The sequence below is a fragment of the Furipterus horrens genome, unplaced genomic scaffold (assembly GCF_987537825.1).
Source record: "Furipterus horrens unplaced genomic scaffold, mFurHor1.1.pri manual_scaffold_3, whole genome shotgun sequence".
NCBI classification, from domain to species: Eukaryota; Metazoa; Chordata; class Mammalia; order Chiroptera; family Furipteridae; genus Furipterus; species Furipterus horrens.
This window is the reverse complement of record NW_028327173.1, coordinates 163,580,126-163,641,073: the sequence shown is the minus strand read 5'-3', so window position 1 is coordinate 163,641,073 and position 60,948 is coordinate 163,580,126. Positions and strand designations below refer to the sequence as shown.

The window sequence follows — 60,948 nt, the reverse complement described above, 5'->3', positions numbered from 1 at the left end:
AAAAATCAGAATATATATTGAGTGATAAACTTGTGCTTTCTATCATAGTTTACAAACACACACTCCCAGATAGCAGTTACTTACCTTGATCCACAATACCCACAATTTCTGCTCTCCAAAGTCAAACATTTTCAACACTTATAGCTAATTCTGATGGTGATTCACCAATATATTTTAAATAGCATGCTGGTATTTTCTAATTTTTCAGTTTTTATATAGTATCTGTTGTCTACTATGAAAAATAAGTCTTTTCTCTTTGCATACACATACACATTGTTTTCAGAATTATGATTATAGAAACATAACCTGAGCATTTTAATGTACTATGTTTTTAGTTCCCTCTCATGATAACTGTTTCACTTATAAATATATTGCTGAATAACTAACCACCTCAAAATTTAGTTTATTATAACAACAGTAAGTTTTGTTTTGTTCACTGGTGTGTAGTTGGGACAGAACTCAGTGGGGAAGTCTTTGCTCTATGCAGCTTCAGCTGGGGTGGCTCAACAGGAGGTTGGATGGTCCACTTTAAAGATGGCTCATGTACTTGGCAAATTGTACTGGCTGTCAACTGAGGACCTTCGTTCCTCTCCACAGGCTGCTTGGGCTTCCTCATGGCATGATGGCCGGATTCCCAGGCATGTATCCCAAGTAAACAAGATAGAAATGCATTCATGATCTAGCTCCAGAAGTCACAGCATCACTTCTGCTGTACTCTGTTGGTCAAATAATTGAGAATGAGTAATGAAGTTCAGGGGGAATGAGCATATACTCCTTTTAAGTGACAAAATTCTAGAAGAGCATATGGGGTTGGAAATATTATTGTGGTCATCTTTGGAGACTACAATATTACATTGTGTCCTAGTCGGTTCGGGGCGTTATAACAAACGACCATAGATTGTGTAGCTTATCAATAATAGAAATTTATTTCTCACAGTTCTGGAGAATGGAAAGTCCAAGATCAAGAGCTGGTGAGAACCCACTTCCTGATTCATAGATGGCTGTTTTCTCCCTATAACTTCACATGTGGGGGCGGGAGCGAGGGAATGTCCTGGGGCCCCTTTTCTAAGGCTACTAATCCCATAGGGGAACTCTGCTCTCATGGCCTAATCACTTCCCAAAGGCTGCACCTCCAGATACCCTCACATGGAGGATTAGGTTTCAGTGTGTGAATTTTGGAAGGTCACACACATGTTCAATTTATTGCGTGCTGCAATAATTTTTTGTTTTCCTTGAGCTTTTCATTTTATAATTTTCTTGTCACTCTTACTAAGTCACTCCCAAATCATCCAATAAAGCTGTTAATTTCTTCTCAGTATCTTCACACACATTGGGTAGTCGCTTCCTCCCACTCTTTTTTAGGCATCCTTGTTAGAGCCATAGTCGTCTTCTCCAATCTAAACAGGTTACTCTGTGTACATCCCAAACAGCTGTGGTTTCACATTTTCTCTCCATCATTCTGGGAATTCTATTCACTATTTATGCATTCGGTCCCATTTTCTGGATCCAACGCTTGCTATTTTTGCTTCATTCCCTTGTTTTGGTGAAGCACATAATTCAGGAAGCTCTTGAGGAAGGCTATGTACTGGAATGAACAGTGGCCCCCAAACACATGTCCACATCCTAAGCCTCAGAATATGTGGCTATTTCCTTATTTGGGAAAAGGGTCTTTGCAGATATAATTAAGTTATAGATCTCAAGATGAGATCATCTTCGATTATCCAGTTTGGTCCTAAATCTGCTGACCACTGTTCTTATAAGAGACAGAAGTGGAGAAGACACAGAAACTGAGAAGGCTATGTGAAGATGGGGGCAGAGACTGGAGTGATGTGGCCATGAGGAATGTTGACAGCCATGAGAAGCTGGAATGGACCAGGAATGATCCTTCCATAGAGCTTCTGAAGGGCATGTGGCCTTGTTGATGCCTTGATTTCAAATTTCTTGCCCCCAGAGCTGTGAGAGAAGAAATTTCTGTTGTTTTTCAGCCACCAGGTGTTTGATAACTTGTTATGGTAGCCCCAGGAAGTAAATTCAGGGTACACCAGCATAGACAGCATGTTTGAAACATGTTAAGTATGCACCCTTGATTTATAGTTTTTCTGGGTATGGAATCTAGTTGCAAAGTATTGATTCTTTATATCTATTTTTTGGATGCTTATAGAAGTTGGCATTCTTCTATAAATAAGAGCTTTCCCTACCCCATCTTTTGTGTATTTTTTACTATCAGTTTAGACTGGCCAGTGTAATATGATGCTCAAATTATTCCAAATTTTTGCCAGTGAGAGCCTCTTCAAATTGGACTTTGTATGTTTTTGACATTTCCATCAGTTGTGGAGCACAAAGCTCACTATGTAAGGTTGGTGCAAAAGTAATGTCTGACTTTTTTAAAAGATAGTTTTAGATAGTATTTATTAAACTTGTGCCTCTTGTAATTTTTTGATGTCACAGTGACTAATTTATACCTTATTTTTTCAGATTATCAAAGTATTGTTCATAATCATCCACAATATTTGCACCCATGTTCATCCCATCTAAAGACCACATTAGAAATGTTTTACTCTATGAGTTTTGTAAAGGTGCCAATGCAAGTATAGCAGCAAAGTCTATTCAGAGCGCTTATGGGGATGATGCAGTGACTGAAAAAAGTTGCAGGAGGTGGTTTTCCCATTTCCAAAGTGGGGATTTCAGTTTGAAAAATGAGCCAAAAGAGGGTCGTCCAAAAAAACTTGATTCCGAAGTGCTGGGAGCTGTTGTCATAGAAAACCCCACCATTACCTCTAGGGAACTTGCAGAACAATTTAACGTAACCCATACAACCATGCTACGCCAGCTGAAAAGGATCGGAAAGGTTTCAGTAGTTGGAAAATGGGTCCCACATGAACTGACTCCAGAGAATCTGCAACAGCGTGCTGCTTGTTGTGAATCATTGCTTTCATGACACCTTCAGGCACCAATTTTAGGTAGGCTTGTTACAGGTGCTGAAAAGTGGATCCTTTACCATAACGTTAAATGCCACCAATTGTGGATCAGTCAAGGAGGAAGAATTCAACAACCAAGAGGAGGACTTCATCCAAAGTTCATGTTGAGTGTATGGTGGGATATGGAAGGAATTGTCCATTACGAACTGTTAGACAACAATCCAACAATTACTGCTAATCTTTACTGTGAACAACTTCGTCATTTGAAAGCAGCTTTGAACCAAAAGTGACCCTCCTTGGTCAACAGAAAGGGTGTCATCTTCCATCATGATAATGCTTGTCCTTACACAGCTCGACTCACCAAAAATTTCTTGAAAGAGCTTGGTGGGGAGATATTGCTTCATCCTCCATATTCTCCTGACCTTGATCCTTCTGATTATTATTTGTTTTGGGGACTACAGAACCATTTTGATGGTCTTAGGTTGACATCAAGAGAAGAGGTTGAAATGAGTTGGATTCATATTTTGCTTCAAAACCTAAAGAATTTCACAAGTGTGGCATTTATAAGCTAGTTGACAGATGTAATGAGGTTCTAGAAAGCAAAGGACGTTATGTTAACAAATAAATATTTTCATAATCATGGACTTTTTCATTTTTAAAATAAACCTCGAAATTGGACATTATTTTTGCACCAACTTTATAATTTCTCTACACAATCTCTGGATTCCGCTGTTTCTCTAAAGAGAACTGATTGATTTACTGGGCATAGTATTTAGAGGGTAGGATCTGAATCTTAAGGATAATGGCATTCCTATTTCTTATCCTTCATACATGACCTTTTCTTCAGCTCTCTGGAATCTTTTAGGAATTTCTCCCTGTCCCCATCCAGTGGTCTCAAATTCCATGATAATGTGCCTTGAGTTTGTTTGTTTTCTATTTATTGTGGCTTTTTCAACCTAAAAATTCATGGCCTTTAGTTCTAGAAAGTTGTCTTTGGTTATTTCTTGATGATTTTCTCCCTTCCATTTTGCCTATTTTTTCTTTCTAGAACTCCTATTATTTGGATGTTGGATTTTCCAAATATATTTTTTTGTTCCTCTTCTGGCCACATCTTCAAATGTAAGATGTCATGGTATACTGATTGCACATAACGAGGCTCAAGGAAGTAACAGCTTGATGGTTAGTGAGAGTCTGAAGCATATAAGATAGAATATACGGGTACAGCCACATTGAAGCAATGGTGATATGGGAGACCTATGGTGTAGTGGGAAAAACAGTGCATTAAAAGGCCGATGAAGATATTCTAGCCTCAGCCCTACTATTTACAAGCTTAAGGATTCTGGTAGATTGTCTGCAAAGGTGGTTGCCAACAATTCCTTCCACCTAGGCAAACATGTCACTCCCTTTATGAAGAGGTGGAATCTATTTCCTCTTCCCGTGAATCTGCGTTATATTGTAACAGAACCCAGCACCCACAGGCTGCCCCGACTGAAACAGAACCCATGGGCTGTTCAGTTATTAGGGGCCCGATTGCCCGCTGCCAGGCATAACTCTCAATACCAGAGTTTGGTGAAAAGAAAAAGAATTGTTTATTTAATGGTTATATAGATTTAGATTATTTGCAGTTTTTTGCTGTTGTCTTATTTTCTTTAAAACACCCACAAACACATAGTTCTGCCTCCCCCTGCCAAACCAGGCTAGTTTTTAGAAAAGTCAGAGATACAGTCTTCCTACTTACCAGACACAGTTCAGTTTTACCAGCAGCTCCCAATCATTCGATCCTGATTGGGGAGGTTTTACATATGTTGCAGTGCTCTCCAGCTCTTAATGCAGAACCACGTGGAGTTCACAGCCTCCTTGTAAACCGCATGGAGTTCTCCCTTTCCTTTCAAAGCCGCATGGTGTCCTCTCCTGCCCTCCTTGCAAACTGCGTGGATCTCCTCTCCTCCTTCAAAACCGCATGGAAATCTCTCCTCCTCTCCCTTTCCAAAATTGTTGCCACCTATTTTTAAATCCTTGACTGCATCCTGTGACACAACAGGTGTGGTACCCAGTTCTGACCATTCACAGAACCTTGCGCAGGCTCTGTATGCTCTTTCTGCACCATTCCATGGTCAAAACCCCTCCCATCTTCTTGTGGCCTTGGAAGAACCAAAGTCATTTGCATATCTGAGAAACTAAGCTACTAGCCATAGTCATGTAAAGGCATCTTAAAAGCTGTTCCCTTTTCCCTATCCCCCAACCCGCAGGCTCTGGGGAATTTTGGAGACCCCCACTCTGTAACAATATGACTTTGTTTGACCAGTAAAATGCATTGGAAGTGACACTGTTGCAGTTCTCTGTCTGGCAGCTTCCACTTTCACTGTTGAAAACCAGCAACTACCCTGCTGGAGAAGGACCCTTTTGGGTCTTCCAGCCTTCTTTGGGTCTTCCTAGCCAATACTAAATAGACCAGAAAAGAGCTGACCCAGCAAACTCTGCCCTTTGTAGAATCATGAACAATTGATAGATATGTTAAGCCTCTAAGATTTGGAGCTGGTTTATTATGTGGAGCGTTTTCATAACAAAAACCTGAAGTATGTGACATTGACTTTACTGCCAGGCAGTCATAACCAAGACAAGACTGTTGGTGGAGGTTGGAAGAGAGATGAGGAAATTGCTATGGGAGGTTGGAGAAAAGGCAAACTAGGTTATGCATTAGCAGAATATTTAACCATACTGTTGCCTGTAGTAATGTGACTGATAGAAAATATGCCCAATGATCTCTTAGTCAAGGGGATTTTCAGGCAGAATGTTGAAAATGCTAGTGGTCTTCTATAGCTGCTTATGATAAAGTACAAGAAAAAAATGCTTGGTTTTCAAGAAGAATTCTAGCCAGTGGACGGTTTACGAAGTGGCAGATTTATGAAGTAAGTTATAGCCTCGGGGTAAAGATCAAATAATGCATGGCTACAAAATCTTTCTTTTATTTTTAAGATTCCAGAAATATTTAATGTGTTACTTTGAAGATGATCTCAGAGCTATTAGATATCTTACATGCATTGTTTAATTGCATCCTGATATGTACAAAGTACAGAGAGAGGTCTGTTTTCAGGAAGAATAATGAGTGTGAATTTTAGAACATGGAGTAAACTTCAATAAGATTTACAGAAAATCCATACTTTTGGAGAAAATTGTATTGGGTATGAATTTTGGAGAATGGAGTGAACCTTAATAAGATTTATAGAAAATCCACATCATTTTAAAGAGAATTGTATTAATGAAGGGACTGCCATCTTAGACACAGAAACAGTTTAAAATTAAACAGGGTTTCTGGATCTTGGAGTTTCTGCTGGCATGAAGCAGCAAGCTACTCAGCTACAAAAATAGGCCAGTTGTAAGGAAAAGGAAAAACTGTCTCAGAGAATGGAGCAGAGAGTTGAGAGGGGGAAGCCAAAAACTGATCAGACAATGAATTAAAGCACGGCTCAGCAGACTATCACCTAGAAAGCCAATCCAGCCTCTTGACTGTTTTTGTACAGTTTACAAGCTAAAAGCACTGGCCATTTTTGCTTCTGGAAACACAGCTGCCATTACTACCCTGGTGTAGAGAGATGAAGACCTGCAGGATGAGAGGTCAAGAAAGAGAAAGATGCAGCCAGCTCTCAGCTATGCTGACAACTCCAGCTAAGGCTCCAGACAAACGCGTGAAGCTACTTGTCGATCCCCCAAATCAGCTTGAGCTGCCCCACCCAGCATCATGTGGAACACAGCCAAGCTACCCCCACTGAGTCCTGTTCAAAATGTAAAATCGAGAGCAAATAAATGGTTATGTTTAATCACTAAGTTTTGGTGGTAATCTGTTGCATGCCACAAGTAACTTGGGTATAATATTTAATCTCTGGACTGGTCAAAAGACTTTATTTGTGCTACAGTTTCTTCCTTCGTTTACAAAAATCTAGAATTGAGCAAATTCATCTCGTAAGTCCTCTTTCTGCTCTGATGTTCTATCACTGGGTGAATAAGTCTTTCGTTCTATAACTTTTAGTGAGTGCCTGTTATTTCTAGCTGGGCACTATTAGGTGTGGAGGTACTATAAAGCATGAACAAAACAAATATGAGAATTTAGAGGATGGTGTGTAGGCATAACAGCAGACATAATCTGGGACTATTGTAGTAAACATTCTCCCCACCCCTTGGGAGAAAAGAAAGAAAAAAGAGGATATTTGCATTAAGAGATTTGTAAGTTCTTTTATACCAGCAGAACTGGCTCCACATTTCTCAGATATTTCTAAACCATGACTTCTAATTACTTCATTTTTATAATAACATCAGTGTAAGTTCTGTAGCATAAAGCCAAGACTGGCAATTGCATAGATCTGTTTATTTGGCTCTGCTGATTGCCAAAGATAAGCAAAAACATTTTGTTTTGTTTTGTATATTTGGTGGCTTTTATGTATTCCACATGATTTGATTTTAGAGGGCCTATCACAGCACAATTAGGAATAAGAGGCTGTAGGCTCTGCCTGGAGGAGTTGAGAAAGATGGCAGAATCCTGTCGATCCGTTACTGTCTGCCCCAAACTGTTCAGGGGAGTAGCAGATAAACACAGTTTCTGCCTATAAGGCTTTTGGCCTAAATTGAAGAACTGTAAATGTAAATCAGAAATTGTATCAAAAGAGTTGCTTTATTTTCTATTTCCTTCTTCTAGGTCTGATCACGTTATCATTCCAAGTGAAAGAACAGGGTAACAATGAGCTCTGCGTTGAGCACCTGGACTTTGCAGCTAACTGGCATGGCAGCAGACGTGTTTTGGCCTTGCTATTATTTTTTGATTCCCAGGAGTGAAATGATGCTCAACTGCAAAGTAAAAATGAACGTTAAAATAGATGGGAGATTTAAACACAGAAGCCTAAGCCTAGGAGAGAGAGCTGCATGAAGTGAGCGTGAAAGGAGGGAATTCAAAGGCGCATTGAGAGGCCTTTGGGATTCTTAGCAAAACATTCCCGATTGAGGTTTGAGAACAATATTTGCGCTGTCACACACACACACAAACATGTTTGCTTACATGTTGCCCATGTTGGCACTGTGGAAGCAAAACGGGGAAGAGAAGTGAAAGAAACTGAGCAGAACCAAGAGAGGGATCTGGCTTAAGTGCTGCGAAAAAACGAGTTTGTGAAAGAAGAAAAGGAGGAAACTTCTTTGTTGGAACTGGAGGTTCAAAGCCACCGGCCCCACCCAGCTCGGGAAGGCTTGCCACGAGGACGCACAGAGCTGCGCGGCGCGGGTGCTGAGTTCGGGCCCAGAGGCGAGTCCTCCCAGGAAAAGGGCGCCTCCCGGTGCGGGATGGGGCTGGGATCTGGCTTCTCGCTTCAGCTACCCTTCCCCGGCCCCGGCCCCCTGCGCGCTCGAAGTCTTGGCGGGGCGAGAGCCGAAGGATCGCCCTCTCCGTGCTCCTCCCGGGAACTGCCGGCCAGAGGTTAAGCTAACATGTTTGCAGAGGGTAACGGGGCGCAGGATGCCAACGGCCCCAGCTCAGGGGAATCACGACTTAGGTTTTTTGGATCAATTTTTCCTTCCATTGCATCGACGCCAAGAGAGAAAAAAAAAGTTAACTAAGCTCAGAGTCTACAAAAGTCTTGTTAATGTATTAATCTAAACTGGGATTGAGAACGCCACGTGGCGCTCTAGAAGAAAAATGAGGAAGGCGGGCAGAAACGAGGCCCAGGACCCTCGAGGAAGCCTGGCGGCCGCCTCCACGGAGGGGCAGGGCCGCGGGCGCTGGCCCACTCTGGGGCGGCGTGGCTCGGGGAAAGCTGCAGGGCGGGGCTGGCCCTCCTGGAGGGCGGGTCGGGGAGGGTGAGTCACCCTGACTCGGGGTGGGAGCGGACCGGGGAAGGGGGAGGAGGGGAGGGGCGGGGCGGGGCGGGCAGGCGAGGATGTGGAGGGTATAAAAGCCCCACCCAGGCCTGCCCGCTGCGTTCTGCATCAGGGGACTCTCGCGGTTCTGAGCGCCTGGCCCAGGTAAGTGGGGCGCGCCCTGCCCGCCCGCTATGGCCCGGGGGCCGCCGTGCTAGCGGGGCGCGGCGAGGCAGGGAAGGAGACTGCTTTGCAAAGAGAAGCTCGGGCGACGGGGACTCTGTAGGCCACCTGAAGGAGGGGCTGCGGAGACGGGGCGCGGTGGCAAGCTGGTCCCGGCTGGAAGGGGGCCGGTTGTGCCCCGCGTTGGGGGTACAGGGTAGAGAGATGGGGTCCTACATCCCCCAGAAGTGCTCCCAGGAAGCCCGGAGAGGCGGCGCAGGAGACGGGGGGCAGAGGGAGGCCCCGCATTCCAGACGCACTAGTCGCAAGCAAGGTGTGTGTGTCGGGGGCGGGGGGGGGGGGGGGTTAGGGTGTGGTCGCCCCGGAGCTGCGGGTCCCAAGCGGACCAGTTATCCGGGGCATTTACCTCCACGTTTAACAAAAGATTAACGGCCATTTAGAAAGTAATCCCCGTCTTTCCCAAGTTACTTTACCTGAAACAAATGAGCATTTGTGGAACTTGAACCGATCAGCTGGAGAGAGACGGTGGGGGCAGGATGAGGGGTGGAAATTTTTAGTAGCAACCCCAGTCCCCAATGAAACAAAACAATACGAAAACAAAAACAGAAACAAAAGAAACCTCAGCTCATTCTCCTTTGTCTAGATTATCTTGCAAGAGAGCAACTTCTGATTTCCTTGTATCTGGAGAGTTTCCCACTCGGTTGACCCCTTTTGAATCAGGAAGGAAGTGTCCCCCGGGGTTCTGTGGGTAAGATTGTCGCGATGATGCCACAGTGAGTCAGGGACTGAGGGTACAGAAAAGGGTGTGGCCCCTGGGCCTCTCCTTGCCGCTCTGTGTAGTGGGTCCCACTGCCTGGTGTGGGAGGGCTGAATTCTATCAACTGACTGTTAACAATGCAGGAGGTGAACATCAGTCTCCTTATCTCTGAAAGTGGTTTAAGGATGCCCCCCCCTTTTAACCTTCATTCACATAAGGTTATTAACAAAAATTTCATTAAAAAGTTCATTCAAAAATAAATATGTAAAGCATACGGAAAACATTAAGTGCCATGCCATTGTAGAGCATCGCTTGTATGTTAAGATTTGCCATTTTAAAGCTATAGGTATTCCAAATGTGTATAAGAGCAGTAGCCTTATGGGTGCACGTTGGGTCTTTTCCAAGACCATAAGTTCTAGAGTCCAGTAATCTGGGGCCCTGAGTTCAGATGGATCCTCTTCAAACGTGGGTGCTACAGTGCTCATCTGGAACTTGGTTTGAGAAACAGAATGCACTTTCCCACTGAAACAATGTTATAGGAGGTGCCTAGGTTCCCAGGCTAGCCCAGAAACCCTACTTAACATGCACTGGTTTCTAAGGACTAATAGTATGTGACTAATTTGAGTGGTGGGGTGATGGAGGAGGAAAGGTGGAAGGGTAAGGGAGGATACATGGGTTGGAAGAATAAACCACCAAAATGTATTCCTGGAACAGTTATTAGTTTTAAGGTTGACCCAGATTGAATTATTTAGTAGGAAAATTCTGCCTTTGCCCGCTCTGCACTTTTCTCTGCCTTCCTCCTGCCACCTAAGACCCTCTTTCTTGACAATTTACAAAAGCCATCTGAGCTTGTCCATTTCTGCTTTCCTTCCCCCTTCCTCCCTCAGTGTCCTTAACACCCAGCTAGAGATTGGCAAATTGAATCTATTTATTTATATGCATTGATAGTCAATATTGGGACTGGCTTGTGGTCCTAAAATCTTCAGCAACCCAGAGGAGTTATTTAAAAAACAACTAGAAAAACTTGTTACCCCAACAGATTTGTAATTTATGGAGTTCGAAGCTATGGAATGACGGAGCCACATAATATAATATTTAGGCAATATGAAGAAAGATTTCAGATGAGGCTAAGTTCAGAGAGGCGAATGATGTTAACATTTCCATTTAGCACTTTGCTCCCTTCTCCTAAGTCCATCTATTCCCTAAAAGCTTCGAATTTCTCCAAAATTATCCATGACATCTGCAGGGGAAGGGTGTGACCATCAATGTGCTTTTTCTTTTCAGTTGGGGGTTTATGATTTGGAGACCGACTGGATTTTGTAATTTCCTGCAGTGTCAAATGACCTGCTTGGACCCCAAGAAATATTGCTGACTCACTGACTTTGATCAGGAGCTTAGTCTTGGATTGGTGTCTCAATGCTAAACATCCTGTGTCTGAGCTATTGAAGTACTGTATTGATTGACGCTAGGCCAGCAGTCCTAGCCATTAGTTTCCTGATTAATTTCTGATTTAAGTAGTTTTTCTGGCAAGGTATATACCTTTCTATATTTGCTATTGATTTTGAAGTCTGGAGGCTCTTCCTGCACCACTGAGCCTAGACTGGCACCAACACACTGTCATGAGCCTTTGTTCTTATTCTGCTTGTGTGGGGCTCGGTCCTTTTTTCATTAATTGAGGGTGGGTACATCACAAAGGAGACCTGGGCTCTGCTGGGCAGCTTTAAGCATTCGTTCATTCCACAGTGTTTATTCAGCACTTACTATGTTCTACTCACAATTATAGGCACTGGGGATACAGCAGTGAACAAAATTGACAAAAAATAGACAATGTGAGTGAATTGTATAGGCAGGAATTGGATTTTGAATGTTACATTTCTCCAAATTATGTTAGTTTCCAAGTGTGGCTGGGGCTCCTTTTCTTTTTAACCCAGCTGTTCCACAGGTCTGACCATCATATTTATTTGACCTTAGGGAAACTGTTACTTAAAAGTTATTGTGACTTGCCCTGGCTGGCACGGCTCTGTGGATTGAGTGCTGGCCTATGAACCGAAAGGTCGCCAGTTCAACTCCCAGTCAGGGCACATGCCTGGGTTGTGGGCCAGGTCCCCAGTTCAGGGCATGTGAGAGGCAACCCATTGATGTATCTCTCTCACATTGGTGTTTCTCTCCCTCTCTTTCTCCCTTCTTGCCCATCTCTTTAAAAATAAATAAATAAAATCTTTTAAAAAGTTGTCATGACTTAATCTGTCTTTTGGGTTTGATTGTGAGAATGTGATAGAAAAAGAATGCTTTTATTTTTTTGACGTGGGAATCCACCCTTCTCATTTTCCCTGGCACCACACCCTATTCTAGTTTTAGGCTAACTCAGAGGAAATTCCAGTCCTTTAAAAAAAGTTCTTCCGCCCATTCACTGTCTGGTATATTTTTCCTTCTCCTATTTCCAGAGGCAGTCCCATCTACTTTGTTGGGGAGCAGCAGGTCAGCAGGAGGGGTCGGGAGATACCCAGACTTGTTCTGGGTGATTCCTCTGAGATTACCTCCAAACCTCCTTTTCAGGGGACACCTGGAAGTTTTTAAACCATCTGAGCTCCATCTTGTTAGAGAGAAGTCACTAGAATCCAGGTAGTCTAACCCTAGGCTTGGTGTGGGAAGTTCTGACTTACAGGAGTGGCTGTGACTGGAATCCTAGCCCTTGTTTCCCTACCCCTCCCAGTCTCTGAGCTCACAGCTGGGAGGAAGTCAGAGCCCCAAGGCCACTCTGCAAATCCTTCCTCCTTTCCACCTTCTTCCCTTCCTGTCCTGCCATAGGAGATGCAGGTTACATTTCCACGATGTGCAGCGGACAGAGCTAGGACCCAAGTGACCTCGACAGGGTAGAGGTGGAGTGCTGAGCTGGGGTGGAAATGGGCTGCATATCAGGAAAGGGAAGAATTTGCTCTGAGACAATCTGCCAGGCTTTGCAAAGATTTGCTCAGAAGGCTGGAATGGAAGCCTCCAGCTCTGAACGTGTAGAACTGGAACTTCATTGGAAATGTCGAGCCTGAGGGAGAGAAAGAAAATTGAGGAAGGGGAGTGCATTGGAAAAGAAGGGGAAAAAAGACCAAATATGGAAAGAGCTGGTATGTGTAAATCCTCCCAAAATGTGACCAATCGCCCAGTGAGTGCAGACCCAGTAGGAAACTGGAATGAGTAAGACAGAAACCCCAAGGGCCAGTAGAATGGAAGACCGCCTGTACACATGCTACTCTGAAATTTCAGGCACGCCCAGAGCCATGGGAGCACAGAGCAGAGAGAGGAAAAGGAGAAAAGGTAACTTTTTTTGTGTCCAGAGGTATCATGAGGATGTTAGCTGATTATGATTGAAAGTTCATAGTGGAGGGAACTTGGAGAATCTGGGCTTGAAAGCAGGACAGTGCTAAATGTGTTTGGAAAACAATTACAAGTCCAATCCGATTTCAGTGCTGGTGTGGGTGCCTGCGTGTGTGTGTGTGTGTGTGTGTGTGTGTGTGTGTGTGTGTGTGTGTGTGAGATATTTAAGACTGAGCAGTGCTAAATGTGTTTGGAAAACAATTACAAGTCCAATCCGATTTCGCTGCTGGTGTGCGTGCCTGTGTGTGTGTAAGAGATATTTAAGACTGAGCAGGTAAAGTCCAGAGTGTGGAATATCTTGAATGCTGCCTTTAGACTTCCTTTGGCAACAGGGCCCCATTGTAAATACAATATGTGGGCCATAAAACACTGAAATTGAGTTGTAGATGTGAAGGCCTTGATTTCTCAACTCTGAAAGTGCTTCCTGCCAACTGAGGTCATTCTTCTGCTGGTCTCTTTCCACCCACTCCATCCCCGTATCAGGAGACTGTGTACATGGGGAAACTGCAAAAGCAAAAGGCTGTAACCTGCCTGTAGGTAGCAGACAAAAATTGATTCAGATCGGGCAACAAAAGGGACAGGCCAGAGCAAGTGCTGTGAGTCCATCCTGCTCAGTATGATCAAGGCCGCTGGGCAGAATTCCAGGATCTCTGAAGAATGACTTGGCCCTGTGACTCAGGCATTAATTAAGACCATAAAACCAAGGAGAAAAGTATGTGCTTTCAGGAAGGTTCTCTTAAATAAAAATGCTTTGGGGGCTGGAGAGTGGAGTGCAGGGGAAATTCCCGGCCCACCCTGACTTATGTGTTTTTTTTTCCCCTCCCCCTTTTGGTTTAAAATTACTGTCTGGCCTTTTAGTCCCAGCATTTTGCACAGTAAGGGCTTTGGTGGGGAAGCCAAACCCTCCATACCCCTCACTCCCCCATCCATTTTTTGGTTTTAAAAATCCTCTTTTGTATCATCCAGCCTCTGATTGATTCAGCATGGTTGCTAGGGATGTGTTTTGTGGTGATAGGTCAACACGGCACAATGAAACTATAAAGTGGGCGTGTCGGCGAAACTGTTGGATTGCAGTCAGATTCTGCTCTGCACACCAGTCCTGTTGCAACAAGTTTTTGTTTGTTTGTTTGTGTGAATTAATATTTGGTGTTTCTGGAGCTGATGCTTACTTCATTTCAGTAGATCTTGTTTTTGCTATTTCAAGTGTAAACTTTTAGGTTTACTTTTTTTTCTTTGTTTCAACCTGCTTGCAAACTTTGTTTCACTTTTGTGAGAAGTTAAAGCTGTTTCACTTGTACTATATTTGTTCTGTGTTTGAAGTGAAACAATAATATATAAAACAACCTATAGCTTTTTTTTTAAAGGACAAACCCTTAAATGATCTTTAAGCTAGTCCTATCTTTAAGCTAACTGTAAGTTAATTACTTGTTTTTCAACAGTTTTTCATTAGTATCTAGCTTTTTACTCAAGAGCTTTTCCAGTCAGACAATTAACAGCTCCATTTATTAATATTTTCAAGGCCAGAGGAAACTTCCATTCCCTTTGTTAGGGTGGAGCTGAGTGAGTCTGTTCTCACCTCAGCGGTGAATTATTTCAAACCAGTCTGAAGTGGGTGTGGCTCTTTCAGTAAGTATTTTCTTAAAGGAAAAACTTTCCCTGATAAGGGACCATTTTAATGATCTTGTCTAGTAACCCAGCCTTTCTCTGGGAATGGAAGGTACTGGTATGTAGACGTACTCATCAACAGATTGAATTTGCTGACTTTTTTTTTTTTCTTTTCTGCATGTCGAAACGAGTAGGAAACCTGGGTGAGGCTGAAGTGTTGGTGAGCGATGCAGACTGCTGGTCCGTGCTCTGTAGAGCAGCCTGCCAGGGAGAGTGCTCGTCCTGCTTTCAGTGCATTTATGAATGTCACACTGCCATGAGGGGTCAGTGGGAATGGAATCGCCTCATGGCACGTAGACTTTCTTTTCACTTAATAGGTACACGAAGGCAGAGCTACTGTTTTTCAGTAACAAAATTCAGCCTCCAGAGCAAATGTTGGGAACAGATACTACGAGTATTGGGAACAAATCACTAGCTTTAGGCCTTCCAGTGTTTCCCAGCTTAAATTTGTAGCACTCAGAAATTTTTATTGTAGGCCACCCACAAGGCTTGTTATAAGCCTGCTCTCTTGTTGTCCGGGCACCCAGGGACAGTCTGCATCCCACCTCCCTCCCCGGGCTTTCCTTCTGTTTCTCTGGCTGGAATCTTCCAGTCATTGCCCTTCTCACACTACGCAGCACCTCCCCCTCAACTTGTAGCTGACCTCACTTCTCTTGTTTTTCTCTCTCGCTGTCTCTGTCTCTTAGAATGGAAAACCATTGCGGTGAAGGGGAAAGGGCGAAGGCCCAAGTCAGAGGGCCCAGGTTCTGGCCACCTTCCCTGGCTCATTAGCTGGGGGCCCTGGGCTAATCTCTCAGGTGTCTCACTGGGGCAAGGAGGGTGGGGTCTGCGTTTCATAGTGTGTGTGTGTGTGTGTGTCTGTGGGTGTGTCTCACACCCCTTAATGTAGTGTAGGCCAATGTGTGCTTGTTAGGGGTTTGTTGATAGATTACTTGAATGGTACCAGGGTCTGTAACCTACAGTAGCACTGCCAAGACTTTCTTTTTCCACTTTCAAGGGTAGCAGCACACTGACACAATCTCATTAATCAAATGTACTATATTAAGCTAATGTTTTAACAAACATGAGTGGGAAAGCCAACTATTTCTTCTAAAGACTAATCCATCATCCACAAAATGACTTTACTTTGCCAGGGGGATTAGATACAGTAAAGAAACAGGAGCCATAGTTTATTCCTAAAGTGAAGATAAATTTGCCATTAAGCTTGCATAAAATAGGAAATATTTATATGGATACAAAAGACATGCATGGAGTAATAGCAAGTTTTATGGGTATTACTTTGTGGTTATTGACATTTTTGCTCTTCCTACAGGACGATTAGAAGTAATACAAATATGAACTGTTAAGTATGTAAAATAGCAACTCATTGTTTCTAAATGTTCATTTAGCACCTAGAATGTGCAAAGACACTCTTAAATCTGTGGGGGAACTGATCCTCTGGGGAGAAGAGGTAAAACATACTGCCTGGGGCATTGAATTGAACTTAAGCGTTTGCTGTCTGAATCCTTGGTCCATGGCAGGAACTCAGTACACTTTTATTAAATGGATGAATCTAGTAGCAGCAGTGAGTATTTCTGGCATTGATAGGAGGGGGAGAATGCTGTGGAATGGGGGCTGTAGCTGCCCCATGAGTGCAGATGCCACAGTGGTGGTGACTTGAGGGATGGGCAAGGTCTGTAAGGAGGAGAACAGTGGAGAGTATAAGGAGTTGGGGGAGGAAGGATGAATCAGGGTGCTGTGGATTAAAGGAGCGTGTGTGTTTGGTCAGAAGCAAGTAACAGTTTGGCCTGAGTCCACTTTTGCTGGGGAGTGGATAGAGGGTGCTGAAGCTGGGTTCCCATGAGAAGGGCACCAAGGTGCCCACGTGGAGGCTGGGTTCCCACGCAGAGTTCTTTGCAACTCTGACTTATCAGTCCTCTGTGTTTTGGCATTTTTATTTCTTAGGTGTATACAGTGGAGACTAGAATTCTGCAAGGCAGGTGACAACAGTTTACCCTTCACTGCAGACCTACTTAGTCCACTTGTCACCGAGCCCCAGGGCTTGAGTGGTTCAATGTCCTAGGGTGTTTTGTCTCTGTTTTGGTGATTCTTGGCTGAAGGATATTGATGAGACCCTTTGGAATGTTCCTTGGCCCAAGGTTAAATTGGAGATTTCTTGAGCAAACTCAAACTTGTTTGTCCTTCAAAGAATCTCAACCTTTGTCTTTAATCGACCCAGCCACATCAAAGTTTAGGACTAGGATTGGACCTGTAGACTGGTGCTGCCCAGTAGAAATGGAATGTGAGCTCCATATACAATTGTAAATTTTCTAGTAGCCACATTAGAGAGAGAGAGAGAGAGAGAGAGAGAAAGAAAGAGCGCGCTCTGGCTTGATGGCTTAGTTGCTTGGAGTGTTGTCCCATACACTGAGAGGTTGTAGGTTTGATTCCCAGGCAGGGCACATACCTAAGTTGCAGGTTCAATCCTTGGGTGGGGCATGTACAGGAGGCAGCCAGTCGATGTTTTTCTCTCACATTGATGTTTCTCTCTCTCTTCTCTCTCTAAAAGCAATAAGCATATTCTTGGGTGAAGATTTAAAAAAAATGTTTTAAGTAAAAGAAAAAGGTAAAATTGAATTTAAATAGTTTTTTATTTAACTCATTATACCCAACACATCATAAATATAATATATAATCAATATAAAAGTTATTGAGAGGTTTTTACATTCTTTTTCTCATACTGAGTCTTCCAAATCTGGTGTGTACTTACACTTAAAGCATACCCCATTGGACTGGGCACTTTTCAAATGCCTGGTAGCCACATGTGGCTGTTGGCTACTGTACCGTCCACCTATAGAACAAGACTCTTTGAGAAATACAAAAAACAGAAAAATACTTTCTTCTTTAGGGCAGTGTGAGGTTCCCAGAAGAACTGAGTGGAAAGTCAGCGTTCCCAAATATTCCCAGCCCCATACGTTTACAACATCCACCTGAGTGGTGCATTTGCTACAGCTGATGACCCTACATTGACACATCACTATCGGTCAAAGTCCATAGTTCATACTGGGGTTCATTCTTGGTGTTACACATTCTATGGGTTTTGACAGAGGTGTAATGATGTGTACCCAGCATCACAATATCATGCACAATAGTTTTATGGCCCTAAAAATCCTCTTTGTTCCGCCTATTTGTCCCCCCTTCCTTTCCCTCTAATCCCTGACAACCACAATCCTCTCCTTGTCTCCACAGTGTTGCCCTTTTCCAGAATGCCGTATAGTTGGAATCATACAGTATGCAGCCTTCTCAGATGGGCTTCTTTTGCTTAGTAATGTGCATTTAAGGTTCCGCCATGCCTGTTCATAGCTTGATAGCTGCTTTCTTTTTAGCCCTGATATGACTCCATTGTCTGGATGAACCACAGTTTATTTATAGAGGAAGACTTTTTTGCAAATTAGGATTATATCTCAGCACTGGGATTTGGGGGGTGGGGGTCTGAGAGTTGTGAAAGTGGGAGAATTAGAGTAGCTGTGATTTTCTTTTTGCTGTGCTTAAAAAGCACCTTTGAGCATTCAGAAGAGAGAGGAGTGGTCTAGGAGAGAGATCGGGATAAAAATCTTGCAAAAATATATCCAAACCCTCTTCTCTTCCATTCCCCCACCTCCACCCCACGCTGAGCCTAGAATTGGCTTAGTTTAAAGCCTTCTGATAATAGCAAGCTCTATGCCAATACTCCCTCCAAGCCACCTCTGTGAAAATAGTTAGACTAGGCAAATTGTTGGAAGTGAACAGAAAGCTGAATTTGCATGGACGCAATTTCCTTGGTCAAAGAATATTAAGCAAAAAGATACCAAAGCAGGAGATGTTACAATTCAGATGTCTTTCCCACTGTTTCGGGAGGCAGCTCTGCTCTGTTTCCTTTATTTGGGGGATGCTGCTGCTGACTGACCTGCCTTTGCTTGGGTGAGATAAATTTAATGCCAGTTGAGCACTCTTTATTGGCAGGGGTTGGTGTATCGATTCCGAGAATTGTGTGATTGCAAAGCTGGAAAGCCAGTTCATCAAGCTATAGTGCCACAGCCCGATTAAGTGTATTAACGGGAAGATGACTTCATTTCAGCCATTTTGAATCTTAAATGCAAGGATCAGTCTTTTATGGAATGAGTTAATGTCAGAAAATCTATCTCCTGCCTTTCTCATTAACAGTTTAATATCTTCGAAGCATCAGTGAGCTAAGAAAATAATTATGGATAGTAATAAAGGGTTCCATTTAGGAATGGGCCAATATGAAAATGCTATTGATTTGGGTTCATACTTATAGTTCTCAGGCCCCTTTCAACATGTCAGATTACTGGTGAGAAATAACAGAAGTTGTGGCTGGTTTGACAAGCTTGTCACTTTGTATAAGAAGCGGAAGGCTCAGTTTTATCCTGTTGGAACAAGTTGCATTAGCCTTGAAGAGCATTTGGTTTTTGTATTCACAAATCAGTCTCCCCAGCCCAGCTTCTGTTCCAACAGAGCAAGAGGAAGACTGGCTGGCTAGCTCAGTAGCCCATCCCAAACCTAAGGCAAACTAGCACCAAACTTTAATTTTCCCAGTCATGAGACAGGAACTGCATATATTTGTAAAAATTACTCTAATATCTTCCGATGAAATGGTCCTAGAAGTAAAGATTAGTGTTATGAATCACTGTGCTTCAGGGGAAAGGAAAGCCTCTTCCTAAAGACTTTTTGTTTTATTTTCTTTCCAGCTTCTTTCAAAATGTCTACTGTTCATGAAATTCTGTGCAAGCTCAGCTTGGAGGGTGATGTAAGTATATCATTTTCACTTTGTGTCATTTTTGCAAATTGGACATCTCTGTGGATACTACTGCTATTTCCTTTCCTTGTACATCTAAGAAATGGGGACGAAATTCAGACAGTCATTCCCTCTCTTGGTTCTCTTTTCTTCCCCATTACTTTAGCTGTTCTTAATAGTTCAATTGGAAAGAAATGTTTTGGCTCTAGAAACTTTTTTTGCATCACATTAAAATAGGACAGACACTAGTGACAGTGGGTGGCTAGCATTTTGTCCTGCTCTATATTTAGCGTGTCGCTGGTAGTAATTGTTATGCTGATGTATGACTTTTTTTGTCATGCCCTGGGATTTTATTAATGGTTGGCCATATCAAAAATGATCCTGAGTGTTTGGGACTTCTTAATGTCCAAGAAGTTATTTCAGACAAGAACTTACACTTTTTTAATTTTTTATTTTTTTAATTTGTCACCTGGGAAAGCTTTTCTCCCAAAGAGCTAGGATGTTCATTGTTGTTGTTCTTCTTTTAAATAATGAAAGTGCTGTAATTCATCATGTTTCCTTTTTTGCTTTGGCTATCAGGGAGCTTAGAATTATTTTAAATTGTTTTTCGAGGAAATAGGTGAACGTGGAAGTTCTGATGCATTTGCTTCCTTGTCTTATGGTTAAAAAATGTTAAACCACATATGAGATTATGTCCTTGCAAACACTTTGAGAATCAAGTAGAATATAAATTATGAATATGTAAAATATCTAATGACATCATACATCTTTTAAGTCACCTTAGCTGAAATGGCTTTTACAAAAACTCAGCACTGGTTTGTAGACATGTCTTGGAGATATTTCAAAATATGCTCTCAACTAAATTAAAATACAAAGAAACATTCAAAGGTGGGTTGACAGCGGCTTAGATCATGTGGGTACACAACTCTCTGTTGTCTTAGGGTGCTTGCATCAAAATGTTCAGAAGGAAGACGTCCGTGCGAGCAGAATTTGTGGCGTATCAGGCCCATGTATATTTCTAACCTTCCCGTTTGGAACTTGTGCACAAGGTTGTTGGCAACAGTACAAGGTGTAGTTGAGGTCCAGACAAGTCCAGGAACTAAGTGTTTTCTTTCTTTAATGGATCTGACCATTCCATTGGTTTTAGTATCAGGTTTCATGAGAAGGCTTTTCATGCAGCCTCTGAAGTTGCTGTACTCCAGTGTGGTGCACTTCTCTGTCCAGGGAGATGGGCCTGCAGTAGAAAATGTCATGTTTTCCCCAGATTTGGAGGGAAGATCACTTTTGCCTCAATAGTTTGACTTTCAGATGAGTGGATTTTACAGATGATAGGTTCAGTTATTCATTTAATTTTATTTCATAGATACTGAAAAATTATGCAAAATGTTCTCCTACTCACTGTTTTTGGAATAAGATGACATAGCAACCAGTGAATGAAGCCATATATGATGTGGCTCAATAACCAACCATCTGCCTTCGTAAGTAATGGATGGCACTGTTAATAAAAGAGGAAGATATTTTTCCTCCTTAGATTTCCATCCACATTTTGTAGCCACCATAGCAGATATAGTACTTCAAAATAGCTCTTTATTTTTACCTTTTCCTGAATGTGCCCTCCGTTTCCATTGTTAATCATACTGGAAAATTTAAGAAGTGAAATTAGAAAACACCTTGATATTTTATTGTATTTCGGAGTTATAAATAGGAACTGCTTGGCCAGGATGGTCACAAAACAAGTACGTTTTGAGACATTTTATCCCATTCTGAACTTAGATTTCTGGCTTGTCCTAGAAGACCTTTTAAAAGGATGGCCTCTTAGATGCTCACCTGGACAAGCTCCCTGATAGTAAAACCAACTGGTGTGGGAGCTGGGTGCCTGTAAGGTAGTGCCTGTGGGTGGAGAGGTAAGTCAGGGCTCATTAGTCTCTGATGCTTTCCAGAAACTAAGTTAATGACACGCATCACATTATGATGAGCATTATGTACTGGGGGAGGCAGTGGGGGATTTCAGGATGGGGAACCCTGATGCTGATGGTGGGGCACTGGTAGGTGGCCCCACCGGCCATCAGCCAATCAGAGCCACATTGCCCATCCTCTTTTGTCTGTCCTTTGCTTTGTGGCTAGGTAGCAGGGACAGGAGAAGCTGCAAAGGCATTTCCAGGAAGGAGGCACACTGACACCTCGGAAAAGAGCACTGATGCAACAGCAGGCTGTTGCTCTCACCTCAGTTTGGGGTGGTCCTTCCTATAGGAAGCGAAATGGGCTTTGTAAAGCATTGGAAAGGAAGAGGATATGGTTTATAAGGCAATAAGAAAAAGAAAAAAAAGAACTAGGAAGAGTGGTAGGCAGAGGGGATGGTGTTAAAGACAGCGGAGGGGAGGGGACAGAGAGGGGAGAGAAGAGGAGGAGGAACTTGGCTGACACAAAGGAGGATGTGGGCCATGTGGCCTGACCACCTTTGGTGCCACAGTGGTGGCCAAAGTGGGGGGTGGGGGACGGTTTCTCGCTTATCTGATAGAGACAAGCAGGCAGGCATTTTACATCTGTGTGTAAAAGAATTGTGAGCTCAGCCAACAGGCCCAAGTGGTAACTCGTGTGCCTGTAATAAAAACGTGGCTAAACACAGTTGCCCATAGCAAAAACTTGGCTAAACACACTTGTTATTCAGGCATTTCCACATTTTCAGTTTGTTTTGAATCGTTGCCAGACCAGTTTTAATGCTCTTCAAAACCATTGCAGATAAACAGGTGCTTTCAAATGCCCGGCTTTGTGTCGTCTGCTTTTGAGCTTGCACTAAAGTAAGCTAAATGGAAATACAGACAGCACATTCTAAACTCCCTGGGCCTTTTAAGAATTCTCATTCGAAAGAATCAAGTTCCTTAGAGTCACCGAGTCTAAGAAGGGTTTGAATTGTTAAAAGAAACAATAGGAAAGGAATCTATTTTAGAAATTGCTATTTCAACAAGAGGGTCTTAAATGTGTGTGATTTGGGCATGTTTGTTTTTTGACCTCAGCACTCGACACCCCCAAATGCATACGGGTCAGTCAAAGCCTACACCAACTTTGATGCTGAGCGGGATGCTTTGAACATCGAAACGGCCATCAAGACCAAAGGTAGGTGACACACTCATCCTCCTCCTGTCAGACTCTGCCTGGGGAGTTTACAGCTGTCCCTCTATTTCCATACATGGATCGTCTGAAATTGTTTTAATGGAGTGGATTCAATCCTACCTTACCCCATACCTACTTTCTCTCCTCCCTCCCTTCTACTTTGCCTCTCCCAGCCTCTCTTTGGGGAGGAAGAAGATCTAAAACATGAGATAGCATTTTAACCAAATAGCACAGTAACATGGAAATAGGCCTAAGCTGAGAGCCAGGAGGTCAGGGCCCTGGGTGCACACTCTCGGCCCAGCTCCGCCCTCTGAGGCCTCTGTACCTCTTCTGTAAAGGAAGAAGTTGGTCATCGTGGTCCCTAAGGACATTTTTTTTTGTCATGATTTCCCTTGAATTTCATTACTTTGTTGGAAAAGTGCTGGGGAAATTTTACTGCTTTGCTCTTTGGTTGATCTAATGAGAGAAGAATTCAGACTTTTTTTTTACCCCACAAGTTACCCTGCTCCTTAGGCCTGGACACAAAAGAGCTGTTGGAATGAGTTTGTTTCCTCGAGTTCCAGGAGGAGTAAGAGAGGACCAGCAGGCTTAAAGCCTCCATATCTAAATCCAGCACATAAAGCATTTATGTAATTGCGTCCAGTTGAGCAAGAGCTTGTTCAAGTCATCATGCTGTTTTTTGTGTCTGCCGAAGTAACTGTTCCAACTTTTGGGGCTTGTGTTAATGAAACATGTGACTTTGGGGTTGCCCATCCCCCGAATCCCTGGAAACATGGCGATGATTGTGATGCTGTGATTCCACCACACTCGTTTCCCCTCTGGACTTCCTTTCCACTGTGAGGTTAGATTGAGATGCAGACAAGGCCCAGCCATCAGAGATGCTGGTTCGTACCCCTGCTGAAGCGCTGGGAGACGTTCTTCTCTTTCAGCAGGGTTTGACCTTACTGACACACTCATACACAGGTCACTGGCAGACAGGGAACCTCAACCAGGGCGACCTAGGAACCTGTGGAACGTGACCATATGTCCTGGGTTCGCCTGCATATTTACTGATTGTGCCCCTTTTACTCTCAGAATTATTTTATTTTGCAGAATAAATTACATGGTCACCTTTCCTAAAACCCTTGGAGAAACTGGTGACTTTTTTCCAGAGGTAGGAAGAAAAGGACAAAGGTCCTTTCCATCCTGTGGTTCTAACAGGAGCTAGAGGTTTGCATCACCTGCCACCCAGCAGCCTTAAGTTCCAGGGGGCACTCTGGGCACTTCCCGGAATGATTGCCCGGATGACTTTAAGGGAGAATAATGCAGCGTCCATATTTGACCTTTAAAAAGTCTTCTTTTTTTGGTGCTTTTAAATGACCACACTTGTCGAAGGCCAGGTTGGGAAGTCAGGAAGTCACTAATCAGAAAATAAAACTAAAATCTGAAAGGCTCATCTCACTACAGTCAGCTCTACTCAGTAAAGCATAGTGGATGAGAACATGTGTGATCATGGGTTCAAATCTTGGCTCTGCGTCTTAGTTTACTAGCTATGTGACTCTGGAAAAACACTTAATTTCTTTATGCCTGTTTTTTTTACTAGCAAGTAGGACTGATCAAAGTTCCCACCTCACAGGGTTATTGTGCAGTACCACTTAGCTTCTTAGCACAGTGCCTGGCCTTTCGACATCGCTCAAAATAGTTTACCTTAACACACACACACACACACACACACACTCTCTCTCTCTCTCTCTCTCTCTCTCTCTCTCTCTCTCTCTCTCTCTCTCTCTCTCTCTCTCTCTCTCTCTCTCTCCCCACTTTCCTAAAACTCACCCTGTCTCGTAATTTGGGTGTGTCTGCATTTCTGGGGCTTCCCAGCATGCCTTCAGAGAAACACACTCAAAGTTTAACAGTGAACTCATCTGACAAAGATGGTGCCTTTTACCAGCTTGAGACAAAGACTGCTTTTATCCCTGCATGGGAAAGCTTTTAGCACACTGGAATGTAAAGATTGCACCAATGAACTCTGGTAACAGCTGAAACTCCCATGGCAATAAAAATACCTTCAGGCTCTTTCTAAGTTAGTAGAAAAATACTGTAGTTTCTAAGCAGAACTGTCTGCACAGCTGAGATTTGAATTCCTGCTTTCTAGTTTGGTCAAAAGCAGCTGACATCACCATTATCCCGGTGACAACTATTTACTGAATGTATTGAGTGCTTATTATGGGTAGGCATTGAAACCAAGCACTTTTGGAACATTCATCTTAGATGAATTTCAAATTCATCCTCTGGTGTAAGGTGCCATCGCCCGCAATTTATGGGCAACACAATTGAGGATTAACATGTTCTAGATCTCTTGGTTTTGTTTCCAACTGGGGTTTGAACACAGTTCTGTCCAGCTGCAGGCTGTGTGCGTAAGCACTTGGGTGTTGTGACACCCACCTTCCAGGATCACTCTTTTCTTTGCTGAGTGAGTGTCAAGCATGAAAAACGTGATTCGGTTGTTATCAGACACAGGTCATATCTGTGTCCAGCTTGAGGTCCCTGTCTTCTTCTCTTTCAGACCTGAAGCCCAGTGAGTTCCACTTAAGAACTCATTTTTATGTACTTTTTTTGGTGCCTAGTGACTTTAGAGAGTAATTAAATTTTCTTAAGCTGTCTCTTGGTCCTCTAAAATAATTCCTAGATTGTCAGTATGTTGAAAACCTTAAATCCATTGAAGAAACTATTGAGAACAAAGAATATGATGTCTATACGGAGGTCAGTGCACCAATCACGTTAATATCAGACATCTTCTAGTTGGGGAGGAGTGACTTAGGAAATGAGAGGATCTCACTCTGTATTACATAAAATGTCTGTAGACTGTCACAGAGACAGGAACATAAAGTTCCTGAACAATTTTTAACATTTTTTATTTGATATAATTCACATACCATACAATTCACCATATAAAATATAGACTTCACTGCTTTTTATTGTATTCATGGAGTTGTACAGCCATCACCACAACTTCAGAACACTTGTTTTAATATTTACCCTAACTTGACATTTGCAAAAAGAAATGGGCATAAGAGAGTATATACCGTATGATTATACCACAATTTCTTTTTGTGTCAAAAAGGAAAAAGGGCATTATTAACTGATATATAGAATTATGGGTAATTCTTTTCCATTCTTGTGTTTTCAGTATATTCTGAACTCTTCAGGTTTTCTATGACGACACATAGGAAATCTTTCATAATGAAAGCCAGTGCATTTAATTACAAACAAAAATGAAGTCATTTGTTGGGAGGGTAAAATCCCTTTTGTTCCTTTTCCATCCCCTTGGTATTTTTAGGTAACTAATGCCACTTAAAAATGAGCTAATTAAGATCTTAGTCCTCCCTTTTAGAAAGCCTTCTGCCTTCAGTGTAATTAAGAAGCTCTGCCACACCTCACTCCCACCTGAAGGCTTCACGGGGCGAACACAGTGCTAAGTAATTGGTGCCTCCTTGACATGAAGGGAAACAAGCTGTAAACCTTAAATGCTGATACAAACAAAAGCCAGAAGACCATGGACAGTAAAGATGATTGTCTGGGCCTTCTGTCCTAGAAAGGGTAACCTAAGGGTGTGTGCACAGACACGTGGGTGTGGGTGCCAAGTGCGGAGCATGCTGGTTAGTGCCTGCTCCATCTGAGCCAAGATCTACTTATCGTCCAAGTAAGTACTCTCAGAAGGAGAGCTGGGAGCAAGTGACCTGTGGTGGAGGGTTGCTGTTAAACACTAGGAATGTGAAGGAGCAGACCTGGAGCAGGGAGGATTAACAGGAGTAGACTTGGGCAACATCTATAGGCTGGTGTGTCCTGAACTGGTCAGGAGGTCCCAGAGCAGCTCTTACCCATTCCTTCCCCCTCACCTTTATCATCTCTCACCTGGCCGGGTGTCTGTCCTTTAAAAAAAATTGTCTTTTTAAATTTATTGATTTAAAAGGGAGAGAGAAAGAAACATTGATTTGTTGTTCCATTTATTGATGCATTCATTAGCTGATTCTTGTATGTGCCCTGAGCAGGGATCAAACCTGCAACTGTGGCATATTGGGACGACGCTCCAATCATCTGAGCTACATGGCTAAGCATGTGTCCTTTTAATGGGCCTCCTCGCCTCATCCACTGCAGATTCTTTTTCTGTCTTCATCTCCAGGCTATTTGGTGCCCCAGACAGAGCCTTTGCTCTGGCACGAGTGCGCCACCACCTGCCAGAGGGAGCATTAGGCCACTTCTGACATCCAGGCAGCCCCCCTTCACCTCTCAGCCCAAGCTGATAAGCCTCTTCTCCAAGTTTTCTTTGAGAAGCAGGCAGAATCCATTATTTCTCGGTCTGTGTCTCATTATATATAGCTCTTGTCATACTTAGTATGGATTTCTCTCCCACCAGAATATCAGCTCCTTGAGGGCAAGGACTTTATTTCATTAATCAGATTTAATCTTATTCACACAGCCCTTGGGACTGTGTGAGAAGGTAACCATTTAACCCAAAGAGTCCACGGTCTCTGCAGACACCAGAGCACACAGTGAGTGCAGGGAGTGGGGACCAGTGGCTGACAGATGAGCTAGCAAAGGGCAGTCCCAGAATCTGGACAGTGTCCCAAAAGGGTAACTGTCCCCTAGTGAGCTTTGATCTGTTTTTACAAAATGATTTTAGCTCATTCTCCTAAGCCTGCTTTGTTTCTAGTTTGAAGGGATCTCAGTATTTCCCAAGTATGTTACCTAAACCCAGTGAATGATAGTTTGGTGTTATGCTCTGGCTTGAGGTAGACTGTGCAATTACTTACCTTAATTTATGTCTAGTTAGACGCTGACTGAAGCTATGCAAAAGTAGTAATATTGCTTAATTAACAAGAGATTTCGGAGACTTAAATCTGTAGGAGTCTCTTGGTCTCGATTGGCCTTGGGTTAAATATATACTGTGGAGTGTACAACACAGCTGTGAATGGTTTACCATATGGGTCCAAATAACTAGAAAGGAAAGTCAGCTAAATTAGAAAAGGATGAATCTAGACTACATAAAATAGATTGTAATTAGAGGCAGCACAACCCCGGAGTTAGTGTAAGTGCCAATAAACTGGTACAGCTTGGGTCTCTCTCTCTCTGTCTCTGGAAGGGGAGGGTAATGAGTTTTGCCCTGTTATTATTGCCAGTTTTGATTTTAGCAGTATTTGTGCTCTCCGGAAGGGATGCAAAAGCGATGCAAAAGCGGGGAATGTTTTCCCCCCTTCTCATAAGCATAAGTATAGAAGCATAACTGCAAGCAAGTTTCTGCACTTACTTTTTCCTTATGCTTGTAAAATGGAACCACTTAGGATTTATTTCCAGCATGGCCAGGAGACTAGCATCCCTCTGACCACGATGAGCGTGAGCAAGCCAGGACATGCGTTTTTGGTCTCCCAGTCACACCTGCACTCCTGGCGGTACATTCATTCAGTTGAGAGAACAATTAGGAATAGAAGATGCCAGGAGGCAGAGTGGCTCTGAAAAACAGCTTCTCTCGTATTAGAGAGGGGGGAGGGGAGGGCCCAGAGCACACGAAGACCTGCGTCTGAGTGAGAGGGTGCTTGTGCAAAAGGCTTTGGGACTCACTCACCCAGGGTGTCTTGCCCTCCTGAAAAGGAACAGGAGGAAACATTCCTGTTGCTGAGGCCTTTTCCTTCTGCAGACTTACTATTGACAGAGTTCTCATCTTACACCCCTGCTGGGGACCGAGAGGGCCCAGTGCTGAGTCACGGCCACCTTCACTCAGAGCACAGATTTTCTGATTTCCTGCAAATTTTTTTTTTGTCAACAGGGGTGGCGGTGGGGTGCAGATAGGCCTCGACTTTTGTGGCTCGCCTCTCGGCTCTTCCTTTTTTTGGTAAAAACTGTTACCTCCTTTCCCCCCCAGAGGAAATTTGAGCATCATAGCCACTCTGGAACAATGGAAAGATCCAGAGTCCTATCAGGTGTCAATGTTAAGTCAATAAATGACAAGTTCACTGCCAGTTGAGTTTGGGGTAGTATGTTAGGCCCCCTTGCATCTGTTCGGATTTTTAATTTTCAGTTTCAGGAGGCTGGTAGAGTAGGAGCGCACAAAATGTGCTTACATTTTGTGCCTAGTTCTTTATTTGCAATTTGATTTAATTTGAGTCTTGAGTGGCGGCCTGCTTTGTGTTTTTCTGCTGGTCCTGTAGAGTATTTCAGAAATATAATTTTGCACAGAGCACAGACAAGGGTCCAGGTTATTAAAGTATCCAGTGGAATTACCAAATAGATGGTACTTAAATCCTTTCTAAGGGTCTCAGCTGAGAAGAGACTAGAGTAGAATGGAAACGGAAATTTGATCCCTGGGCCAAACCTTCTTAGGGACTTGGCTAAATGACACTTGCCCTGAGTGGGGACCATGTTCCCCTGCTGTGCCAGACTTGGGAGAGGGGCTGAGCTTCCCAGCCTCTTCCCTCCTGTGCTGTGCTTGTTTTCTGTCCCGTCTCTCAGGCAGCTGCCAGAGTTTATCGTGAAACTGGGCTTAACTCTACTGCGTGCTGGTGGCCTGTCTTCTCTATTTTCATAGACCAACACCTGAACGCATTCAGGAGCCAGGCCTGCGACAGAGAAGCTGAGGGGAGAAGGTGGTAGATAGACACGTTCCCAGGCACTAACCCAGCCAGTCCTTTCTGCATCCCTGCAAATTGTGTTCCCGTGGTCTCTGTGTGTTACAGGAAGAGAAACTGAGGAGTAGAGGGGTAACGAACATGCCTCAGGTCGCAAGTTCTGTGTCCCACATCACTTCCAGAGCATGGCATCTCTTGCTGCCACTTAGCCAGATGCCACCCTTTTGCATCTGCCGCCCACCTGGATGTCTGGCTCCTGGTGAGCCTCTTTGGAGACAGAATGCTCCCTTCTGCTGAGTGGTCCAGAGAGGTGACCTTGAGAGCAAGAATTCCTGCCAAGCAGCACTGTGGCTGGTGGTAGGGAGGATATTTTTGGACATTAGTATATGTGTGTGGGTGTGTCCCTAAAATCACTCCCCGTAGACAGATGACTTATTGGCAGGTGCTGACCCTATCCCACTGAGTTCTTAGTAGCTGTCTCCAGAAAAGCGTTTTATAGCTCTTTCTGTTGAGAAAACCTCAGATGGGTGATCTCTTCACTGGCCATGCATTGTTACTTGAGGGGCAAATACCTACTGGTTATTAAAATATGTTCATTTGTATGTACTAAATAAGTTCAGTTCTGTAGACATCCACACACATTACTGTCCCAAATCTGTTTTAGGAACTGGGTGGAGGAGTATGGTATGAAAAAGTATTCATGTAGTTTTTAAAAGGTACAAACATTACTCATAAATATAGTATCAACACATGTCAGACAGTTATTTAACTCGCTTAAATAAGACTGGTTCAAAGGGTAATTGAGAGACTGGGTGTTTATAGGCATTGAATAAAGAATGTTAGAATGAGATTACTGGGCTGGATAAAAGACTATTAATGTCCTACAGGCACTGAAGCCATAACCTTGGAGCTCCTCTTCCCAGTGGACCAAAATCTCCAAGTTAACATACTATTTCACAGAACCTGTACCCTAGTCAATAGTGAGTAGTAGCAAGTCAAGTGGGAGCACACATCCGCACAGTCTTGCATGGGCCTCTTAGGCACATAGGCACACTGGGAGAACATGCAGTCTTCCTTTTGCCTTATTTTCAAGTTTCAGATAATTTTCTCTAATAGGAGGCAGGATAGCCCATTTCAGAGAGCCTGAGCCTTTAATCCTGCTTTGAATCCCAGCTTTGCTTGTGTGTAAGTCCTTGCCCTTTTTTTTGAAATTGATTTTAGAGAGAAAGAGGGAGAGAGAGATTGATTTGTTATTCCACTTATTTATGCATTCATTGGTTGATTCTTGTATGTGCTCTGACTGGGAATTGAACCAACAACCTTGGCACATCTGGACGACACTAACCAACTAAGGTACATGGCCAGGGCCGTGAGTCCCTGCCTTTTATGAGCATTGCTTTCCTCATTGGTAAAATGGGATTGACAGTAACACCCTTCTCTGCTGGATATGGTGGAATTACATGATAGAATTGTGTAAAGCACCTAGTGAAATGCTTGGCACGTAGTAGATTCTTAGTCGTCGTCGGCAGCCGTCCGTCTCGAGAGACGATGGTGTAGCTTCTTAAGAGTCTATCTGCACCGCCGAGAATGGCTGTGCAGTCCGACTCGGGAGTGACACGGTATCTGTCTCCTCCCATGTTGAATCGACATCTTGCGATGACGCTGGAGTGTCCTCTCCAGTGGAGCTGAAGCTACAGAGCCTGGGCAGGGTGATATGGAGGGTCTGCTGTTGCCCATGCAGCAGACCCCCCCTCTCTTCGCAGCTGAAGGGTCCAAGGGAAAGACGGAGTCAATACAGCTTGGGTTCAGGTGCGCCGCAGGAGTTGCCGGTGTTGACTACAACGTCAAACCGCCTTAGGGACTCCGGCTCCGGATTTTCTGTCGGGGTTTACTCCCTTAGCCTTTCCCCTGAAGAGGTATGCCGCAAGGCAGCGGAGGTTTTTTGGAGTCAGAGTTTTCCTTCTCTGATGTGCCCTGACTGGAAGATCGAACCAGCAACACTTAGCTCGCAGGCCGACGCTCAATCCACTGAGCCAAACCATAAAACTATATATTCCAAGAAAGATATCATCCAAAGAAGCAACACATTCCATTGTACAATTTTATGGGTTTTAAAAATGTTGTTGGTAGCAACTTGAAATGCTTTTGTCTAAAAAATAAACAGACAAATAGGTATTCAAAGATGATTCTGTGTGACAGAACTTCTCAGTAATTGAATAAATAAAAGATCAAACTATCTCATCAATAATTTCTAAACCGAAAGCAGGACCCAGAGATTGAACTCATGACCAAAGCATCACGACCTTCCTCTAAACAAACTTTGGACAAATCAAAAGAATTAGAAGCTACTGATTATACCACAAATTATTACTCTATTGACTTTGTCATTAAAAAAAATCAGCCACCATGGCCAGGTGGGCCCCCGTTGTACTAATGCAAAGTGGGAAGAACACGCCCTCCCATCACGGGAGGGAAGTTGTAACCTGCCATAGCATCACCTAGATTCAGCACAGGTAGGTTCCAGGTTTGAAATACAGTGCAGCTACAAGTGTGTCTAAACACAGGGATGATGCTAAGACTTGCAACAATAATGGCTGTGACACAGCCAGAAATGCCCCCAGTGGTCTGACAGAAGGTGGAAAGAGACATGTCTCATGACATACCTGTATTCTCCATGGTGGTGGCTGTTGCAAGTGCTGGAGATCTTGTACGCCAGGTGGACTGCAGGTGCACTGGTGGCAAGCGTGAACACTAGTGCCTGTGATCATGGGGAAGGTGTTATACTCTGCAATGAGGTTGTGGATGTTCCTCCTCCTGCAGCAGCCATGCTGTGGCCAGATGGATCCCCAGTTAAGAAAAGAGGTGGTGACTTTAGCCAAGGGAATGTTGCCACTGGGTGGTATGTGGTCAGAATTAGGAAGGGCAAGGACAGGGGGCAGTGGTTTTCCTATGGAGCAGGAGTGGTGTCCATAGGCTCCTCGGGGTCCATGGCAGGGATTTGGTGAACTGCCATGGATCTTACACTGCCACCTGGAGATGATACGACTGTGGTGGCATAGTACGGAGGAGTCGTGTCCATTTCGGTGTCATCATCCTGTAAAGCGGGCCGAGAGGTCAAACGTGTAGATGCTCTGGCAGTGATGGTAACAGGGGCCAGCCCCATTTGAGTGGCCAGGGGAAGGGTTCCTGCAGGCACCGAGGCAGGTGGAGGCAGAGAAGCAGCAGGCTGAGTGACCTGGGTCTTGTCCCCCGCAGTCTTTTTCCTTGGACCCTCAGATCTTTCCATGGTGTGCAGCTTTGGGTCCATGGCAAGGCAAGGAAGTTTAGCAGGCGGGGGCAGCTCACCTCGATCCCACCGCAGTGGTGGCAGTGGAAGCAAGAGCGGCCCAGACTGCTTTCTTTTGCGGGGCCTCCTGCTGGCAGAGGCCGGGGGAGAATTGCTGCTGGATTGCTTCTCCTTCCCTACACATACTGAATCTGGAGTGCTGGGCAGATGCCCACTGCTGTGGGGGCTGTCCCCATGATCCTGCCCTTTTTCCTCTACCTGGCTGGTCTTGTGTGCCGTGTCTTTTGGGGACTCTTCCGGGACCTTCCCTACCACCTCCTTTGGGAAAGGAAGTGGGACGATTATAGAGGGTCCCAGCTCCTCAGCCTTGACTGCCTGCTCAGGTGGTGAGCGCAGGCCAGAAGATCTGCGACCTGAATGACGAATAGGGCCCGGTCTCAAGCTTCCAGACCTCCCGGATGTACAAGCAGGAAGCACAGGCTTCTGCGGGGGGTCCTTCCATTTCACCAACTGGTGGACTTCCAGAGGGAAGCGCACAGTCTGTGCGAGAGGACACCGCCCTCTCGGGACAAGGCCGAAGGCCGATGGACCGGGAGCATGACAGAAATGAAATAGTGGGTGGAAATGTCTGACAGCAGGGTGGTCCCAGCCAGGTGGGCCATAATCACGGGTGACATGGTGATGGCCACCAGGCAAGGGATGGTGGCCGCGGCGGAGGCGGCAGAAGAACAAGCGAATCCGAGAAATGAAATTGCCCATGTAGGGGCAGTTGTGCGCCAAACGAACTCAAATAAGAGTGGAAACAGGGAGAGTCTCTCCTTTGCTTCCTCCTCCTCTGGGGTTCTAGCACACACTGAACTGACTTCAGCCAGGACCTTCTGATGTCTCCATGGAAACATCAATGGACCTTGAGAGGTCACAGAGGAAGGGGCGGGGCCTCCCTGAATGGCCAATCCCATCATGACCTTCTAGCACCTGGGACCTGCATCTCTGTGTAGCAAGTGTTTGGCACCTGCCTTGCCCTCCGTGAGGCCTTTGTCCCATACCACTGAGGCCCCACCTGCCTGACATCACCGTGTCTGGCCACTGGCTCTGTGGGAGCTTTGGCGCCTGCCCCACTGTTGTCCCAGGGGCCAGGTCCTGCTCAAAGTCAGTACGGGAGCCACCTGGCTCCTTCCTGGACATGGCCCACCTCCTCAGGGGACCTTTTCAGCTTCTCTTGGAAGCCCGAGGCAGGTGCACTTTCTCCATGTCTGCCCTGGCCACCAGCCTCACCAGTCAGCTGTGAAACACTGTGAGGTGGAGTGGACACAAAGCCCTAACCAACAGGCTGCTGCACCTGGAGACATCCCAGAAAAGAGCTGGCAGCTAGCAGGGGTGTAAACCCAATGTGCTGAATTACTAATGAATAAAAAGGGAAGGAACTAATGGAAATCAAAGCATACCGAATTGCTCAGAAGGAACATACATATATATTAACTTTAGAATTTGTTAAACATGTGAAATGTTTAAAAACGACTATTAAGATGAAAACAGAAGCCTGGCTGGTGTGTTTCAGTGGAATGGGCGCCACCCTGTGAAGCAAAAGGTCACTGGTTCAATTCCCAGTCCGGACACATGCCTGCGTTACAGGACAGGTCCCCGTTTGGGGGCATGCGAGAGGTAAAATCGGTCAAGGTATCTCTTACACACTGATGTTTCTCTCCATCTTTTTCTCCCTCCTTTTCCCTCTCTCTAAAAGGAAATAAATAAAATCTTTAAAAAAAGAAAACAATAGAATTAGCTATAACTTCCAAGGAAGGAAGGAAGATTCTTAGTGACTGGCTTGATATTATAATAAATAAAGTATATCCACACGTGTGGAAATGTGGCCTTCTCTTCTCAGTGGCCTGTCTTGGACCTCGTTGTAAAGATCATTTCTTCTGAGGTTTGATACTGATATGCCCAGTAATCTAAGCCGAATTTTTTTTTTTTCCCATGATCGAGATATGGAGAAGATCTGGGCAGTTTTCCTTTAGTTTCTAATCAGTCATCCCCACCCTGACAGCCTCCTGAATCCTTCATCAAACAATATGAAATCCATTTTCTTTGTGCAGTCAGTGTGTCTTGGCAGATGTGAGTCAGCATCCTGTTCAGAATGGCCTCTTGGGTCCTTGCCCATGGACAATAAAGACATTTTCCATGGAGTGCCAGATGCAGGGCTGACTTGGGGTTTCCACCCACAGAGGGGAGGAGGAAACTCCAGGAGGCTGATTTTGTGGTTTGGGATTCAACCATTATTTTAGACTGCAAAGTGTTCTTTATGTTTTAAAAATACAGCGAGTGGTTGAAGGAACCCACGACCCCAGCCCTCGCTGCTTGAGCCCTGGCCTCAGCAGCGCCTCCCTGTGGCATTACTTGGTAGAGCTGTTGCTTCAGGTCTCCTGCCGTTCAGATATCTCAGCTCAGTGTTGTAGGTAGCCAGTGAGGTTAGCTGACCATCTTCATTCAAGGAATAAACACTAACAGACTTTATAGTGCTGTTTCCCATCAGGAGCCAGAGAAATCTGTCTTAGGTCCTCACCAATCTTGAAAATCTTAGCCTCTTGTTAATTTGAAAATAATTTTTTAAATTTTTATTTATTGATTTTGAGAGAGAGAGATTGATTTGTTATTCCACTTATTTATGCATTCATTGGTTGCTTGCATGTGCCCTGATGGGGGATCAAACCCACACCCTTGGTATATTGGGACAATGCTCTAGCCAACTGAGCTACCCAGCAAGGGCAAAAATAAAATTTTAAAAAATCTGCCTGGATCACAGAATTTCTGTGTTCTCAACCACATTCTGTAGGACTCTCCCCACCCATATCACTGTTTCCCAATGTGAGCCTTTTCTTTGATTACTTTGTGAACTTCCACATCAAACACAAGTGCAATGGATGGGAAAGAAACATTCAAGTTTGTTGTTTTCTTCTTTATTCTTTTGCACCAGTCACACAGTTTTATTTAGACCCTGGCCCTTCCGCCCAGCAGACACTTCCAGTAACACTGGAGCATGAGCCATCTGAAAGTACAAATGCAGAGCGGGACAGCCTCATCTCCTGGGCATCTGTGCCTGTTACATTTGTTGCATTTGTGCACTGTTGAGGACGATTGTGCTGATGTAGGGAGCTGAGTGTTCAGTCCTCATCCTTCAGCTACATCCTGGGCAGAAACGATGAGGAACAGGATGACCCTGGCAGCTTCCACCTGTGCTGGACTGTTTTCCACGGGAATAAACTGCCTTCACCAATTATGTAGCAGGTCGAGAGGAAACAGCAGTGCTCTGAAGATAAAATGGTTAAATCCCACAGGTAGATGCGTGTATTCTGGTATTATGACATACGATATGCCTTGAGTGGCTTTGACGAGGCAATTGATCCTCAGCTCCATGATTTTTTCATCTCTGCAGTTCCATTTGAAACTTGCAGACAATGGCATGGGAGAAATAGCTGATGTAGGTGAGGTTCTTAAAAGGGAGAGTGGGCTTCCACTTGCAGAAATAGCCTCTGTTTAATGTCTTTGTAGTTAGTTGCTAGCATTAGCATTTTTGTAAAGCATCAGATTGTTCATTTGTGAGATGTCCCAGCACGTTGGAGGCTGCATCTCAGCAGGCTGTTTGCTTGGTAAATAATTTAGGTAAAATACATTTAGATTCCTTCCGACTAGAGTAGTTGCTGCCTCCTAGGTGAGATTCAGGTTAAGTACCCAGGCTTTTTACAAGGATTCCCAATAATTGGATTGAATTCCGACTCAGTGGCCTAGACGCTTAGGTGCCATGAACAGAAAAGCAAAGGGCTGCTTCATTGACTAAGAGCACACTGCGGTTTGTTCAGTGAACTCTTTGCAGGTGTTACTTCTTACCTGGGCTTTTGGGACAAAGGTAAGCATTCCTTTCCCTAAAATTGTAGATGACCCTGCACCTGACAGAAGAAGTTGGTAGAAGTGTACTTGAAAGTCTTGTACATGGGAGATTTCTAAAGAACTTTCCATTCCTTACCAGTGCTTAGTCATCTCTGCTGGTGACTCTTGATGATTCTTAAATATTCACCAGGGAGGTGGCTGAAACGCTGCTTCCTGGGTCCAAAGTCCTAGAGGGCCTTTAATCAGTAGATCTCAGGTGGGACCCAGGCGACTGTGTTTTTTTTTATTTTTTTAAGATTTTATTTATCTGCAGAGAGAGGGGGAGGGAGAGAGAAAGTGAGAAACATCAATGTGTGTGGTTGCCTCTCACCCGCCCCCAACTGGGGGACCACGCCCACAACCCAGGCGTGTTCCCTGACTGGGAATTGAACCAGCAACCCTTTGGTTCACGAACCAGCACTCAATCCACTGAGCCACACTAGCCAGGGTGGGACTGTGTTTTTAGTAAGTGCTTCATGTGATTCAAATTCAGGTGGGCCCGGGACTATATTCTGACACAGACATAACTTTGCATTTGTTCCCAAGGGAGAATAGTTTTTTTAAGGTTCAGTGTTCTTGGTGCATGTTCAGGTTAGCAGCCCCAAAACTGATTTCAGGAAATATTAAAATTCAGGTGAGAAGATATAATTGTATTTTGTTGTTGTTCTCCAGCATTTTGACTTGGGTCAGAAAGTTAAGTATAAAGCAAAAAACATATATAAACAACTAGTTTTCTTTCTTTTTTTCCTTTTTCTTTTACTCATTTGAGAGTGAGAGAGAGAGAGACATTGATTTGTTGTGCCACTTATTTATGCATTCATTGATTGATTCTTGTATGTGCCCTGAATGGAGATTGACCCTTAGCCTTAGCGTATCAGGATCATGCTCTGACCTACTGAGCTCCACCCAGCCAGGTCGTAAGTGGTCTTCTTAATATAAAGTTAGAGACACAAAATAGAGAGAGAGAGTGAGTGCACATGCTAGAGAGCACACGTGTGTGGGGGTAGGATGCATGCAGATGCATGTACCCAGACATATACCCACTAAAGTAGCCTCTAATTTTAATGAGTCCTTGAATAAATCTATCTTGCCCATACCGAATTGAAACTAAATACGTTAAAGCTCGATTATGTTAGTGTTTTGTGGAAGTAGAACTGGAGATCAGTGTTCAAGCCCCTTCTGCAGATGTGGAAACTGAGATCCAAGGAGGGCAGATGTTTATACAGGCAACATTTGCAAGGCAGGGCCTCAATCCCTGTGTTCAGTGTCTTCATCTATAAAGTAGAAAGAGAAATAACCTCCACTGGGTGATTAAATGATACAGTTGTTGTTAGGATGTTTTGGAAACCAAAAAGAATTATATAGCTCTATCTCCTAATTATCATGCGTATTGTGTTTTATGAAGTAATGTATCTAGAACCACGCCAAGAATCTGTTGAGGTGAGGTCACTAGTTGATTCTAGGTCAATGATTGTATGTCATTCACAATGTATTTAAAAAACCCTTTTATGCTCATTATGGAACTTTAAAGCATATAATCAAAAGAAAGAAAACTTTACCCATAATTCTATCACTCAGATGATCATTATTGACATTTTGAAATAAAGGCTTTTAGATATTTTCTTATACATGCATATGTATTTTATACAAATTGGGTTATACTTGGTATACTGATTTGCAACCTCTTTTTTTTTTTACTTAATAGTATATTATGAGCATTTTTCCATGTCAATTAATACTTTATACCATCATTTTAATTGACTGTGTAATATCCCATTATGTGAACAGGAGAACATTTATTTAATCAGTCTCTTAGTGGACATAACTTTTTTCCCCTTTAATTTTGATATTCTGCAAAATGCTGCAATAAGTACCTCCTATACAACAGTTGGATTTCTGTGTTGATACTGGCTACTCTAAAAATGAGACCTAAAGTAATAATAGATGCTGCAGTTAACATAACTGACTCACATAGAATGAACTCACTTTTATTTTTACACCTAGAAATTTAACTTCCTGCTTTTTAATCTTTCTAACATGCTTGAGAGTTGAGGATACCTTCTCTGTCAGCCTGCCCATTGCCTCTGCCTCAGAGCATCACAGTTCTGGCCTTTCTGTTGCTCTGGGATGCCTGAGTAGCATTTAGGCCGGGCTGTTTGCAGTTTACATGTGACCTTGTGGGCCTAGCCACTCTGCTCTCTCGCCCAAGAATTACTGCCCAGTTGTAGCAAAGATTCTTTCTTAAACAGAGTTCATATTCAGTCAAGAGAGAGACATTTCACTTTCTGAATTCTTAAAATTGTGCTTTCTTAAGGTAAATGGAAACTTTCAGATACCAGAAGGCATTGCTTATCTTTGTAAATACACATGTTCCAATTAAAATAGGTGCTAAAATATTTTGGTGGTACTTCAAAACTCCCAATTTAGATTTAATTTAGATTAAAACACTTACTCTTTTTAATAAAGTTATAAAATTGATTATTAAAATTGCCTATGGAAGATTAAAAGCAGTGGAACTTTATTTTCCTTACAAAACAATTTAGTCTTCAATAAGTATGATTGTACTAATCAATTATGCTATTAAAATACAACTGCTATATTAAATATGACTCATTTGTCATGACAGTTTCTGTAATTATAGAAATTATACCTAGCTACTTATATAGTCACACTCCTGTGATAAATATAAATAATTGTCTGTATTAATTCAATCCACAGTTACTGTCTATTAAATCTCCACTTAAATGGCAATTTGGGGACCTTCATTTGAAATTCTTCTAAATCTTTGTTGTTATATCTGACTGCCAAAGCCCCACAAATGCACCTCCTACTGTTTATTCCAGAAACCTATTTATGATTAAAATAGTTTTTTAAATACAAATATTTAAAAGGTCCATTTAGGCTTGAGGTTTGAAGCTGTCAGGAAAAAAGAAGAGCAGGTACACATATTTGGGGTAGAGGGTGCCAACAAAAAGAGAACAAATTTTGATGTCCTGGTATTTTTGTTTGTAGAACAGTATGTACATTTTTATTTATAAACCTGTTTAGAACCTTCTATATAAGAGCAAAGGACTAGAGCATGTGGTTAACTCTTCGCAACTTGTATTTCCATAGGTGTGGATGAGGTCACCATCGTCAACATTCTGACCAACCGCAGCAATGAGCAGAGACAGGATATCGCCTTCACCTACCAGAGAAGGACCAAAAAGGTACAGACAGTTTGGGGGAGGGGAGGGAGGGCATTCCTTGTTGAATTTCATATCTCCAGCCATTGCTTGAGTTCTGGTTTATACCCGCAAGGGCCTTCTGGAACCCTTGGGGATCCCCAGTTTCCTCTTGCAACCTTGTAAGAGTCACAGCTCACATGCACGTGGCCCCTGAAGTGCTTGGAGACCTTACACAAAGACCGCGTCCTCCTCCAACCCACAATATGTGGAGGGGCAGTTCTGGGAATAGAAAGGTAGAAGGCCGTAGGGAGTAACAATAACAGGTACTGTTTATTGAATGCTTACTTTGTGCCAGGCATGTAGTTCTTCTGCATGTAGCAGCAACCAATTTATCTTTATGACGTCTGCTGGCTCTTGATAAGATGTTTCTAATTTAATCTTAGGGCACTAGGCTCCACCAAATATTGATTCTGACATGCTCCTCTCACTCTTAAAAAAACAAACAAAAAACAGCAACACTTGAATTCTAAGAGCTTTGCAATGAGCAGACGTAATAGTTCATTTGGTCTCCCAGGCTATCTTCAGCATGCCAGGTCCCCACTCTTTACAGGGTCTTTGTGTGCTTTTTCTCTTGCTTGTCCACTAGTGGTTAAAGAACAACCCAAGACTTATTCATCCTTTATTTTGCTGCAGTGTTAGGAAATTTTATTTTTAAGAACAAGCTTTATTTTTAACTTCTTGCTATTAAAAGCTTTCGATTTATTCTTGGATGGTGCCGTAAGTGTGGCTTCCTGCAGGTTGTGTTTGACTTGCAGCTTTCTCTCACAGGCGCAGTGGAGGTGAGCAGGAGGCCTCTGGAAAACATTTGTGCTCTTGGGGTTGACATGACCACCAGGGCTCTGGGAGCTGCAGGTCAAGCCCTGTTACAGCTCCCTCCCTCACCTCCTAGAACAGCTGGGAAGGACATAAATAGGAAGGCATCTGGCTTCTTTCATGTCATATGCATTAAAATGCTTTTTCCAACTAGACTTATAGTCATCTTCTGTAGTGAGGCACAGAAGGGAGTATTATTTCTCCTGTTTCCCAGTGGGATCTGTGAGCTGGTGAAACTGCATTTCAGTTGGCACAGAAGGCCACCTCTTTGGACAGCGTGCCTATAATTGCTCCTCAGCTACCACTCGCAGCGTAGGGTCTTGGAATGCTCTTGGGTATGTGTACCTAAGTGTACACAGAGATATAGAAGCCTGGATCTTGATTTCGAATTAGATGGAGGACAAAGCTCTCACGTGCCCTGTTGCAAGGAGGATATTAGCAGAATCATGATGGGGGTTCAGTGACCTCACGGCTTTGCTGTGCGCTGGGGACAGCTCACTGTCCTTTTGACTCTTGTCTCTAAGCCTTGGGCTAAGGAAAAAAAATCATCATCTTTTACAGAAAGATACATAAACTCCTTGAGATAATTTCTGAAGGAAATCCTAGACACAGAACCTTATTGTTTGGGATGAATTGTTTGCATAGGAGAAAGCCCATATTACAGATTACTCCAGGATATGGACCGAGACTGCCAAGGTGATGACCTTGAACAGTGTGGGCAGAGCTGGTAGAAGTGGAGAGGAGCTGGGAGAGAGGGTTGATTGTATGTTGCTTTTATATCCAAGCAGATGCCAGGTTTCTCCATATAAGGAAAGATTATGTTTTATTTATCAAACATTTCTGAAGTTTCTGTTAAGTGCGAAGCCTTGTGCTAGACATTATGAGAAGCAGGAAGTTGAACGCCCATAAGGTATTTATAATAGAAGTGGAAGATGTCAGTAAGTACACATCGCTGTTTGGGGTTTGAACAGAGAATGAGTAGAGGGGAGTGTCAGGGGTAGGCGAAGTTTGGAATTACTTAACCTCAAAGTTCAAAATTGGAAAATTGGTGCTATAATTGGAAGGTGTTGCTTTAAAAGTTCCCTCCTACATACTAGGTATAAGCAGGCCAGCGGGAAGCGGGAGAAGGTCAGGGTGAAAGGGTTGGGCCAGTGGTCTCTTAAGATCCATCTCAGCTCTCCACCTCTGAATGCTTGAGAAGGTTCTCTCTGAAGTTAGGCTGCTCATTGCCTCTTAGCGCCTGCAAGTGCCTCTAGGTGCTGAACATTGTATCAACAGATGCCCTGGGAAGTCTCTGGCAAGCAGGAGAGGAAGGTAGAAGGGAGAGAAGAGGAGGGGAAAAGTGAAACGAGAAGAAAAGAATTACAGCAGCAGGGTGCCGTCATCAATCCGTGTCCATAATTTGTAGGAAATGTAACCCCTGAGGAAGCATTGTGAAGAGCCGCATTGAGTTTGGGGGTCCTGTCTACGTCCACGGTGCCAACTCAGACCTCTCCTGACTTAAATCTGTGTTAATGTGACAGTGGAATCCTTAAGAAATTATATGCAATGGGGTAGTTGGGGTGCTTTAGTCCCCCCTTGTCACTATTAGCCCCATCCCAGTTTGGTATGGATAAATATTTTCTTAGTCTTGGATGAAGTGTTTTGCATAGGAAAGCTTCCTGAGCTAGCCATATTGGGGCCTCTGGTCCCTTCTGGAGACTCTTTCAGGAGCCACCGTTGGCACAGCTGTACAAGCATCTTTTACAGGGGGCCCTCAGCAGGTTACGAGACCTCTGCTTCCCCGGAGGCTCCCCACTCAGACCAGCTCCTCGTTAGCAGAGACCTGACCCCAGGCAGTGGCTCGTCTCCCACTGGCTCTTGCTGCGTGCAAGTGCACTGGAAAATGTCCTCATGCTCCCTGCTTTCATACTGCTCTGATTTTCTTTCAGTGACTGGGCGAGAAGGCAATGTCAGCTTGGATTTTAAGGGATTTTCAGAGCAAAGTCTGATCTTTCGGTTTCTGACACCTGCGTCAGTTGAAGAGCCTGCAGTTGAGGGATGGTTTGATCCAAGACCCCCGAATAGTCAAAGAACCACAACCTGTCTTACAAACATGTCCCTCTGACTTTCGCTTCACTCACCAGTTTTAAAGTGAATATTGGCTACCAACCAAGTTGTCCATGTTCTTGCCTGTTTTTTTCTGAAGGATCTTGCTTCAGCACTGAAGTCAGCCTTGTCCGGCCACCTGGAGACAGTGATTCTGGGCCTGTTGAAAATACCTGCTCAGTATGACGCTTCCGAACTGAAGGCCTCCATGAAGGTAAACACGTCGGATCTGCCAAATCTGCCATTAATATTTGTGAATTACAGCTTTTTGAGTGTAATTAGGTGATTTTCGGTTTTTTTGTTGAACTCCTATTTGGAACCATCTTTTTTTTTTTAATGAAGTGAAGCTAAAAGTCTCAGGATTTTTACCAAAAATATTTCAATTACTTTTTTTTTAAGACTGTAAAGAAATTTCATGTTGCTGAGAAGTCAGTTACCAGCTGCTACTGCTTGGCACCTGGGCAATTGAAACACCATTTGGAAAAACTACTTCCTTGATTACACTTCCTCCTTAAAAAGATTTGTTATCATATTAAGTAAGGCAAAAGTAAAACTCAGAGGTTTTTTTGTTAAGTGAAGCTTGCAAAATCTGCCCATGCTCTTGGGTGTTTCTTTTTCTGACCTCCTTGTCAGTCCCAGTGTTTGACTCAAATTCAGGCAAAAGTCAGAACAGCACAGTGCACATAAAGAGAAATTTCAGATTGTGAATGGTATCTGTGTGTGTGTGTGTGTGTGTGTGTGTGTGTGTGTGTGTGTGTGTGTGTTTTAAACTATGGTAGCACATATTATCTTTTTTCAAAGTTATTTTGAACATGGAGTTCTGGTTTAAATTAGATCGTCAAAATTCCAGTTTGGAACCCTTCTGAATTTTGTGTGCACCTAAAACATCACGTATTCCAGAAATGTAACAGATGCATGAACATAAGTGCATGTTGCAGCAAAGCATCCAGAGAGACCCTTTACAGTGTGTGGCTGCCACACTGAGTAATCGGATACTGCCCTCTGCTGATAAACCTGGGGGAAGCCTCCACCTCAGGGAGAAAGCTCTAGTTCTGATTTTTTATTCTTAGTCCGAGAGGCGTTTTCTGTGATGCCACTGTTCCCGAGCCAATGTCATGGTTCAGTTGTCATCCCTTCCCCCAGAGAACACCTCAAGAGCCAGGCAGCTTCACACACCAGGCATTTTCCAGGGTCCAGAACTCGATAGAGAGCTCAAAGCTGCTGAAAGATTTGTTGTGCAGTCTTTCTCCCTTCACTTCTTTCGTTTATTTGAGCAGACTAGCTCTGAGTTTCCTAAGGAGCTATAGTGTTGCAGGGAAGGTATAATTAAGAATGATAAAATGTCAGCAACGCTTTGTGATCCTGCTTGATAAAGAGAATACTCCTGGAAACCAAGTCTTGGGACCTTTGGAGCCATTGATGAGCTGGCCTCTCCCAGGTTTCTTCTGACCATCATCACTTCAGATCAGTTTATCTTATTTTCATCAAGAATTCATTTAGTTGTGATTCATACAGTTTTATGAGTATCTATTACCGGGATTTGTGACTTGAAACAGACCTGTGTTGAGATGTCAGTCACCATTGTAATCGATGTAACTGGGCCCGATGAAAGGTGCTGTGACTTCTAAACCTTTGACCTTGTGCCAGCTCTGCCATTAGCTGCCACAGCTGAGTACCCTCCTGAAATCCATAACGCTTGAAGAGACATGACCTGAACCGTGCTTTAAAAACATTTTTTGTTGTTGTTTTGACTTCTGGCAACACCAGTGGCAGTATCTGCCATATGTTACAGTAGAAGTCACCCTTGTGATAGGAATTGTGGATAATCTGTGGAAAGCTTGGGCCAAGTGTTAGAAATTGCCAAGGTCACCTTTGAATATAGAGAAAAAAACACTATTAGCATTTTTAGATATTAACACTGGTATATCAGTGATGGAAGAACAGAGATCTTACTTTGCATACCTGCTTGACATTTCTACAATGTCAGGATATAGCATTTCTTTCAAGGTACGAGTTATTTTTAGATGGAAAATCTGCCCTCTAAAAATATTTAAAGATGCTTGGTAATCATTCTATATCATTTGTATAAAATGCTTTGTAGACCTTTTGCTAAGAAGAAAAGAAATTTTGGCTTTGCTAGAATCTCTGTGATTAAAAACTTGTAGGAAGGGCATTGGCTCATAGATTAGATTAAGAATAAAATTCAAAATTAACCATTAACCTGAGGCCTAGTTTATATTACGCAAACCACTTTTTAGTAACATATAAAGTCTAATAAGTTTAATTAATAGCTGACATGCTTTTCATATGTATCGGTAAGTTTCTTATTGTATTAACACCTTATAATTGATCTACATTTTAAACAGTTGTAAGTCTACTTAGTTCAAAGTGATACTTCTATATTCGGAAAGACAAGTATTAGAGAGTCCTGATTATTAAATCTTGACTTTGATCATGAAGCCAGCTTTGAAATACATGTTTCATTGAGTCCTTTCAAGCTATCTGGCACGCTCAAAAGTGTATATATTAAACTTGAATACATCACTCATCAAATTCTCATTCCTTAATAAAGTGTTTGTGTCTGGGTTTATTTGGCACTTCATTATTTCCTTTTGCTTCCCTAAAATGCCTGAAGTGTGCATAGTAATCAAGAGAAAATGGAAATACAAGAATGAAATTTTTAACGTTAACCCAATTTTACATTTCAAAGAGGTGAAGCTAAAAATATCATTTTATCTATACCTATTCCTGTTTTCAAAAACAAACAAACTTAATTCCAGTGTAATGATGTTGGCTGCAAATGACAACATAAAATCCCTATATTCCTTTATTTTATTTGTTGCTTTTTAACATTTTTTATTTATTGATTTTAGAGAGAGAGGAAGAGGTGGGGAGAGACACAGACAGACATCAGTTTGTCGTGCCACTTATTTATGCATTCGTTGGTTGATTCTTGTCTCTGCTCTGCCTAGGGATTGAAGCCGCAGCCTTGGCTATTGGGATGATGCTCTAACCAATTTAGCTTCCCAGCAGGGGCTATTCCTTTCTTTTAAATTAGTGAGCTAAATTGTTTAATAAAGAAAGTTATTTCCTATCTGTTAAAATAATGGGTGATTATAGAAATTAAAAAATTAGAAAAATGAGAATAAGAAGAAGTTATTCATTTTATAAGCCCATCAGCAAAAGGCAAACAGTTTTAATATTTTGGTGTCTCTCCCCATATACCATATGGTATACGTATATGTATATATTTGAGCTCAATTGTGTCACCTCTACCACCTTGTATTTTAAAGGAATAGAAAATAACGTTAGCTTGTGCTGAGCAATACAGTGCAGATCCCTCAGAAGGAATGTAGAAAGGGGCATGCTAACAGACCCAGTCTGTGCTTGCGATTTACCGGGTTGAGATCAGAGAAGTGGGCTAATGGCCGGGAGGACTTCCCTGCTGATTGTCATGATCCTGGTTCACAGGGGCTGGGGACTGATGAGGACTCTCTCATCGAGATCATCTGCTCCAGGACCAACCAGGAGCTGCAGGAAATTAACAGAGTCTACAAGGAGAGTGAGTAACCCTTGTTGTGTGATGCATCCTCCCAGCCCAATTTCTCTAGCCCCCATCATAGCTACTGGGATAGCAGGCTCGATCACATATGTAGAACTGCCTGCCATCTGTCCAGGGTTTGCCATGGACCAGGTACCTCTCCTCCACCTCCTGATGGCCCGGGTTTTCATTATTATGTTCCACTAGAATACCTACAAAAGGAAAGATGGGAGAGAAATCAAAATACACTTAAAAGAACGATTGGGAAATGTAGATGTATACATGGATTTCATTTAGTGGGTGCTGTCTAGCCTCTGCTCAAGAGGTTCCCAGCTCTGAACTGGATGATCGTTGCAAGAGGCACATGGACCTCTGTGCACCAAGCAGTACAGGAGGCTGTGGTTAGAATAAATAATATAGCTTACATGTGTGTGTCACCATGTTTCAATATAGATGCTGTTTTGAATAAGAAAGTGGAAATTCATTTACAAGTACTATTTCATTCTTACTAGTTTTTGCCATTCTGCATTTTCTTAGTGGATAATAAAGCACAATTGTGTGTGTGTGTGTGTCTGTGTATCTGTGTGTACCCTTCAAATACTTTGATGTTCAGAATGAGTATTCATAGTCAAGGAGGTTGGGAGCCAATATTTTAGCTACAGAAGAGATTACTGATCATAGGTGAGCTTGAGGATCCCTGATTTGATCCAGCTCTGTATGTCTGTGTTACTGATAACAACCCTGGCTCTGATTTTATGAAGGTACAGTTCATTCTAGGAAATCCACTGTCCTTTAGGCATGCTGCCACAGCCGTTTCTGCTTTTCAGAGGCTTCGTGGGCATTGGGTAATTGGAGTGGGCGGGTGGCTGGCTGCACAGGCAGGAAGCTAACCCCCTCTGTGTTGTTTTTCAAGTGTACAAGACTGACCTGGAGAAGGACATTATTTCTGACACATCTGGTGACTTCCGCAAGCTGATGGTTGCCCTTGCAAAGGTTGGTTTCTGGTTTATTTCTTTGTCCTCGCTTCCTCCCAAGGCAAGTCACATCCCTCATTTTATACTTCGGAGCGAATTCACTCAGTCTTCTGTGCCTGCATCAGAAATTGCAGCTGCATTTTTGATGGTAGGTTTGCAGAGCTGTCAGTTTTGTGTAATAGGATTTCTTATCCAGCAGAACTGCGCAGTCAGGTGGACTCCGGGGGCCAGAGAAATGATAAGCAGCTCTCTGGTCCTGGCCTGGATTTATGTGCCAGCCCTTGCCATGGGACTTGGGGAAGGTCACTTCGCCTCTATCTGTGGCCACCTGGGACCCAGTGGAAAGTGACCCTCTTGTTTCTTTCTCCTGTTCTCACTTCTCAGGAGAGGATTTGCTCTTGCAGTCTTTGGCCTAGAGATGCGGTGGGGAGGTCTTTGTTTGCTAATGTGAACGTGTTAATGTGAAGGACATGCATTTCTCTTCGGAATCTGAGTTCTGACCAGTGTGCCATTTAATGTCTACGTGTCAGGGTGGGAAAGGGAAATTATCTTATCCAGGGACCCTGATGACAAGTGATGGCTTGGCACCCTGCCTTCTGCCCACTCACATCTCCGTCACTGGAGCCACCCTGTGTTGCCTCCCTCTCTCCCCTCTTCCACCCGCCCTGTGTACCACCACCCACTGATCAGTTTGTAATCCATTTTCACCATTTTATTCCCCTCATCAAAACCCATTTTTGCTGCATCAAATCCAAACTTCCTACTTTTCTAAAAAGTCCTCTGTACCCTGCTTCTCCCTAACCTGGTCGTTACCGAGCTCTCTCACCTTCTGCTCCAGCTGCATCTCCTCACTCCCGTGCTGTTTCTGCTGTGCTGAGCGCCTTCTCCCCGGGCCTGCGCTGGCCCGGCTGCCTCAGCCTTCCAGGGTCAGCTCAGCTGTTCCCCACCGCCCGCAGACCTTGGTGACTAGAAGGGGCTTAGCCCAGGACTGGGTTCCATGGCGGGGGGCATGATGTGAAGCACCACCCCCACTTCACTGCCTCCACTATTTTACCCACTCATGGTCTTACCTAGACTTCAAAGTGAAGAAAAAATTTAAGTGGGCCCTTGTTCAGTTAATTAAATGATGGCTTACATGAGTTGGAGAGAAAAATAACGTTGAAAATGTGCAAAGGAACATATTTGATGTTCTTAATTTTTTTTCTTCTGTAGGGTAGAAGAGCAGAAGATGGCTCTGTCATTGATTATGAGCTGATTGACCAAGATGCCCGGGTAAGTACCGAGGATTTTTGACGCAAGTTTCTGTTTTCTGTTAAGTCTCTGGATAGTTTGTATAGTAATTATCTATCCTGTGTAACATAGCACCTCCAAATGTAGTAGCTTAATGTACAGAACTTCCATTATCACTCAGTTTCTGTGGGTCAGGAGTTGGGGAGTGGCTTAGCTGGGTGGTTCTGGCTCAGGGCCTGTCGTGAGGTGGCAGACAAAATGTTGAGCAGAGCCAGCATCACCTGAGGGGCTGGCAGGGTCAGGAGGGTCTGCTCCAGGATGACCCACCCACATGGCTGTTGGTAGAAGGTTTTTGTGTCTCTCCCCATGGACCCCACAGGGCTACTTGAGTGTCCTGACAACATGGCAGCTGGCTTTCTGTGGTCCCTGGGAGAAAGTGAGGAGGAAGCCAAGTGCTTTCTGACCTGATCTCAGGAGTCACACACTGTCACTCTGTCCTACCCTCTTCCCTAGAAGTTAGTCACCAAGTCCAGCTCACGGTCCGAGGGAGGGGAAGACACTGTCACATTTGGAAGGGAGGAATGCCAGAGAGTTTGCAGGCTTCATTTTCACTTTCTGGGAGCACTGGTTATTACCAGGTGTTCCTTTACCCTGTTGCTGTCAATACAGGACCCGTCCCCAACTCACATATGCTCGTTTAGGCTTCGCATGGGTGGAAGTACCAGTTTCTGCAGGCTGTGATATGGCTGTGCTCACTGGTGTGCACGCGGTACAAGAGAATGCCAGCAGAGTAAATGATATGAGAAAGCGGAAGAAGATGGTGGAGGCACAGCCAAGGATGGGAAAGGAGGAGATGGGGAGGGGGCAGAGGCCCTGCCTTCTTTAGAACTCTTGCGGGTTGTCGTCCCATAACCCCCGAGAACTGTTTGTTAAGCTGATTCACATCGCTATGAACTACATGCTTTTCCCAGAGGGTCAATAGCTATCTCAAGACATTTCCTAAGAGCTGCAGGACAAAATTTATTTAAATTTATTTTCATTTTAAATTTCAGTATATTTCACACAGTCCTTTTAGCGGCAGTGAAGGGTTTTAAATAAAATAAAGAAGTTGGGTTTTGTAACTCCCAGATAGTAGATGGTCATGGAATGAGTATCCAGGCTTGCATAAGCCTCTCCCGCTCCCTCCCCTCCATTGTTAGCATTACTTATAGCCTTTAAATTTCCTTGAAACTGGAAATAAGGTTGGTCTGGCTCCTTTCCTCAGCTCCATCATTTCCTGAGTCTCTAAGAAGCATGGGTGTGGGTACCTGACCTTTAGTTGCCTTCAGGAGATGACCACTAGCTAACTTGCTATTCAGGTGCCCTCAAGGAAGGAGAGCTGGATATGCTAGTGAATGTTTGCCTGTCCTTCTATATATGAATAGAAGCTCTCGGTCCTTTGTTGGGTGTTTAAAGAAGGAGATTTGTACAGCACTGACCTCACAAACAATCCAGTTTCCTGCCAGTCTGTCTGTGTCTAAGGAAGACTGCTCTTGATTAGGACTTGTGACCTAACGGGCACCCTTTCTGTCCACGGCCGCAGTGCCGTCATCCTTTCTCTTCTGGCATTTTGAATGTAGGTTTTTAGTTTTTTTTACATGACATTTTTTATGACCTGGCTGTGTGTTGTGTAGTTACCTTTCCTGGTGGGTTGGGCTTGTAGGATCTCTATGATGCTGGAGTGAAGAGGAAAGGAACTGATGTTCCCAAGTGGATCAGCATCATGACCGAGCGGAGCGTGTGTCACCTCCAGAAAGGTGGGTGCTGTGCGATCCGAGGGCCTAGGGTGTCCGTGTGGGGGTTCATGTCTGCCAAAACAAAGCTCACTCTCCACATTGCACCCCCTGTTTCCCTCAGCGTGTCCATTTGCCCTTCTCTCGCATTCTGGATCCTTCTTTCCCCTAAGTAATTCCCGTAATTTGTTGCTTTAGCTTGCTGCCCCTTCTTGTCTCAGGATCATTTTGTTTTGCTGTATTTGTTGAAGGATTAGACTTTGCTGGGTGCTATCTATCTGCTCAAATGTGACCCGGGCAGTGCCATTCAGGACAAGTGCATGGGACAGCTGTCCCAGCGCACCTGGTGCAATGTCAGCTCTGGTTTCCCAGGGCAACCCCTAAGCCCTCAAGGTGCTGTGATTGTCCTCTTCTTTTTTTAAGTTATGTTATATAACCGTGTGGGTGCCCATTGACATCTCTGACTAGTGGTTCTGTTATAGTAATTATTTGTTGCTTTTCCTTAGTATTTGAAAGGTACAAGAGCTATAGCCCTTATGACATGCTGGAGAGCATCAAGAAGGAAGTCAAGGGAGACCTGGAAAATGCTTTCCTGAACCTGGGTGAGTGAGAGGTGCCCACCCCTGGTGGACATCAGCTTTCTGGGCTGAAGTAGAAGAAACAAGTGACTGTCCTAATTCAAGTGTGTTGGGAGGCGTGGCTTCTTTACATGATTTGGGTGCGTTTGTAATCTTCACCGTAGAAATTTAGGAAAGGCTTAAGTTGGTAGAATGGAGAGTTGCCAATGAAGAGTGAGACGAGAGAAAAGCCTCTGTTGTGGAGAAGCTCCCCTGCCGCCCCCCCCCCCCCCCCCCCGGGCTTCCGCAGCCCTCAGGGTTCCCTGGTTTATAGTCACAGTGTAGCTGAGTGTTTCAAGAGAGTCCTGGTTTTCCCTTCAACTCTCCCATTCTGTAGCCCATTCTTGTTGCATGAGGTCATGTGGTTTGTGCCTAGGTCAGGGCTCAACCCCACTGATGGACAGAAACTGACCCCTTTTCTTCTCTCCACAGTCCAGTGCATCCAGAACAAGCCTCTGTATTTTGCTGACCGACTGTATGACTCCATGAAGGTAAGGGCAGCTGGCTGTGAGGCCCATGTTCCCACACGAGTCTTTCATTCTCGTGTCCCCAAGCTAAGTCTCTTTGCCTAGTGGATGGAGGAAGAGCCCCACGGTGTGGGTGCAGTAGTGCACCAGGCAGCTGTAGTTGCATTTGACAGGCAAGCAAGCCACAATTCCATCTTCTCTCTCTCCCAATTCCTTGAATATGTGTTTGTGTACAGGTAGAAAATAAAGTGACCTGGAGAGAGGAAACGCCAGCTGAGAATCGTGTCTGACTCCTGCTCAGGCTTCTCAGCGATCCCTCCTATTACTTCAGTGAAGATAAAAGCAAGGAAGGGAGAGATTATTAAGCAACCATGATGTAATAGACATGGTGCAACTTACTTTATTTACCTTCAATAATACCAGAGAACCTGAGGCTTATTGTTTTGTTATTCTTTTCTTTATTGGTGAGGAGACTGGAGCTCAGAAAGCATTAGCTTGCTTGAGAGGTTACATAACCAGCTTTGAACTTGGGTCTGTTGACTCCAAAACCAGCTCAGCAACTTTCTCTTGAGTGAAGTATCTCTCCCCACAATCCCATCCCATTTTCCACGCTTCAGATTTACTTTCTGGCTTCCAGGCCTTTCTACTTCCTCCATGGTCTCCCCTTTGTCCACACTGCCTCTCTTCATCTGTCTTCAGGTTCCGTGTAAAATATGACCACTTCCTAGGTGCCTCTGGTCTGAGGCTCTGGAAGGAAACTCAGTGGTCCTTAGTGCTCATTCCTTGCACAGTGGCACAGAGCCATGATGAGGGCATGATGGCATGGCCTCTAAGCCCCTGAGAGCCAGGAACTGTTGGCTGTGTGTGGACAGCTTGCATACTTGTTCAGCTGAGCCTTGCAGTGCTTAGTGCTCAGGACACATTTACTGAATGCACACGTGGGGTTGTGCTGATGTCGTCCTGGTGTGTTTCATGCTTATTTCTCTTCAGGGAATCATTTCATTGCTACATTTGTGATCTCTCAGTGGGCAGTGTCAAGAATGCAGATTGGTTCCATGTGCTAGAAAACTGACTAGATCAGTTTTCAGTTGGCACTGAATGTTGATTAATGTTGTCAGTGAACTGTAACTTGGAACATTGACTTGAATTTCAGGGCAAGGGGACACGCGACAAGGTCTTGATCAGAATCATGATCTCCCGCAGTGAAGTGGACATGTTGAAAATCAGGTCTGAATTCAAGAAAAAGTACGGCAAGTCCCTGTACTATTACATCCAGGTGAGCCCACAGTGCCGCTGCACCCGTGTCCCAGGGGAGGTGGTCTGTTTTCTGATTCACTGGGGAAGGGATGCGAGTCATCAAATATCAGGGATTTATTTTGAAAGTGCCATTTATGATTTGTCCTGGAACCCTATAGAATTAGGCAGATGTTTTTTTTTCCCACATCTGTTATTCTACTATGATAGTTGGTGTTCTGATGATGGTCCTGTAAGAGCTGCTGACATGCTCAAGAGACTTAGATCAATTAAATTTTACATTTATTATATTTCCATTTCTGGAAAAACCTGTGATAAGCCTGGCCACATTTACTCAGAACTCCCGCCTCTCCCATCACGTTCACCTCTGTTCTGGAGAGACGGAGCATTCCCATGTAAGGGGTGACTGCTCTAACAGTGGGCCCGCTGTGTGTAGTTCTGACACGCATTGCAGCCCCCCCCCCCCCCCTTACTAAAAGATCCTGACATTTCCCAAGGTATGTCATGGTTACCCAGGATGAGTTTAAAAGTGGGTTAGCTATCCCCAGGTTTATTAGGGCACATGTTTAAAGTTTAGGTCCCACTTAGAGTCTTAGTAATTGCTTCTTCACCTCACCAGCTTATTTCCATATGACCTTAAGAATCTAGGAAACAGCACAGTGAGACAGGAGAGTACCCCATCTCCTCTGAAATGGGGAGGATCAGAGAGAAAGTGGTGGTGTTTGCAGGCAGTCACCATAGTTAGAGCAGTCACTTACCATGTTTAGTCCCCAGTACCTCGCATTTGCTCTACCCATGTAGTAATAATGTGACTTGAAAGTCCACCTAGGCCACACTCCCTGAGAGTCCTATGGTGGTGGTGGTGGTGGTGGTGGTGGTGGTTTGGGTGTGGCCTTCCAGGCCTTTGTATCTGGGCAGGTCCTGCAGAGTCTTCTCTGTTAACATGGGAGAGGCTGTGTGTGCACTGGCTCTGCCTGTGTTCTGTCGTGAAGTTTGGCTCTTTTTCTTGATATTGCATTTCCTTTTTCTCCTTGGCCATTTACAGCAAGACACGAAGGGTGACTACCAGAAAGCGCTGCTATACCTGTGTGGTGGGGATGACTGAGGCCGAGGCGGCTCAAGCGTCCAGGAGAGGTGCTCCTGTGCTTCCAGCTAATGATTCTAGAAAATCACCTTGCAACTAATAGCCACCTTTGCCCATCCCCGTGAGGAAGGTGTCAGCATTGCCCCTGCCCCGACCTTATTTCAGTTGCCCAAGTGTTGCCTGGCTTTCCCGTCTAGTCTCTCCTTTTAGCCAAAGAAATGAACATTCCAAGGAGTTGGAAGTGAGATCTATGATGTGAAACACTTTGCCTCTTGTGTACTGTGTCGTAAACAAATGAATAAACTAAATTTTTACTTTAGAACCAATGACTTTGCTGACCTTGCATTGAATTTAATTGTTTAAAAATCTTACATAGCTGTGGGCCGTATGATTCAGCTGGTATAAGGCTGTCCCTGGAGGAGGAACAATGGGGAACTGGGCTGTTTGATAGGCTAGCCCCTACCCAGATGTGACCATTTACATTTAAATTAATCTAAATGAAATACAAATTCCATTTCCTCTGCCATGCCATCCACATTTGAAGTGCTCCATACCCACAAGTGGTAAGCAGCTAGTGTGCTGGACAGCGCAGGTCAAGAACAAACATCTCCATTATAATAGGAAGTTCTCCTGGGCAGCCCTACATGCCCAGGAAATGATACTATGGGGGAAGGGGACAGGTAATATCCCAGAGTTACTCCTCATCTGCTCTTCTTTCTATAGCTAAATAAGCTGAAAACAAGAATCACTGGTGGCCTCAAACTCAGAAGAGGGATGGTGGGTGGGGGGCGGGTAGATTCTGTTCAGCAAATATTGCAAATGTTTCTTGAAGCTGTTAGACTTAGAGAAATAAATAACATCCTGCCCCAACCTCAAGGACCACCTGCTGTGAGTCAGGCTACAGTGTGCTGATAAAGGACGTCTAGTGACAGTGAATTAGGCCCACTGAGAAGACAGTGATTGGTTTTGACTATTAAGAAAGATGACTCAGAGGAGAAGGTAACATTTGAACTGTGCCCTAAAGTCTAAGGTGAAGTGTTATAGCTGGGAGGGAGCTCTGCACACAGTCTTAGTGTTCCGATAGTGGATAAGAGGTAATTTATACAACTGGCATACGTTTCAGAAGACAAAGACTGTATACAGTGAACATCATGTCTCCCCCTCTCCCGAACCAACCAGGGACCCACCCTAGAATGACATGGTTTATTGTCCTTTTATGGAGAGACTGCACAATAAGCACTATGTGTTATTTATGAAGCTATGTTCATAATGTAAAGGTGGTGTTGGTAGGCTGCTAGCTCAGGATACTGCAGACAGCTGGCTTACATGGCTACTTCCGGAGGCAGGGTGTGGGGCTGGGTGAAGGGCAGGGTGTGGAGGTGAGGGGGTTGAGGTAGTGGGGGTCAAGTTGACTGTCCCCACACCCTTACACTGCATTTCCTCCTCATCAGAGGAAACTGTCAACCACTAGTTCTTGATACCTGGTCCATCCTGGGTGAGGATCAGCGACCCCAGACCCCTAAGTGCTTTGCCTCATACCTTCCTTGGCAAGTCCTAGTAAGTTCCCAGGGCAAATTCTGTAGTCTGTAGGAACTGGGCAGGTAATGAAAATAAATGTGTGAAACAGGCTGGTCGGGCAGAATTAGGAAGTCAGGAGAAATGGAGAGTGCCGGCCCCACTGCAAACATTCAAATTCACGTAAAATGAGACCGTGCTGACCAAACAAAGTATATCTGTGGGTCGACTGGTTCGCTTTTCTAACCCCTTGGCAAACTTCAGAGTGAAACTCAGACCGACGTGGCTCTTGAGTCACTGGTGGCCCATAAAGGGTCTGAGGCCACTGAGCTATTCTTTAAAAGCAGGTTATGCAAAAAAAAAAAAAAATGTTTTCTCAAATGTACGCTCCTAGGCATATTAGAATTGATGCCCGAAATCCCAAAATAGACTTTTCCATGTGTTTGGGGCAGAGTTCAAGGAACTGCATAAAAGCAAGGCCTTTTCCGCTTAACCCTGAACTGTCGTATTAAACTCTCAGAGTCGCCAGGGCTGGGCAGAGGCTGTCAGAAGCAGTGCTTCAGATCAGGAAGTGCTTAGGCTGTTTCCTCCCACCACACAGTGTGTTTCAGGCAGCGAAGGGAAGGTGGTGAAGGAGAAGTAGGGCTGTGCAGACAGTGTGAGGGCAGGCTTCTGCTCCTGCCATGCCTGGGGCAGCCTGGCCCCTGGTCTAGCTGCCTGGGACCGTCCAGCAGGCATGAGGGAAAATCCAAAAGCCCAAGAAATGCTCCTGGGGAACGGTTTCAAACGTTCCTGCTGTCTCTCCCATGTGGAGCAATGGTTGGCCAGTGTTTTCCAAGACTGACAGGGCCCTTCGACTCTGGTCTCATAGTGTGGATTTCAGCCTGTCTCCCTCAGTCAGGCTGTCGAAAGCATTTCTTGAAGGACCATCTGGAGATCTGCGTATCCTCCCAATTTTACTTCGCAATAGAAAGGACTGGGACACTAGACAAGCTTTAACATTTTGTCAGCTGATAATAAGAAATGTTGATTTCATTCCTTGAGGAGGTAGGCAATGCATGCAGGACGGCCATGAAGGCTCACTGAACGATGACTGAACAAGAAGATGACCATCCCTCCACCCTATCCGCATGGCAGGCTGGGCTGTCACATTGCTCAGGTGCGAACGGAACCCTCCACACGGTAGTTTACGTGAATGGCACCTCCCCTGGAGTTGAGTGATGCACAACTAAGCAGCCACACATGATGGCCCTTTCCGCTGACCCTAGGCATGTGTGAGGTGGCCTGTTAGACCTTTTGTCACAATTGGCTTCCAGATTAGAGTTGGAAGACAGATCTCACCTGGAAACAGGTAGATAAACCTCAAAAGACATCTTTCCAATGGACTCTTGATCTTTGGACCTGTTTTATGGGACCATGCACAAACGACTATGCATATGAATCTAACCACTATGTGAAGCTCCTATGGTGTAAATTATTAGTAAAGATTGCTACGGCAGGGAAAACCAGGTTCACAAAGTGGCTACATTTAGCAAGAAAAATGATTTGAGAACAAAAATCTTTTAAATCAATTTTTAGTCTTTATATGACTCCAATCTCCAGGCCTCTCCCCAGGTTTTGACAAACGGCTTTGGCGTCTTATCCACATCAGTTTATTTGACCTCCTTTTTCCATCAACTACCAAAATGAAAACTCTGCTGCGCGCGAGAGAGGGAGCAATTTTAAACATCTCTTAGCAATGAGGCAGAACATGCTATAGCCATCAAGTTCTAGTTGTTCGTTCTATTTATTGAAAAAAGCCTGTAGCCTGATTTCTTTTATGCGAGTACATTTGAGCAAGCAAAGTTTATAGAGATGACTTATCTCATTACATTAGAAGAGTGATTTGCTATCTCAGCATCTATAAGCAATTTTAACAGACATTTCTGGATGAAGAAAAGCTTTTGTAAATATATGCGAAAGACACAATTTCATCAAGCATTAAATTGGAGGTGCCCGGGAAAAAATATTACATTTGTGCATTCAATTAGCTTGATTGTGGCTGAATTTTGTCCATGGAAGGCAGCATTTCTGCAGAAAAACAGAAGCATTCCCTATGTCAGCAGGTTTCCTAAAACAGAAAAGCACACTTGCCCCCTTTGCAAGTCCTTTTTTGCATTTGTGCCATTCCCAGCTACGCGTCCCTAATCAGACTGCTCAGTCTCGTTCTCCACAGTAGAGGATAAGGGGAGAGTGAACCAGAAGCCACTTTATTTAGGCCTTATGGAAATCCAAACTTAGCAGTTTCAACTTTAAATAGCCTGTGTTTGGTCTAAAAACTAGGTGAGCTCTGGGAAAATTGGGACTGAGGAAATGGAAAATGGGGCGCAAGGAGCTAAGTTTTTAGGATGATCACCAGCCCACCCATCTCCTCCCCTTCTGCTGTTCTGTATAGGTGAACCATCAGCTTTCTAGTAAGCAACAAACCAGAGGAGACACACTATGTCAATGAAACCTGGCTGTGGGTGTGGCTGTTATTTTTAAACACTAGGTGAGGACCAATTAGGACTTTCCCAGCTACAATTCACTGTAGCCCACGGCTATCATTTCTAAAGATTAATTAATTCAAGGGTTAATAAGGAATTTGGATCAGGAATAGAGAAATGTTTCAAACAAGATTTGGTTTCTGTTTCAGAGAGGTTGCCGGATTTCCAATTTTACCACGGATTCTTGGTCTTGATGGATGAACTCATATGACTGGGGAGATTTTTAGTCTAGAGTGGAGAAGGTAATTATAGGACATCAGTCATTCACTTGTCCATTCATTGATGTATTTATACAATAGACAGTCCTACTATGCACTGGTCCCTGAACTTAAGCACTGGATTTGAAGAACAAGGCAGCACTGACCACATAAAGATAAGGGCTATGATCAAGGAAGGCACGGGTGAGACACTTCAGGGGCCAGAGTGGCTGATTCTCACTCAGAGTGAAGCATCTGGCAGGTTTCTGGGAGAGGCGATACTAAAGTGGGATTTTTTTAAATTTATTTTTCATGACATACAAGAGGAATATGTAATCATTTTAGAAAGTTGAAAAATACAGTCAACTATAAGGAAGGAAATCTGAATCATCCGGAACTCCAGTCAGAACCAATCGCTGCTAATATTTTGGCAGGTTGACCTGTTTGAGAATCAGCTTTTGTTTCCTTGGCAGTAAGCTCATCCGGAAAGAATGAGAGGCAGCTCCCCCACCGCCTCCTCCAGAAGAAAGGCCCAGTTTTAGGCAGTGAAATCCGGGCTTCTGTTGCCCCCACAGAAGAGGTAAGTGGTTTCTGATTTTTCAGTCTAGTTCAAGAAGATGAACCAGAAGGCCTGGATTTTCTCAAAGAGGAGGGCTTTGGTATGAAAGGAAGAAGTGAGTAACTGATCCCTGGGACCGCTGGGTTTCCAGAGACTGAGCTAGGCAGTGCCAGTGATGGGGACAGCACCCAGCCTCCACACGGTACTTGAGCGCCTCTGATGGGCAACTCCGAGTGCTTGCAAGGGATCAAACTGCAGTGATAGCTACTCTGGGAACATTTTCATGGCTGACCGTGGTGATTGGGAATGGAGTCCGGCCAGTGTTAAAATCTAACTTCCAACCCTGATCTGATCCTATCCCACTTCTTCCCCCCAGTCACCAGAGCAGCCCGTGTCCCACCACGAACTCTACAAGGGAATCTTTCTATGTGTAACTTCTGACTTCGTTTCCTTTTTGACATCTTATGATCTATAATATCTACCCCAGATATATCATAACAAGTATTCCAGACACCTCAGAGTGCCATCATTTAGATGTAACTGTGTGCTTTGAAGAAGCCTAAATTAGCTAACTTTTGCATTTCAGTAGGGAAAACAATTTCCACTTGGAGTCATAACAAGAGAAGGAAATGAAAGATGCAGTGCTGATACTGTCTTCTAAGTTGCTGGGAAAACAAACAAACAAACAAACAAACAAAAAACAACAGAAAATGATTTCAGAACATAGATGGAAAAAGGAAGAGGCAGAATCAAAGCGTTTCAACTCTTCAATGGGATAACTGCCAGTTCTGTTTTAACATGAAGTTTCCCTGTAGTTAACATCTGGCTTGTGACATGAACAGAAACAGAATACGGTAAGGTCCATGAGTCTTGCTCCTAACCTTTTTCCCCCCCTTGGCTGAAGCCTCCCCATCCCTGCATGGAACTTCAGGCCTGGCCGGGCCCTGATTTCAGGCCTATGTTGGCCTGAGCATTTAACCAGCCGTGTGTCCCACAGCTCCTGGGACTCCTGATGGTGTCTGCACTGCTCTGGGAAGGAGTGAGCCAGGAGTGAGTCAGGAGTGAGCCGTGCCTGCTGAGCTCTGAGACCCTTGAGCAGGTGGGCACTGGTACCAGTGCCTAGGGAATGTGCAGTAGGAACCCTGCCTGCAGGACTGAATGGGGGTGCGGGGGACAGGATCTCAAATTCACACTGCATGACCTGTCCCACGAAGCCACAATTGGGCGAGATCACACCCCTCCTCTTCTTGAAAACCTCCCTCAGGCAGAACTGCTTGGTCTCCATGCCTGCATGTTTTCATGCAGATGGTCTGTGAACGGGAGATGGGGAGATCCGGGCTCACAGTGGACCAGGATCTTGCCTCTCGTCTCCTGCCGCGGTCAATGAAGTCTATTGCTTCTTCAAAGGTGGAGCTAATGGCCACTGTGTGGCTTCTGGCTTCTTCCTCCGGGACCCCTGTGCAGTGTACGCGGGCAGTGCAGGCCTCGGAGGGCTGCCAGGGGACGTGCAGCAGGGCCGAGCTGTGCGGGTGGGCAGGATCTCCGCACCTGGATGCAAGGTCGGCACATTGGGGGCACAGGACCTGAAGGGAGGGTTTCCGCGGCCCCCCTGACGCCCAGCCGCCTCGGCTGGCGCTGAGCCCTGGTTTCCTACCCAGGCTGATGCGGGCCCTCTGGGCTTCAGTCTCTAGGGAAGAGGGTTTCAGAGGCACGCAAAGCTCAGGAGATTCCGAGTAGCGTTTCACATCCTGGTTTGAGGAAGCCGACCGAGGGCAGGCGGGGAGCCCAGCCGGCTCGCTTGCGCCTGCAGCTGGGTGTTCCTTGCGGGCAGCACCTCCTGCACCGCCACTGCCACCGCGCGCCAGCGGAGGTGGACGCCGAGGAGCTGCGCCGCCCCAGGAGGCGAAGGCCAGGCAGGCGGCGGTGGGGCCCCACGCAGTCCCAGCCAGGCTCCGAGGCCCCGCTGCCTTCCTCTGCCCGTAGTCTCGGCGCCCCTGCAGCGGGGCCGGGAAGTTTTGAACGGGGTCTGAAGCTAACAAAACCTGCGGTGTAATTGAAAACTGAGTAACGCATGGAACTGGAAGAGCCACATCAGATGGGCCATTAATAGATCTTTGATATCTTTTATAAAGGAACTCCGGCTCAGAAACCAGAAGTGTTTGAGGGCTCCTGCACAGAGATGAGTTACATCAATCAATCATTTCTCATTCTCCCCCAAATAAAGAGTACAGATTATTTGAGGGTGGCCAGTGGTTAGCCCGTGTCAGGATCAAGCTATGCTGCTGCGCGGTAGAGGGCCGTGCGACAGTGAGGGCGATGGGCTCACTCCCAGCACAGGTGCGTTTCCCTGGAACCCTGCCACGAGCTTGTGAGTTCCACCCAAGCTGAATTTTTTCTCCTGAAGTCTCCGAGTCAGTGCGCCCTGCACATCTGTTAGGCTGGGAATAGTAGTATTTACCTTATAATGTTGTTGTGAGGGTTCAGTAAGATAATTCATATAATGTCCCTAGCATAGTCCTTAGTATATCGGAAACATTAAATAAATCAAATAAATACATTTCACATATAATCAGATAGAGAATATATAATTAAGTAATATTGTACAGTACTGTTAGAGAGTTGGCCCTCATGTACCGGGAACCAGTCTTTACACTGTGTGGT

At 44.3% G+C, this 60,948-nt stretch overlaps 1 protein-coding gene across 1 annotated transcript; it reads left to right on the top strand.

The window, feature by feature from the left end:
- The first annotated feature begins 19,457 nt into the window (after positions 1–19,457).
- Positions 19,458–53,821, top strand: ANXA2 (annexin A2). Its single transcript, XM_090270687.1, has 12 exons — positions 19,458–19,516; positions 22,519–22,618; positions 39,539–39,633; positions 42,653–42,766; positions 46,024–46,114; positions 47,007–47,086; positions 48,280–48,339; positions 50,000–50,093; positions 50,576–50,671; positions 51,119–51,177; positions 52,307–52,429; positions 53,453–53,821. The coding sequence occupies exons 1-12, from the start codon at positions 19,469–19,471 to the stop codon at positions 53,510–53,512; spliced, it is 1,020 nt and encodes a 339-aa protein (XP_090126813.1). The 5' UTR covers positions 19,458–19,468; the 3' UTR covers positions 53,513–53,821.
- The last annotated feature ends 7,127 nt before the right edge of the window (positions 53,822–60,948 follow it).

Coding starts and splice junctions, on each gene's coding strand:
- ANXA2 (XM_090270687.1), top strand. CDS start 19,469: ATGTCTACTGTTCATGAAATTCTGTGCAAGCTCAGCTTGGAGGGTGAT. Junction 39,634..42,652: donor ACCAGAGAAGGACCAAAAAG/GTACAGACAGTT, acceptor TTTTTTCTGAAG/GATCTTGCTTCAGCACTGAA. Junction 52,430..53,452: donor CCCTGTACTATTACATCCAG/GTGAGCCCACAG, acceptor GGCCATTTACAG/CAAGACACGAAGGGTGACTA.